The 72,089-nt window shown below is 45.5% G+C and overlaps 2 protein-coding genes across 2 annotated transcripts; both read right to left on the reverse strand.

The window, feature by feature from the left end:
* Positions 1-1,735: 1,735 nt before the first annotated feature.
* Positions 1,736-31,428, reverse strand: LOC117901496. Its single transcript, XM_034812265.1, has 4 exons — positions 31,286-31,428; positions 29,080-29,569; positions 4,271-6,179; positions 1,736-3,614 (listed from the first exon to the last, which is right to left on the reverse strand). Exons 3-4 carry the CDS (start codon positions 6,130-6,132, stop codon positions 2,408-2,410), a joined length of 3,069 nt encoding a protein of 1,022 aa, XP_034668156.1. The 5' UTR covers positions 6,133-6,179; positions 29,080-29,569; positions 31,286-31,428; the 3' UTR covers positions 1,736-2,407.
* A 1,854-nt stretch (positions 31,429-33,282) lies between these two features.
* Positions 33,283-34,018, reverse strand: LOC117900660. The gene is made up of 3 exons (XM_034811095.1): positions 33,800-34,018; positions 33,491-33,748; positions 33,283-33,433 (listed from the first exon to the last, which is right to left on the reverse strand). The coding sequence occupies exons 1-3, from the start codon at positions 33,961-33,963 to the stop codon at positions 33,409-33,411; spliced, it is 447 nt and encodes a 148-aa protein (XP_034666986.1). The 5' UTR covers positions 33,964-34,018; the 3' UTR covers positions 33,283-33,408.
* Between the last annotated feature and the right edge of the window lie 38,071 nt (positions 34,019-72,089).

The raw sequence follows: 72,089 nt of genomic DNA on the forward strand, positions 1-72,089 counted from the left end.
CTCTGCGTTGTTGCTCTTTGCTGTGCTTCACACCGGGATCCAACATCGGGCTCATTATTTTCGCTTTAGCTGGACAGAAGGCAGCCAGATGCAGTCAGGTGGAGCGGGGTGAAATGGATGTGGGTCGGACCTGGGGGGAATGTAAATGGTTTTGCTCTTTAAAGCCGACAAACCGCAAAGAGCTGGGCGGGTATCCGGCTCTGGTCCTTTGCCCAGGCTGCTCCCTAGTAAGTAACTCTGGCTTACCGACTGTCCTTTGGCAGATGTAGCTCGTAGCTCGTTTAAAATACCAGAATTTTGGTCACTTTTCCAAAGCTCTTTGCTTTGACATGTCTGCGTGTTCAAAATTCATAAGCCAGCAGGTAGATTTATCAGCCAGCATAGCATAATTACATGTTATTCAGGTATAAATCAAAGGGCATGGCGGGAAGTTGAGATCACTGCCGCACCGGCAGTTAGTTGATAAAATATAGCCTCGGGCAAGCTCTGTAATTTCCATAGTTAAGGGGGAAGCAGATAGAATTTAATGATCAAAATTAGTGGGCATTGTGTAGGCCCATGAAGAAATGTAGTAATATTTACTTCAATATATTTAAAAATACTTATAAAACATAACTTAATGGTTGCGTATCTAAATGTCGATGTCTACTGCAGAATCTACTTCTACCTGTGTATGTACAAGTCTTGTGGCTTTTTTAAAATATTTATTATAGTTATTTGCCACTCGCAAAAGTGTATGCAAATATACAAGTTAAGTTGTAAATATTGGTACGATTATTCCCCTGCACAAATGAGCTATTAATGGCTCAGACCCCAGCAGTATCGCTTCAGCTGTAGTTGTTCTTTGTGACTTTCATTTCATTTCATAAAAAAATCTCCCCAATGGTCTTTCTTTTTAAAGTAGGAAAATTTTTCATGGAAATGCCTGCGAGCGAAGACAATGTCATTCTCTCCTGTACATATGTACATAGGTGTGAGTCTGTGGGCGTGCGAAAAAGTTGCTGGGAAATAGGGAGAGCGGCTGAGCGGTTGGAAGGTGGTCTGTATGAAACAGCTATCATGTCGTCGTTGTCGTTTGTGGGTTTGTCTCCCTTCTCGTATTATTTTCTCTGCTCTGCTGTGCTCCCCGTGCTCCCCGTACTCCTGCTCGTACCGTGTCAAAGGTTCATAAATTCCTTTTAATCCTGCTTTATGGCGACATCACATCGAACATGAACTTTAACGCGCATGTGACTACGTCGACGGCTTCATTTGCATTTTACAACTTCATTTGGCAGCCGGTATGCGGTGCGGGAATAAAAGAAATTTACGCCGAACCAATTGCCGCCATTTCGAATGGACTTGTGAGTGGGTGGGTGTGAGGATGGTGGTTCTCCCGGACCACCCACCAAGAGTTTGCTGTGAAATTATTGTTTAATCTTAGCCACTGACCGGGGCGGGGCGTAGCACTAGACGCCCCCGCCAAAACGGAATGTTGCACGACAAGCGACCATTACTTCTGCCCGGTTTTGGGGCGCGCGGAAGTCGTTTCAGCCTTTCCCCAGCGGAAATGGATATTTGCACGCCTCTCAATTGAACCCCAGGACCATCGAGAGTCCGCTCCCACATGCCAGAAACCATTAAAACTCGATTTGTTTCTGTTTTCTTTCAATTCTCAACTAATTTATTTTTGCTTTTCTCGTTTCGTTTTTGGGTGAAATGTTTCTGAGTTTTTAGTTTGGTGACACCCTAAATTACAATTTTCTTCATTAGACTGAATTTAGTGTGTAGAGTTTTCGTTTGTCGATTTAATTGGCTTACAATTTCAGTTTAATGTCTAACTTGAAGTTGGTTTTTGCTGTACCTAAAAATAAAACCATCTAACAATCAAACAATACATTAAGTACATCAATCAATCGATTAATTCCTGCAGTCTGTGCCAACGCAAATGAACTTACAATATTACAAGGTCAACTAGATTATCCTTCTTCTATATTGAGATCGCTTAAAGTACAAAAACACTTTTAGTTAGACTAACACGAGAGCGTTTTAGGGTTAGGGTTCCGTTAAGAGTTTTCGAGATTGTGTTTTTTCTTTCTAAGGGTTTGATACTATACACTTACATTGTCTGCCTTCCCCTTGCTTCCGGGGAATCCGTTTAATATTGCGTATTAGCGAGTATAAAGAGTGGAAAAGTGTGTCTATAATACAACAGAGGGGGCTGGCCATGGAGCCAGTTGACTGTCCGTCCTCCAGCTACCTAATCCTTACTACCTATGCAGACAAATGCAATCAGAGTGATGGCATGACCTTGCAGGCTAGGCTTATCGCATATAACTGCAGGATCATGCCCTCTCTGGCCAGCCAAAGACTCTCAACATCTTCCAGGATGATCTTCATTTATCCATCCATCTGTACACGGGTTCGATTAGCTCTTGAAAATATCCTGTCCAGGCTGGGGAGAGGAGGGACCAACGCCAGTCGCACTCGTACTCCCATTGCCATCGCCGTTCAGTCGCTTGAGCATGGCATTGCGGTGCAGCCAGTAGGGCGGCGGATCTGGCGGCTGGCCTGGCAGCAGAGTCTTCGTCTTCAGGTTGGTGGCTGCCGGCGCCTTGGGGCTGTGCGAGGCGGCGCTGTACATCACTGGATCGGCCAGCTGGGCGGCCGACTGGCCAATGGCCACCCTCAGGGGCGTCTCCTTCTTGCGGATGGTGTCGCAGGTCTCCTTCATCTTGCACAGCTGATCCTGCAGGTTGCGGTACTCCTCAAGGAACCGCTCGAGCTGCGCTGCGTGATAGTCGTAGGCGGCCACCGAGGAGTTGGCTGCTCCCGCAGCTCTGTTGGCCAGTGCCGAGAAGTCCAGCAGCGGCGTGGCCGCACTGCTCAAGGAGCGCTGATGCTGCACCGGACTGGATGGCAGACTGGGCTTGTGCCCGATGCTGTGGGGCCCGCCCTTGTGCGCTCCGCTCTGGACCAGATTGAGGAAACTGTTGGCCCTCTGGCCACCGCCGGTGTAGGTTGTGGTGCTGGAATAGTTGGCGTAGCTGGACTCCGCAGAGTAGCGCCTTCCCAGGCCCATGGCCTCGTTGAGAAAGCTTCCATCTCCCAGGGTACTGCTGCCATACTTGCTGGAGTTATCCGCCAGCAGCGGCGACTGACTGTCCGAAGAGTTTCGAAAGTACTTGCCGCTCGTCTTTAGCTTCCGGGGCAGCGTGCACAGCCCCCCATTGGGCGCTGCCATCCCCTGTGTATATCCGTGGCCTTGCTGCTGCTGGTGCTGCTGGTGCTGCTGATGGGCCTGAGCCACCGCATACTTGGCTATGTCCAGCAGATCCGGATAGTTGCTGTCGAAAAGATCGTTATCCGGCCCATCCCCGTTGCTGCTGCAAAATACGGACGTGGCCATCTCATCTGCCGGGTGATTGCCGTAGCGGGAGTAGGGCGTGGCCGCGCTAGTTGCACCCTGATTGGGTTGGTTTGGCATACTTATCGCTGTGGGCTTACTGTGCGGCGAAGTGATCTTGGTGGTGGCTATGGGCGTCGTCTTCCACGCCACAGCATGCCCGCCATAGCCAGCCAGACGAGCAGCGGCATCCACTTGACTGGAGATGGAGCTGGATGCAGAATCAGTGCTAGGAGAGAGACAAGAAAATGTTTGATTAGTTGTGGTATTAAGGTGGGAAATAGCGTAAAGTTTGCTCTGTGTTTCTTTCACTGTAGGTTCTCCCTTCTTCAGCAAATTCACACATAATGGTTCGCTGTTCGCTTCTGCATTTCCACGTGCATACTCCTCGCACCGGTCTGTCCATGTCCATGTCCGTGTCCGTGACGATAACCAGCTCCACATCCATTAACCCGCACTCGTATTCCTTTCACACGACCAGCGCCAATCAGGCAGAGTGGGGTCTCAGTGTGTGAGCCCAAAATAAAGCACTTCTCGTGGATGTTGGATGCTGGCTGTTGGATGTTGGCTGTGGGGCCAGCCCTCGCATATTTCGCGCGTCATTAGCACGCGCGCTGTAAGATGGTGGAGGGAGATTCGGAGGGGAGAGGGCGGAGCGAGTGCTGCTCGAGCACAAAGTGGAAGTGTCAAGTGTTGCCCATAATACGGACGGAATGCGGAGATCCGGGCGTGCGGCTCACTCGAGCATGACAGCTCTTTGACAGGGACACGGACAGGCATAGGACAATTGCCACTCGAAGTAACGAACCGCAGAAACAAAAGCTGCACCAGCACTCAGGCTGTGTTGGTGCTGGGGCAGGCCATGAGGGTGCGAGGTCAACTTACCCGCCGATGTCAATCAGGCGCGGGATGTGCAGATCCGTTTCCTCCAGCGCCACAGCCACTGAATTATTCGCAGCGGATGTGCATGTGGATGCGGATGCGGAGACAACATTGCCTGCCTGTCGCTTTGTCGACTCGCCTCCCATAGAAGTCTTTCGCGATGGCTGCTGCTGCTGCTGCTGCTGCTGGTGGTCTTCCTCGTCGTCGTCGCAGTGCGTGGACACATGTAGATAATCGCCATTGCGGCGCTGGGCACTACCCGCACTGGGATTCACAATGGCCGCCTGGCCCGCATCGTTGTCGTTGAGGGGTGTGTGGGCGGCTCGGAGATAGCCGTGCTCCTCGGCATCGTGGAAGAGCCCGCCACCATTGGCACTGCCGCCGCCGCAGCTGGCTCCTCCGCCCAGGTCCGGCCGCACTCGGGCCGTCATTTCGATCTTCTCATAACTCTCGCTGCGTCTTACGGGTGGCACGGAGTTCCAGAGCCGCAGTTTCCGGCGCCTCCTCAGGGAGCACAGACAGATGGCCGCGAACGAGGAGCCAACCACAAACAGCAGGGCGGCCACTACGCCCAACAGAACAATCCGTACACCCCACGGAGCTTCCGGGGGACGCCTAGATACGGCCAGAGTCACGCTGGCCTCCACCTTGCCGGCCTTGTTCTCTGCCGCACACGTGTAGATTCCAGCATCCTGCATATCCGCTGTGAGTATCGTCAGGTTCGAGGCATTCCGCAGCATATTGACGACGTAGGTCTTGCGGCCCTGTGTGGCCGCCGCAGTGCGAGGCTCATCGGAGTCTTCGCCGCCCGCGCTGAGGTTCGCTATGAGACGATTCTTGAGCAGCCACCTCACAGCCGGCTGGGGCACTCCTTCCACGTAGCAGCTCATCGTGACATTGCGCCCCTCCACGCCGTGCGCCGTCGTGTCTGTGGCCACGATCTGCGGCACGCAGGCAAAGTCGTCCACGTCCAGCTTGTCCCAGGCGCGGCCAGTCAGTCGGGGGGGAGACTCGCAGGTGGGTGGAATCCCGCTCGGTATGTTTTGCTGCAGCATCCAGGCCCTAAGCGGACGAAGGGCGCAGCTGCAGTTCCACTCGTTGCCGGCCAACTCCAGGCCGTGCAGCGAGGACAGAGAGGTGATGGTGCCGCTCCTCACCTCGCTCAACCGATTGCCATCCAGCTTCAGCCACTCGAGGGTGCTCTCTAGACCGGCAAAAGCTCGCACCGCAATGAAGACCAGGCGGCAGTCGCTCATCTCCAGGCGCACCAGCTGCGGCACGTGTGCGAAGGCGTCGTCGGGGACACGCAGGATGGGGTTTCCGCTCAGCCGCAGCTCCCTCAGCTCCGATACGTGGTAGAGGGCCAGCGAGGGGATCGCCCCCAGCTGGTTGTGACTCAGATCCAGCTCCACAAGGTTAATGAGCTTGCGGAAAGCGTGCCGCTCAATGAGCTTCAGGCGGCAGCGGGCCAGGTAGACCTTCTGGAGGTTGAGCAGCTGTGCAGCGGCGAAGCTGTCATCGGGAATGGACTGAATGTCGTTGCCACTGAGGTCGAGCAGCTGTGTGCCGGCGTCGAGCGGCTCGGGGATATGTGTGAGGTTGGCATTAAGGCACAAGACGGACTCCTTGCCGCTCTTCCACTTGCACTCGCATACAGAGGGGCACTCGGCGCGCAGCTGGCTCAGGCAGCACAGCAGCCACAGGAGCTGCCCCAGCGGTATGGGCGGATGCAGGCGGCGCAGGGGTCGCGACTCTTTTCGGCGCACCTTCGTCGCCAGCGTGCGATGCTGGGCGCTGTTGTCGCTGGCTATGTCGTGGGGTCTTGCTCGATCCTCCAGCGACGATGTGGCTGCTGCCGCTGCCATGGCATACTAGAAGATGAGCTGATTCCTATCAGACCACTCCCTCAAGCCTGCAAAGAAACGAGAGCGGAAAAGGGCACATCAATGCGGCTGTCATAAACTCAAGCACGGACTGCCTGACATCTTAATAAGCTGGGCCAATGGGCATGTACTTCCATCATGGCCGTCACTCGCTGTTGCGACATTAAGTCATAACAACGCCACAAAGGAGTCCCAAAGCGGCATACACCTCTCCCCCACCACACCACTCATGCCCACAATCCCCCGGCTCAACCACATTCCAACTAGAAATTTGACTTTTCTGACTCGTTTTTTTTTTGTCGGTTATGCCCCGCGGTTTGTTTGACTTGGCTACGTTCCCCCAACCAATCCACACAGTTTCTCTGTGTGTGTGTGTGTGTTTTGTGTGGCATGTTGCAATTATGGGCCTCGACCATGCTAGCCAAACAGAGCTCCTGCCGTGCTGCGGCCTGCCCCGCTGCTCTGCTCAATATATGAAATTTGCATGCGGAAAATTCGGGGCGTCTGCACAACATTTTAGCATTTCCGCGATAGTTTTTAAAGCTTGGCATCATTGGCTCTCTGTGTGGCTCTATTTCCACTCAGCTCCGCTACTTAGCTAAGAGAGAAAAGTATTCTGATGAGATACAGAAAGAATTTTGCATCAATAATGCCTAGAAAGTCTAGATTAAAGCATCGCATCCAATCTTCTTATCCGAATTTGTTATTGCCTTGATATTTACTACCTAATTATGTCTCGAAGAATGGCAGTAATTTCAATATTGACTACATTAACGAGCAACCTCCATGTGTATATTTTTCCAAATGTTTTCTTAGTGTCTCTTCGACACATAGTGAAAGAAACCTGAGCTTAAATGATTATCCAACAAGTCAGAATCGGGTTAATACTAAGCATTGAATATTTGGGACTGTGACCAATTCTGTGCTGGGTAGATGGGATATTCGAAAAGGCGAACAACGGATTCCGAACAGAAACCGGAAGCCGCAAAGCAAACAAAATGCTTGCAAAAACCGCGATGGTGGGAGGGCGGGACGGGGCAGGGCAGGGCAGGGCTCGGCCACTAATGCATGTGGAGGGCGTCTAGGGGTCAATACACTGGACGACAGCCGCAGAAATGAAATGAAGTTTTTGCATGTTGCTGAAAATTCTCAGCTGCATTTTTGTGCTGCCAAACAAAGGCAGAATGGTGGCAGACAAAACGTGCATGGAGCAGACACTGCAAAAGGGAAATGGTCGCAGACAGACACATGTGTGTGTGTGTGTGTGTGTGTGTGCGAGTGTGAGTGTGTACGTTGTATTTGTTGTGGTTGGCTGTTGCATTGTCGCTGCCGTTTATCATACTCGTATGTGAGCACGCTACCGTGAAGTATGCAACATGCAAATGCAAATGTGCCCGGCTCCGCTTTGTTGTGGCCTCCTCTGCGTCTCCTGCTTCTACTCCTTGGAGTCCAAGTTCTGTTTGTTCTTCTTGTGCAGTTACTGCAGACACTAATCCTATTTATGTTGCATTGCAGCGAGGTTAATAATTTTATTTCCAACTGCACAACTGCAACGTCATTTGTGTCTCCGTCCGCTGCAGTCGTCTGCCGTCTGCCCTCTGCCGTAAGCCGCTTGCCTGCTTATGACACACGATACTCGTACGTGCCCGGGGTTCGAGAAACTTTTTGTTGAGCAACTGACTCACAATCACATACTGCACACATATGGATGTACATTGTGTACGCCTAAGATACTGTGGCGCAGGCAATGGCCTCTGCTCGGCCTAATGAAACTTCCATTAATGGAGGTTCCCACTCCTGAAATGTCAGCTGTTCCGTACACACACATGTCACAGATGAAGAGCAGTGCCTCGTGCTCCGAAAGGGATTTAGCAGATCTCCGATATTCTCGCTGTGCAAGCTCTGGCATTATATTTGTCTTCTCGCTTTGAGAAGTATTGGGTGACAGCTGCCAAGTGTTTTTGGTTTTTGGCAGAGATTTTGTTGGCCAACTTTGGTGGTCTCGCACACAGACGCGTTGTTGCCCATGCTATCCCTTGCTTTAATGTAAAAATAATGTCCTTTTGGGCCGCATTGATTGCAAATAAATTACACGCTGGGCAAGGCCAGGCGTCGGGAGAGCTGAGGAGAGAACAGACAGGATGGCTACGGGAGGTGGGAGTGAGAGAACAGATTAAGTGCCCAAAAGTGCTGCCATCGTTGACTTCATAAAGACGCACACACACACGCAGACACACACATACAAACACAACACAAAATGGAGGTCCGAAAAGGCAGCGCCATTAATTTCACTTTGGCGCCGCGTTTCGTTCGTTTGCTGAAACTTTAATTAGAAAATCCCTGCAAAGATTTTTGTGTAATTTTCTCTGCTTGAATGCCTCCACTAAGCTGGAGACTCGCTTTCGCTCTCTCTCCTCCTGCTCGACGCTGATAATGAAGTTCTTTTCTTCCACTTTGCTTGTATTCTTTGCATTCACACTTCCGGCTTCATTATGTGCAAATTATTTTAGCTGCACTTTCATTCCCCAAGCCTCCAGCACCGGCCCAGGCCCAAGGCCCCCCGAGGTTGAGGCAAATATTATTCCACTGCTGCTTCTAGGAGACTTTGATGGTAAATTCCCTTTTAATACCCTAACAGGCTGGATGATAATTATGATATTGTGCAGCACAAGCTGATTAAAATGTAAATATTTAAAGGTAATCACAGGTACAGGTAACTGCAGCCGATCTGTTTCTGTTTCTGTTCTTATTCAAACAAAGAACAATGCAAATAATCCATCTGATCAGATCAGTGGTATGTAAAAGGGCATTACGGCATTCTCCATCGGCCTATCTAAGGATAAGGGAAATTACAAGAAATCTCTAGTCCATTCCCTCCAGCTCGCTGTCATTATTCATTTTTTGTGTGCTTTTCTTTTTGTGCTGTGTAACCTTTTTTGCCGCATTGTTTTGCAGCTGTAAAGCAATTTTCACAAGCATAATAGACTTTACCAGTGAAAAACAAAAAAGGGAAAAGCGAAGAGCCAAAAAAACGAGAAACTCCAAGAAAAATGCCTGAAAAATAAAGGAAAAGCGAAGGGGACGAGGCAAACAGTAGCTAAGCGGTATTTCTCAAGAGGCGGAGGCACGGCATCTGGGCACTGGGCTGTGGGTAACCTGGGGAATTCGCATCGGAGGGGAGACTCCTGCCGCCACGAGCTGTGGTCAGTTGCAGCTGCGCGGGAGCCTTGGGCCAGGCCTAGGCCTAACCACTCTGGCCCCCACATTATTTGCTCCGCTGCATCCTTTTTTAGTTCTTCCAACCCGACCCGACCCGCTCGCGCTCGCGCTCCCATTTCTGTCGAGTGCCCACTTCACTAGTTGTTGTTTTGCTACGTATATTTGTTGTTTGCTGGTCCTTTGTCAACATTTGCATTGCCATTTGTTCATGATTTTAGCCGAAGAATTCCGGCGAAGTGGGCCCCAGCACCAGCCCCAGCCTTAAATTATGCTAAAGCAGCGCCGCAGCGTTTAATTAACTGCGCGGCCCGCGGCAATGCTAACGACCCCGCAACGACCGGAAAAAATCCTTCAGGTATGCTCCATCTATTGGTATTCAATAAGCTATACTAGAGAGTGTTTTTGTGGCATAGCCAGCCATCACTTCAAGCTCATTTCAATGTCCAAGACATGGAAAAACTTGTATTTATGGTTGGCAAATAGAAAGCAGCTGGCTCAAGCACAAGTTCCCATTGAGCCGGACACTTATTGGGCATGATAAATCACTTGTCAGAAGTGCCAGCCTGCCCCCTTTCAGTGGCATTATCGGCCAGGCTAATTATAATCATAAGCAAATATAAATTTATGGCCTTGTCCGAATTAGAATGGACGGAGAGGCAGGCAGGCCGGCCCTTTGTCATCGCAGTGAAAGTTCTGTGTGAGTGTGTGGCAATTAAATAAACGTTTATCTTTCTCTACTGGTCCACAGGCAATAAAAAAGTTGTTGGCTTAAGTGCTCGATAAGCGTACTCGGCCTACTCGACTGGCAGGCCCCGCAAAACGTGTCTCTTATTAAGCCATAAATACAGAAATAAAAGTTAAATTGCAAGTGGATATCGGCCAGCTAGACATGCGGGCGCACCTTTTCCGACTCCTTCGGCGCTATCCACAATAACCAATAATACCGAATACCGAATACCGAAATGCCAATAAAAGTAAACAACCGGAGGATACACAGCCCGGGGGCGAGGGCGATACAGCCCACACACGTTTACACACAATATCCAGAACATAAATATCCAAAAATACTGGGGGCTGGTGCTTAAATTTTACGAGGAACAGAGTCCTCGGCAAACGTGTTCAATTGCCGCAATAAAACTTCTTGATAATATGTGAAAATCATACAAAGCACAATATTAAATTAGCCCACAACGAAAATGTGAATGGCATTGACGAGGACGGGGACAATGGCATCAGCCGACAGGCCAGGCAGTTGTCGCGCATTAAATTGTGGCCATAGCCACGGACAACGAACCATAAAATGTGCAGATGTCAGCCCGAATGTTGGCAGCCAAAAGCTGATCAGCATATTCTCAGAGTCGGACCCAGAGATGAGGCGTAGCCAGGGGGCGTACCCGAATCCAACTGCCGCAAGGTAAGCATCGAACACTAAACATTTAAATGTGTGGCTCTGCGTGGGCTGGGTTTAATCATCAATTTCATTTGATGATACGAGTTCGAAATTTATTAGAGGTGTACCAGCCATAGCCATTATTAGATTAGATAGCTACTCGTAAAGTTCAGCACAAATCAGTTGAGACCCTGTCTAGGAGGCAGCCAAAAGTTTTGCAGACCTCTTACACATTCGCTCTTCAGGCCGTTTCACCTGCTGCGATTATTATTCAATGCTCCATTCATTGAACAAGGTACTGCCAGCTCTGCTTCAACCTCTTTTGTTTGGGCAACATGCAAACTCCAGTGAGGAAAAATGGAAGCGGAGCGCCTCCATTGATTCGATTCGGTTTCAGGCATATAGAACTTTTGTCAGCCGAGAACTTGCAGGCGCCTGAGAGACATCACAATTGGTTTTGTGTGACAGTTATTGATTATTTAGTCAGAGCGCTCGCTGATTGTTCGAAAATGGAAGCAGGAAGCTGCTGGGAAATCAACAAAATGGGAGCAGTCCAACCCAACTAATTGTTCAGGTCGGACGCTACTGCCCTGGCAGCAGCGCCGAGGACGGAGATTCAACTTTAATGACGGGGAAAGGATTCCAGTTCGGACGAGATATTTCGGTGCTGTAGCCGGAAATTTGATTTGCTTTTGCTTTTCGAAGGTACTGGCCCAGCTGAGCATGGCAGCTTTCCACAGCTATAAAAAGCCATTCAACGTCAACGCTTTTCCACGCCCAGAAGTAAGTTTTCCATAGATCCCTCCCCCCTTTTAAATGCCTTTCTGGAGCATACCAGAGGATTTTCAGCTTTTTTCAATGCAACGCACAAAAACTCAATAATAATATAATTCTCGTATATTTGGTGAATTCCATTCCATTCCATGCCATTCCCTTTTTCCTGACGCGTTCTCACGCCGGCCTGATTCGATTTGCACTTGAATCGGGCGGCGGTCGGAAAGTGACAGAGGTTGCAGAATTTTCGCCTGAATGGCACTGCATGCGATTGAGCCAAATTCCATGGCCATTCACTCCCGTTCTCTCTGCAAATATTTGCCGTAACAAAATTCAAAAATGCAAACAAATTCCGGCGTTTTGAATTCCAGCCCTTAATACTTTTCACAAGGCAACAATTATTTTCCTATGGGCACTCAGGAATGTGTGTCGGCTGGGCCGTAGCACAGTAAATATTTTCTTAAATAAACAATTAGTTTGAGAAATAATATTTGTGCCAATATGGCAGGAGGCTGGGGCGGAATCTGAAATTCATTTCCTTAATTATTTAGTCAAGAAAATCCAGCTGCGAGCGCTCCCATCCAAAGTTGCTTCGGGTAAGATTGCGAAAATGTTACGAAAAAATCCTCTTATGACAAGAAGCTTGCTCAGACAGTTACCGACTTGATTGCATTTCCTTTCCACCTGCCGCCTGCCGTCTGCCGAGTGCATTTCTGTTCTCAATTTCCCCTTGTCTTAGCCCGCATCTCATCCAATGAGGGACAATATTGCCTCTGGCGCTGGTGCCAGCCGTTGACTTTTCAAATTGAAGCATCAACAGCAGCAGTTCGAGGACCTCCGCAGTTGATTGCTTCGGGAAAACTTTGCAACAACATGTAGTGGCAGCTAAACAAACAGATAGCAGATAACGGATAGATATCAGGCTCCAACTGGTGGCTCCCTGATGGAGTGCTTCGTCGAGGATTCCCTTCCCTTGTTATCCTCCCGCTGGTTATCGCATGGGTTTCAGCTCAACGACAATAATCAACCAAGCGAAAATCTTTGTTTATTAGCGCTTTGCCGTCCTTGAGAAATGGTTAAAATTGCTTTCGTTCTTACTTAAAGATTTCAGGTATGTATGGACTTTCATTGCTTTGCTTTAAACATATTTTACCTATCTTTATTTAATATTTAATATTTGTACTCGGATGCATTGTTTCGCTGCTCATCCTGCCCTGGAGACCCACATGGAAAAAGCATCGATTTATTATTGTCATCCGGCGCTGAGCTCATCGAAATGAAATGCAAACACATCTCGGCCCATTTCTCATAATTGAAATTGTAACGGATCAGAGAATGCAAATAAATACGCTCCCCGATCCCCTTCCCATTAAAAGCATTTCAATGGACCGCCTCCCCATCTCTATTGTATCCTGTCATGAGTTATTATCCACAGAAGCACCCATAATGCCACGAACCAGCTATATAACCTATGGATTTTTATTTTTTATCCATCCTTTTTTGTTTTTGTTAAGGGCTCTCGTGTGACCCACATGCATTTTTCAGTTGTTAGTTTCAGTCAATTAAATGCAGCGGATTATATCAAAATCTTTTGCTATTTTTAATAAATATGCAAACATTTGCATAGAACAAATGCCATCGAAAGCGTAGCTCTGGCCCATAAAAAACTGTCCATTTTTATTCCCTTATCTAATGGTATTATGATGTTGACATGATGTCCCGTCGAGGTCAGCGCTACGCTGCCGGATATCGGATTACTATAGACTCGCTTTTAAAAATTATTAAAACTGTTAAAAAGAAGATGATCAGAAAGTATCAAGCAAATAGCAAAAGTACGTGAAAGAGGAGTGTTCTCATTTTTCTACAAATATTCTGATATGCCGATGATACGATTTGAATTGTGTTTGGTATAGCATTTAATGTACATATTGCTCATACCTAAAAGCTCTTTTTAGACGAGCTTGGACACTGCAACATTGAGTATCATAATTTATTGTTTTCAATGTTCAATGGCTAACAGTGATTGCCTGTCCATTGGCTAAATTAAAATAGCTAGTCTGCTTAGAGGCTTTTGCGGCAACCAGATAACGTTAAAATCATTTCAGCCTATATAAAGGCTGCTGTGTGAGAGGAATTTTTATGAACAAAAGCGCTCTGATGGATTTCCCATTTCCACATACACGGACTCGCACTCCTTTTGCATATATTTGAAGGCCTGTACCCATTCAATCTCTTCTGCCCTCGCTGCTCTAGTTATTTATGCAGAATAACAAAGCGTTCGCGTATTTAAATATGCATATGAATAGGGGGAAGCCGGGATCGACTCTTTTGCGGTTGAAATTTCATGGATTAATACAGTGTATTAGGTCTACAAAGATATGTTTACCAGTTTTGCCCACTTTGTATCTTTTAAATAATTGTAGCTAAACTTTTGACCATACAAAGTCTGCAACAAACTTGTGTACAATATCTTATTAGAAGATGCGAGTATGTAATATGCAATTTAGTTGTTCATATTAATATATTTTGTTCTCCGATATGTTGCTTTTACGTACATACATATTGGGCGCCATCAGCGTGGGCTCGTTATAGTGCTTTTTTACTGTATGTTCTGCGGTGGAGCCAATACAGCAGTTTTAATACCTTTCTCCCGCTGCACAGGCACAAAGGGGATGCACACGAGACTACACACCTGCAACTGGATTCCATTCCCCCAGCCCCAGCCCCAGCCCCAGCCTATGTCCCTAGTTCGCTTCTACGAGTGTAGTTTACTCTGCATTGTTGTTGGCTTTTGTGCAATGTGCGACCGATGTGCCGCTGATGTTGTTGTAAGGATATTGAAAAGCATTTGGTCATCAAATATGTATGGGTACACTCGTACACAGGCATATGTACATACACTCATATGAATGTATGTAGAATTCAGGTCAGTGGATCAAAAATGCCAAAGACAACTTACAAAAGTTAAAAACAGGCTGGCCATCATCGATACGTGTCTGTATGTGTGTAGGTAGTACCTGTATGTCCATGTGGAATGTGTGCTACGATAAGTGCGATGGGAGGAGATCGGAGTCTGGGCCATCTGTGCTCCACTTTCGCTCTTTGTGTTTGTGCACTGGTTCGTTTCGGCACAACTTTTGGCCAATTTGAGGAGCTCGCCATATGCCTCTCAGAGGCGAAGGTCAAGAGACGGAGAGAAGCAGCTGCTGCTCCACAAACAGGGCGCAAGAGGGATGGCATGGGATGTGTAGTACTTTTCATAAGTTGTTCCACATTTTCCCTGGCACACTTTGGAAGAGTACGAAACTTGTCAGAAGTTCTACTGGTAATAAGAACTCTTACAAAATTCTAGGAATTGCAATAAACTTATCGAGAGTGCGAATTTAATTTTGATTCATAAGTATTTCAGATTTTATCCTCGCACTAAGCAACGTTCCATCAAAAGCTAATGAAAGTCAAGCCAAGTCTCAGTGCCAATCTCATCCCATCCCAGCCCAATGCCATTTTCCCATTTCCATCTCCACACTTTTACGCCCTCTGCTGCTGCTGCTGCATTACCATAAAAAGCGAATGCAGTTTGGGGACTCAGGACTACAAACGAAACGCATTTGTATGCACTTTTGCTTTTCCTAACCAAACATCAGGCGACGAATGCAACATTCAGGCGAAAGTGTAGCTCCTCCATATGCTCCATCGGCATGTGTGTGGCATGTGGATGTGGCAGGAAGCTTGGCTCGCTTTTCGCCATTATGCAGGGCAGAGGGAGAGCGAACACAGTGCTAAGTGCTTTTTCTTTGCTTATGAGGAGAGGAAAAAAGTACCCCGTGAAAGGCGTAGAGCATTGTTTGCCCATTAGGGGGTAGCTATGAGACGGAGGATGGCACTGCGGATTAAAAGACTGCGAACACTGATGGCCGATAGCTCATTTAATGATTTGGCCCAGAAGATGAGTTATGGGTTATGAGTCCGTTGCTGACTGTTATTTATGTTTATGTTGGTTTCCTGTCGTTCCTATTTTACATACGGAAGTAGCTCTTGGTTTCAATCCACCCAAAACATGTCCCGCGACTCAACGGAAACTAAGGGAACAATTTTTCTGATTTTAGTTAATTGTTTGATTCGTTGTCCACCATCTGATTTCACTGAAAATGTTTCAAATTCATTATGAATTCGTTTTGCAAACGTATTTTAGAGCAAAGTTGATGTAATCCAACCAAATCCATGGGTTGACCTTTTCAGACCTGTAGATCATTTGGGAATCGTTCCCCACCCCGCCTGTGCTCGCATGTACTAGTATAATAAAAGCCACTAAAAAGAGTAAACAATTTGCGCGCATAAAAGCCGAAGAGCAAATAAACTCCTGCCAAATCCTGCCGCCAGCTCAGAACAAAGCAAATAAAACAAAAGCGAACGAACGGTAGAGAAAGGAATGAAGCAGTGCCGGGGTGGGGGTTGCCTACTAATGCAAACAGCGTCAAAGCCGCATGCAGCCACCCACCCATACACATGCACACACACGTCACAGCCGTACACATTGACGGGCATGTGTATATGTATGTGTAGGCCTAGCCCGCAAGGTGCTTTGTGTTCCGCTGCCGCTGCCGCTGCCGCTGCTGCTGGTGTTGTGGCTGTTGCGGGTTCGGCTGTTTAATTTGAGCTCCGGAGAGGAGCCAAACAATTTTTAATCATGTTTATGACCAAGCAAATGTACGCACACAAATTCACACGCGGTTCTGATTTCATTGCAGGAGAACAGGCACGAGTATAAATGCCATACACAAAATGCACAATTTATTTCAATAAAAGCCCGTTAGAGATTATCAAAACCCACCAACAGAACGCTGCAACAGACCTTAGAAGCCAAAAAAAGTGGATTATTGAATCTAACAATTAGTTATCTGGATTTTCTGGATTTCAATTAGATACATTTATGCTTTCTGTGTACATACTTCCATCTATAGCGTGTGTCCGTCATTTTTATACCCGGTACTCGAAGAGTAAATAGGGTATATTGTATTTGTGCGGATAACGGTTGTATGTAACGCACAGAAGGAAACGTTTCCGACCCCATAAAGAATATATATTCTTGATCAGCATCAATAGCCGAGTCGATTGAGCCATGTCTGTCTGTCCGTCTGTCCGTCCGTCCGTCCGTCCGTCTGTCCGTCTTGTTTGTCGGCTAGTTCTCAGAGACTATAAGAGCTAGAGCCACCAAATTTTGGCACCAGACTGCTGTATGCTCACACTGAAACCAGTGTATTAAAATTTAAAACATTTTCAAGTGACATTTTCTGGCACTTTAAAATTTTACAAATTACATAATTTTTTGGTTTCGATATTCCTGATGAAGTTCCGGGTTGAGCACCCAAGCTTTGTGTTCCCATTTAAAAATTTGGGCAGTCGACAGTAAATGAAATATTATTTTCTGACCATTTGTTTCTCCGGTCCTTTAAACGTTGCCGTCAAAGGACTCTAGATTTCGTTGCATGGTATATTGAAATGTTAAAACGAACCGAATGATAGTTCGAATTATCATTTGAAAACCCAATTACTCATCGAACATGGCTCCTATCCCATAATTTAGATGGTTTGGTATCTAAATATAGTTTTTGTTCTTTACATTGACAATTGAGAATAATGAATAATATAAAAGATAAAATAATGATCATGCATAGTTTTATTTGTATTTTACCTAAAATATTCAAAGCGTGTGTCCTCTAACGCACTATACAAGTAAATTGTATATGTAAATACAAGGATAAATTCCTAATATCCAGGCATATTTTTGTTGTTGTGTGAGATTTAATATTTATGGATTAGTCAAGCGGATTACCGCGGGCAGAAGGGGACTGGGTGGGCTGGGTTCTCCCTAGCCACATTCCATTCGAGCACACACCTTTGCTGAGCGTGCTATTTTTAATTGTCTGAATCAATCCGCGCTCGAAATTTTAATTAAATATTTAAATTAAATGAGCAAACAAACAAACAAACACCGGCACAAGCAAATATGCAAACACTGGTATAAATGCCCATCCCCTCGCCCCCTGCGTGCCCTTTAACACATTTAGGTTGTCATGAAATTTCATTTTTTTATGCATAATAAATACTTTTAGTAGTTTGTTGTTGGAGCCCGCCATTCATTTGCATTCATTAGGAATTTCATTCGACTGCGCTTGAGTGTGTGTGTGTGAGGTTGTGTGTGTTTGCAATTAAACAAAACTCCCCCCAGCAGCAAGCAAAGTCAAGGACACTTTTCGCATTACACGTGCCACGCTCCATATCCCATAGCAACAGGGGGCAGCTTGGGGGTAGGGTCAGCAGCAGCTTCGACTAGGACAATCACACAGTTTGCAAATGCATGTGGATGTGTGGTACTTTCTTTTAAATATGCATAGCGTTGCACAAAAGCTAAATTTATTTCCAACATGATGCTGATTACACAGAAAGCGAATGGAATACCCTAACTTTGGATCAAATTGTCTTCGAGAACTTGTTGAGAATTTAACTTTTATATTTGGAATACGTTAATTTTACCACTTAAATATCCTAATAAATATTTCAATGGTTTGCAGGAATCCAAGCTTATACCTGTATGGAGAACACCTACAACTTTACATACCCATTCTATACATAGATTCTGACCGTATAAAATCTTTAGGTATAGTCACAGCCACGATGCGAGTTTCTAGGATTTATGAACGGAATGACGCAGGCATAAAGCTGCGAGGTCAAAGGCCAAGCCCCAGATTGTCGCGAAGGCGGAGCAGCAGATTTCACCTGCTCCTGCCACACCTGCCAGTGTCGCAGTCGGCCTACTTTCAGTTCCCAGCATCATCCATTCCATCCCACCCCAGCTGCTCCATATTACAATTTGACCTTTGGCCATTGTATCTAAAAGCTTGCAAATGCTGCCCCGTCATGCGGTGGGGACTTTAATATAGAAAAGGCCGAGGCCAACCACCGACCACCATCTGGTCATCTGGCCAACGGACTTTTACACTTCCCTTCCTGCACTTCCGTACCCTCCATCCAGAGAATAACTATCTACCCATGCTATCTGCTCCCTCGGCGTTGGCCATTTTCTCGGGCAACCTTCAGACCGAGCCGCAAAAGTTTTGATTAATGTTTGTTAGTTTGTCTCGGCGTAAAATGTATTTGTTTTAAACAAAATGCAGTGCATAAAGTGTGAAAGAGAGGCGTGTGCCAGAGCTGAATTCTCCGCCCCTGCATGACGTTCCTGTTTCGGGTTTTAGGCAGCGACTCTCGCCTCGAATTCTTTCAGTTTTTTTATGGGCTCTGCTATTCTGGTATGTACGAGTGTGATGCATATTTTGGTCCATTCATTTTGTGTTCTATTCTATGGCCCCTTATTCACTCTATTTTTGTGTTCATTCATCTCTGAAGTCGGCCGGCGCGCAGAAAATATTTTTTGATATATTGACTGCAAAATATTTGGCTTTTACACGTGTCTGGAAACACAAACATAGTCCACTACCAGAACAAATACTTACTAGTAAAAATATTTGGATAGGAGTATAGACATACACATAGAAAGATTTTACAGTAGAGCTGCGAACATGTGGGAATATTTGGAATGTCTATAAAATACATTGGAACTTCTCTTCTACATACTCTCAAGTTCACTGTTAATTCATAATAGCGAAGGTATCACCTAAGCAATTTCTACTGTTTGTGGAACCTTTTGCCCAATATTTGTGACCGCTTTGGTGCCTCTGGATATGTGTATATTTGTATGGTAGGAGTAGAGCTCACACATACGGTAGGCTGTGTGGGATGTACTCAAGCGTGAACTGAAAGATTAGAATTTCAAACATTTTTTCGCACTCGATTCTTTTTAACCGATACCCAATTTGTGGGTGATGTTCCCTACTCCTCCTTTGTTGTTGCCCAATTTGTGGATCCAGCCCAGCAGCTGCCAAAACTGGAGTACCGCATGCCGGAGTCGAGCCATACAAACGACATTTTAATGTGGATGCATAGAACTTTTAAAGCTAGAGCATCCAAAATAAAATATACTTTTCACGCTTGATTTATCACCACCAGAAAATGTGCTTTAAGTGCGCAGTTGGAATGCGGAAAATATTTGCTGTGCAAAACGTGCTGATTTACCGAGAAGGATAAGCTCATCCCACCACGAAGAAGGGGTTAATGAATGAGTTGGGCGATGGCTGTGTGCTGACCCTTAAGGCTGGGTGCGACAAGGCACGAATCACAAACTTAAAAAAAAGGGAACGGGGCCTTTGTGCTTAGTTCTTGCACTTCTTTGACGAGTAAATACTTTAAATAAAACAAATTTGATTACTCTTGCTTCTATAGTCATTGGGAACTATGCACTAACTAAGACTAAGTGAATGATTTTCCCACGACATCTCTATTCAACCGTCACCAGTGGTAACCCAGAGCCGACAAGTCGCCTATATGTCAGGTGTCAATGAAATTGAATTGGCAAGTGGCGGCATGGCATGGCATTCTGAATGCAAGTAAAACAAAATGCAGCGACGAGTAGCAACGGAATGTCAAGTTCGCAGTTGCGTGTGTGTGCCAGAATGATGTAATGCAAGTTGATTGGGGAAAAAGGTGGCACAAGGGTAGACACACTCGCTTGTGTGTGTATGTAGGTGCTTTAGTGACTGACTAATCAGAGAGACGCAGCCTTGTCGCCGCTTGTTGAGTTACATGTCAGCCGCCATACCTCCACTCAATCGTCATCGTCAGCGTTGGCGGCGCATGTAAAACGATATTTCAACTGTCACTTCATGCTTCAACAATTTCAAATCAAATCAATGCGAAAGGATTTTTCCCACACAGTCCTGCGTCCTGCCTCACTGGCTGCATTGAGGTTGGGAGGCGACTGGCAATGATTTATGTTAAAAGGTTTACACACACACGCAGAGGGGCTATACCTTTTACCAAATCAATGAAATCGAATGCGCATCAACAATGATGGAAAAAAGGGGAAAGTCTGTGCGGAAAAGTTACATGAACAGAAAATAAATGAAATGCTCAAACGCCTGGAAGTTTTAATACTAGTTTTTTGATGAATATTAATTAAGAATGGATGGATCATGTTATTAATACTATTTCGTGCTGCATATCATGACCACTTTGGTTTCCTCAGTTGTGTATTTCAGCAAACTGTCGAAATTTATTCAATTAAGGTTCGTTGTGTTGTCAAAAGTCAAAGGAAAACTCTGCTTAAACAGGGAGTAGTGCCATTAAAAACCGTACCCTAATCTTAGGGCTTCCCGTTTTGTGATTTATGGCATTGGTTTATTAGTTCGCTCCGATTTCTGAGAGTGTATCTGAGAGCGTGCCTGGCTGCAAGCTGCTGCTCCTTGGCGTGTGAGTTTTTCCGCCATAAATTCACAAAAGTGAATCTACATTGCAAATGCAGGCGAGAGTGTGGGTGTGTGTATCTGTGTGTGTGTGTGTGTGTGTGTGTGTTGAAGAGAGAAACAAAGCATAAATGTAGCTCAACGTATTTGGTGCCCGCACACACAAAAGGAGAAAAATGAGAGAGACGAACAGAAGCAAACAGAGAGAGAAGAGAGAGAGCGAACAGAAGCTAACGAAGCGTAAAGTTTGCCAAACGGCTGCCTTCCCCGTTGCCATCAGTGTTTGCCTTGTGGCATTTTTTATTAAATATTCCTAATAAATTATGCAAAATTCTTGTATTGCAAAGAGAGTGACCGAGATGGAAAAATGAACAGAGAAGGCCAGCTAGGGATCCCGAGACCAGGCCCCGCGTCCGTGCCACAATGTAAAGGATGCGGAAAAATGTGAATTTTGGTCAAATCAAAAAAGGGGCGGCCATCTGTGCGTATGGGCGTGCCATAACTATCAATAACTGTTGGCTGGAAAGCCAGCACAGCCACCAGCTCCAGCCGTAGCACCCTGCCAGCGTGTGTGTGTGCGCGGCACAATGGGTCGGAATGGGATTAAGAGTGAGATTTTCTGGCTGGCATCAGTCTGCATTATAATACAATAAAAGTAAAGGATATCCATGCTTGTATCCTTTCGGATCCAGCCTGCTTCCGTATCTCCCTTTAAGCCAGCGCGTGTCCTGCGATAATAAAATAAAATTGAAATATTGTTTGCAATTGAGTGAACGCAATGAGTGGAAGTGGAAGGTCGGGAATCTCTTTTTCTGTGACGCCCAGACAGCGTCACATTTGTGCTACAAAGTGCCTTGTGGTGGCAGTACTTCGTAGCTAATAGAAATACGTTCTTCCTTCGTTGTTCTTAAATTTCTTAAAGCGAGAAAGTTCTGCATTCTTTAACTGACACATCAGCGGGCAGGAGTAGAACGGTTGGGTTCCGCATTCAATTTACAATCTCATCATCATCGAAAATCGTGGCCCTCTCCAGCACCAGGCCACTGGTGATGCAGGGAAACGAAAACGGTTAGGCGAAAAAACTGAGCTTATGAATTAATAAACTCTCTCAGCACTCACTGCAAGCACATAGAACAAAAATCACTCATATGCCGCGAACAACCCTCAGATGTTTTCCTGGAGCTTGTGGTATAGTGACTTGTTAGGGATTCCCTGGCAAGTGTGGATGGGAAAATCTGCAAGAACGGCAGAACCAACATCAACTCGGGCTCACAGACAGCAATAACAATGAATACAACAAATGTCTTATTTATTTTGGATTTCCTCGCTTTTTGTGCTGTACTTGCTGCTCCGCCAGAGGCAAAAATGAGAAGAAATTAAGTTGCCGCCTGCAGCTTTATAACACCAGCACAGCTTGCCACACCCTCGGCAGGCTCCGCCCCCTCCGCCCCCTCCCCCACATACCCGCATAACAAAAACCAGCATTGGAATAACAACAGCAACACGCAGGGAGCCCATGGAATGTTTATCTGATTTAAACGTTGGCAACAGTCGGCAAAATTTCCCTTTCGCCCCCCAGTTGTCGCTATTGTCTGCCCCATCCTGGGGCAACCTTTTGCGTGTCTTTGACTGCTGCTTCCATTCTCTCTGTCTCTCTACATCCTGCACCCTGTCTCACTGCAAAAACTTATGGTGCCTGGCTGGCTCCCCTTGGCCAAGTTTAATTTTCACTTCTGGCAGAACTTTAATATTAATCATACGACCCGCATGGGCAGCACAAAACATCAGGGCGAGGAAAGGGCTACACATAGAACAATTTTCACTCATGAATTATTGGATAAATAAGTATTCAAAGAGCGATACATAAGTGCAGCAGAAACTCATATTCTCTGGGGTAAATCTGCACTTTTTGGTCCTAAAACCGAAAATGTCAACGAATTACTCAGTTCTCTTAGTGTAAAATATCCCTCGGGCTGTCCTTCCCTTTGTCTTTCATAGATCCATACACTCCACTCGAAAGGGCGGACTGTTTTCTGTGGCTGGAGTCGCCAAACGTCAAAAGTTCTTGGTTAAATTCGTTTTTGTTTTTCGCAAACTTTCCTCGAGTGGCTCATTGTGGTCGGGTATGAAATGTTGACCCACCAAACGCAAGAGCAGGGGGTGCGGAGTTGGAGATAACTACCGCGACACTTGCTTACTTTTGACAAGGACACGCAGCACGCACACAAATATCCAGAGCCCGGATCGAATAGAGTCTAGCTCGGTCCTAGGACTAGGACAACATTCGCGCAGCATTGTCATTGCCATGCTCTTTGCGGTCTTTGGCTCCCAACTTCGGTAGCCGAGAAAACTTGGCAATGCCAACACCAACGGCTCCCAGTCCAAAACCAGAACCCGGGTTGGCAACTATCTAAGCCCAAGACATGCAAAACTTTTCGGATGTGGCAAAGAAAACGCAAATGATTAAGTGCGTGGCGCGCTATAATTCAACGAGACAACATTGGGGAACCCCAACGGAAGGGAGCCGCCGCCTGACGGTGGCGGGACAGCCGCCTGGGGGCAGACAGCGTCAGCCACGGTGGAGCCATGGTGCAACTGCAGGCGACATGGCCAATGAAGGAGCTGTAATGCTTTGTGGCAGCAGTCGCTCCATGATTGCCTCGGATAACTTTTGATTGAGGCGAATCGAATTTGATTTGACGCAAACAAGAAGGGATTTCTAGCTCTCTATGCTAAGGGAGCACTCGTCAAATCTGGGCTAATCTTTGGGGGTCATAAATTAGCGTTGGCCTGACCAAATTCCAGTATCTGCCCCTGCTAATTATCTTTATGGCTACGCTCCTGGCACTGAGAGCTCTAGTCTGCTCGGTTTTTGGCTGCCTCTAAATCTCCGCCTGGGGTTTCCTTGTTCTGCTTCTGCCTCCAGATTTTCCCAGCTTGCTGCTTAGCATTTCAACACAAAAACACAGACAAAGTTGCTGCAGTTGTTGCTGCTGTGCTGTGCCACAACAGCAATTAATATGTATCTCTTACTTTGCACGCTCTATCACTCCGCTCCACTCCACTCCATCTCTCCTCTGGTTTACCACCGAGGACAACTCGAGGAACTTCTCTCTGCGAGTATGGAAAGTTTCTTAGATTTTGTTGGCATTTGTTCATTTTCCCTTCTCGTGTTGTTGGTTCTAACTTTCTTTATTTTTTTGTGTGTTTCGGTGCTCTGCTGTGGCCAGAAACTTTGCACGTAGCCATTTTATTTAGTGGCAGAGCATTTGGCACAGTTACACATTATGCCACGCCCAGCAGCACCCGCACACCCGCACACCCACTGCCGCTGCCCGACAGACGCACATTTTTGGTAGCATTTCTCGCAAGTGATTTATGACAGGCTTCGGCTGGGCCTCTACCTCGGGCTCTGCCACTGCCACTCCCCGGCATGTACTTCACTGCATGGAAACTGCATTCTTAAATGGCCCATGATGGAGAGTGGGAAAAATGTGGCACGCGCCCGGGCCGAGCTAAAAATTTAATTAAAATGCACATTTGTTTGTCCTTGACAGCGTTTTATATTTTTGTACTTAATTGGTAGGCAACCAAGCAAAGGAACGGAAGGGAAACTGGCGGAGTAGAGCAGGCCACAGATATGAGAATGATGAGCACACGCCAGGATGTACACAGAATGCCCCATATCATCACAAAGCACACACACACACATAAACACAGTCGGTTAGTTGGAAGCAGCAGTCGGAGACCGCATTTGAGGCAGCAGACTTCGAGAGAGCGAGAGACGTGCCGCCATGTCCCGTGCCGCCGTTCTAGTTGACACCGAAACTAAGGCACACGCACGACTCACCTGAATTAGTCGACGAGACTCAAAAATTGTACGACTACTGGGGCTTTGCCATCTTGATGCCAGAAGTTAACTTGATTATGCAGGTGGGCCCTTTTGGTGATCAACTTGCGTGTGATTTACTCGTAATAGAATTGGCTAGGTGGGAGAATGATTAAATGGAGACAGCACTTGGCATAAGCATGAGTAGACACGGCATCAAGTGACCTTGCTTTTCGTTTGACAGACATTCATTCATAGAAACGTTTCGAAACACTTTGATGTAATACCCTTTGAAATTAGCTGCTAGCTGGGAAGTAAATTTAAATGCTTTTAAAGATGCAAAAGACCCAAGAGCCAATTAATTATTGGGCTGCCAGCAATGTGGTTCATATATCCCCCCAGTATTTTGCACAAAGTCCAACTCCTAATGCACCCCCATATAGTGCATAAGTACATCAATTCATTTTTGCATAACATGTACCTAACGTCGCTCTGGGAACTTATTTTTAGTGTAATATTTTTACGGGAAATGGGGAGAGCTGTATAAATGGTTCCTTCTCTCGGTACGTGCCGTAGGAGCTGCCAACTTGCTGCAATTTTTCACTGCTCCTGACGCGCACATTTCTCTTGATTCCGACATCGTTTTCGCCCTTGTTTTATGAGGTCGTAGCCTCCCTGAGATACACACAATTATGGAGGATTGGCAGTGCCCTGGGCACCCGGAACACCCTCAAAGCTCCCACATCAGGCAAACTAATATCCGTTTACGTTTGTCCCTGCCTGCCCAGAACAAAACGCATTAAGGCGGAAGTGCATTTTGGGTTTATTTTGCATTTGTGAGAGCTGGCGTGCACGTATTCAAATGTACCTAAATAACTACTCAGAAAGAGATGGCACAGAGACGACGCAAGACAGATAGATAGAGGGCTGCCTCTCCTGTTGTCCTTTTCACGATGGGCATACAAATGCTGTGCCAAAAGGATTTTGCTTACAAGCGAGCGAGCAGAGGAAAAAGTGCAGAAGAATCGCATTGTCCCGAAAGACAAACGTACAAGGATATGATGTCCCTGCCCTGACATAAGGATTTGTTTAGCTTTTCTTCTCATGATGAAGGGGACGAGACCCATGATGATGATGCTGATGATGCAGCCCTCTCCGGCGAGTCCCAACTTATGTGCAGTCACGGTCTGTCTACTTTGTTGAACACATCTCTCGGTCGCACTCTCCGGCTCAGTCCTGTCTTGTCTCGTCTCGTCTCGACAACGGGACTTGGGACGGGCATAAGTGGCTGCCCTGCCTGCCTCTTGCCTCTTGCCTCGTGTCGCACAAAACTTGTTATTTGTATTTACTTTTGATTGTTGCAGTTGCTCCTCTGTGTTCGTTTCACATTCCTGCCTTAAGCCTCTCCTGCTGCCAAGTGTCAACACAAAAATTGTACTTAAACTTTATTCGCATACGCCTCTCCTCTCCTCTCCGAACAATTAAATGCATCGTCTCCCTCTTTCCCTGCCACTGCACTCCATCTCCTCTCTTCTCCGCTCTTCCTTGCACTGTGATTGCGAACTATTTCTGGGGTCCTGCATTTTTTATTGGCCAACTGTAAAGTTTCCTCGCCCTTTAAAATTTCCATCTCCTCTTTTTGGGCTGTCGGTCCGGTTTTTCTCGTTATTTCTTCGCTCCGAAATGAACTGTCAAACGGGAAAAGTGGAAATACAGAAGCCCCCGTTTGATGGAAACGAGTCTGTCACTGCATGAATGATATTTTAATTGTCCCTTCTTTGGGGGCACTCTGCCATGAGTACATTCGTTCCATTAATTGCTTGTATCTGATATTTCACTGATTAAAAAACGTATTTTATGCTTGTATGAATCTTTGTACATAAGCATCATCAAATCCCAATCCCAACTGACGTCCCACTTAGTTCGATTCCATGTCAATGCTCAGCGACTTTCCGCTGGAAAAGGCCCAACACATGACGTCATGGACAGGTCTGGATTGGGTTATTGGCATTTACCAGCCGCCACTTTGCCCCAACGTTTGCCCAACCGCTGTTGGCACTCTCAATCGAAATATCAAGCCCCTGCTGCCATGCTGCCTATTCGATGCAGAGGCCTGGCACCCACAAATAGCATTTTGTGTCTATTTTAGTGTAATTTTCCACTTAAACGGTTCCTACGGTTTCTGGGGATGCTGCAAAACCCCAGCCCAGCCCAGCAAGAAGTCATCTGACGCTGCTGCGTCTGGCAGCCGCCAAAAAAATGCCAAGTTGAAATGAAAATTATTGGCTTACTCCCCGCCACCCCGGCCCGTCCTCGTGGCACTCTTTCACTGTAAATGCGGTGCGCGAGGGAGGGAGCGGAAAAATAAATGGAGGGCTTCAAATTGAGTTTGAGCTGTTTTTGTGTCTGTGCTTGTGGGTGAGAGATGGAGATGGTCCCAACCACGCCCCGTAGTTTTGCCCTTCTCCGCCATCGATTTCAATTGTGCTAAGGCGCCCCTCCACTCCACTCCCCCTAACTCACCACTCCCCACTCCTTCTGCTCTGCTACCCTTTTGGCCAACTTCAAAGCTAGCAGCGCTCAATGAAATTGACACCCGCAGCGCCACAGCTCCAGCGGAATGAAACTATGGATGGGTGGAAAATGAATGTGTAGCGAAATGGAAGGACCTTCCCGACACACCGCGCTGCCTGCTCCGCAGTCTCTGGGTATCTGCCTTGGCAATAAAACCATTTTAATGAGATTCGAGCTTTAAATTTCGCGCCTTATTTACGTGAGTGCTGTGCGGGGACTGCGCAAATGAAGCTGGAAAGAGCAGCGAACCATTTCAGCCTCAGAAGAATCGACTTCATATTACCTGGCATGCCACGTATTACCTAGTCCCTTCTGCCGTTACTTAGCTCTTCACGGATCGAGTACGCCCAACAATACAGTGTGAGCCATGCAAAAGCGTTAACTTAATTATACAACTCCATGGGAATTTTAATTAAAAGCATGCACAGGATTTAATTGATTTTCGTTTATGGCGCACACGGCAGGGCACACGCAAGGCGCATCCCTAACATAAGTAAGTGCCAGCCCTGACCACAGACACAGGACTTGGACAGGCCACAGCTGAGGAGAGCTAAGGAGCCCACTTAGAGAGTGCCTGGCAAATATTTTAACAACTTTGTTTCGGCGTTTTATGAAAACTGCTGGCCGGACCCCCAAAAAAACAGCCAAAGCAAGCGCAGAGCCTTCGAGATGGAAGTGTACATAGTTAATAATAGAAACCATTTACTATGCAAATATTTGATCTGGGTGGAGTCGGGGTGGGAGTGGGGGATCGGTAGCGGCGGGTCAGGAGTCCATCTCGGGCAATTTTTCACGCTTAGCATATGAGAACTTTGAGTTTTGGCAGCTGGACGTGAGCGACAGGAGATGAAAGATGAGCGTAGTCGGCACTCGGCACTGGGCTGAGAAGTCAGGGTGCAGGCAAATGTGTTTGCTATGAGTTAAGTATGACTTACAGCACTCTGGCCCTCTATGCATGTGCATCGTATAGCCCACCCATGGGACGCCCCCGAACTTTTGGTTCGGTTCGTTTCGGTTCGGCTGGGCCCTGTGTTTGCTTTGACTTTGAGTGAGCCTGCGAGGAGGGGCAGAGTTTGGCGAGGCAGCCATGAAAAATTAAAAAGGGATTGCGATGCGGCAGCAGCTGAAAAGCGTATTCAATGGCAGCTCGAACAACTTTTTCCACTCACTCGCCTGTCAGCATTTTCTTCTCAATTTTTCTTCCCTTTTATTTTCTTTTTTGCAACAACATCATGAAAGATGATATATGTTGGACAAGTGCTTGAGTTCGAGTGGAATGCGGCTGCGGTGGTGGCTCTGCGGGTGCTGGGGCTTGCGGCTGTGTGTGAGGATGTGGGCTAGTCAGACACATCCGATAAGTGCGCTGCAGTCAGGCCAACCATGTGGCTTTCATTTAATTATACGGATTTCCCTTCATCTCAGAGCTGAGCTGAGGGGAAGCTAATTGAGCTGCGAAAAAGCGAATTGCCCGGCGTGATCTGCAGTGAAAATCAGATTTTCTTTGCCTGCAGCTTCTTCTCCACAAATTCTTTGCACCTTTCTGACGTAGAAGGGCAAGAAAATCGAAGACTAGCACTCAATAGCCTTGCCTACAGGCTTGCTTAATAGGACCCGGCAGGAAAAAGCCATAAAAGAAGCCATGTTTGGCCACTCTCAATAGCAGCAAACATGTCGTAGGTCAAGTCCTATGGCAGCCAAAGAGAGGGGACAACAAAAACCAAGGTGCTTCACATTTTAGTTGCTCGATTTGGTGACCAGCGGTAGAAAAGGCAGAGCCCAGGACTTACCTTGTGCAATAACAAAAATTCGTTGTAAAAATGTAGTTGGCGACTCGTAAAAGTGTTGCCACTGCTGCTGCTGTTGATGCTGCTGCTGCTGCTGCTGTGGTTGTTGTTTTAGCATCAAATGCTTTGGCGAACTTTTGGCTTAGTTGTTGCTGGCAATTTGTTGTTTGTTACTTTTGTATTAGCCATGGAACATTGTGGGCTGTGTTGCTCTTGCTGATGGCCCAAAGAGTGGACCTGCTGCTGTTGTTGATGATGTTGCTGATGCTGCCACAGTTTTGCTTCATAGTTTGTGTTTTCCGAGAGAGATAGCGAGAGTTAGAGAGGGGCAGGGAGGGACAGAGGGGAGTTTTAAAGCGCCCGGTGCTTATTGTTTTAGCCACTTCTCATGGAATATATTTGGCAACTATTCTATTTTGTTGTCCTCTGGCCTTTTAGGCAATTGTAAGCACTCTCTGTCGTTGTTGTTGTTGTTTGTTTTGTGATGGATTGCCTCCTCTCTGATGAATTGTTCACGGCCATTCGACTGACGATTGGGGAGAACAATAACAATTTAATTTTTAAAATATTTTTGTGTTTGTTTTGTGTGTTTTTGTTGTTGTTGAAGTGCTCCTCACATTTCTCCCCTGTTCATGACGATGATGGGAATGGCAGCCCATATGGCAAAAGATTTATGACCATACCAAATGGCAAGCGGCTGTCTTGCCCTCCCCCATCGCCATGAATTATGCAATGAAATGTGTTTCATTTCTCCCCATACTCTTCCCGACTGGTGGGAGAGATTGCCTGAACAATTTTTTTAGGATTGTTGAGCTCTTTGACAGACTTTCGTTATTGTTATAAATGAGAGAGAAAACGATTCTTTAATTTATGCTGAAACAAAAGAAACTCTTCCCCATCTCTGACATTACATAAAGCGCGCCTAAGATGCTCTCCCCCAGTCTGGAGAAAAGATGTGTCTCCCGGTTAGGACCCGTTGGCACCTCGGTCCTGTCGGATTCTGTCTTTGTCATCGGCTTTCGGGACTTGCCATTCCCGGCAGCCATTGTCCTGGTGGCTTCCACTTATTAGTCTGCGTTTTGAAAATATTTGCATACGAGGCACGTTTCAGTCATTTTTCTTCTGCTCATTCCTTTTATTTTGTTCATGTTATTATTATTATTACTCTTGCTCTTTGCTGTTACCCAACCGCCCTCCCAGTCCCTCAGCTTTAATTTTCCAGCTCCGACCCTTCAGACCTTCGTTAAAAAGCAAACGCGAGATTTCTTTGCACCACATTAAGCTCATTGTAGCTCAAGGAAAATGGGCAAAAATATGCAGAAAGAAAAGTATTTAAATCATTTATATCATTTTTTAATACCGAGCATTTCCCTGAATACGAAATTTCGCACGAAATTTTAATGGAAGAGTAAAATTAACTTGAAACGCTGAGGCAACGAGAAAAGTTGTTTATATTAAGGAATTTCGTTCAAAGATGAATGGCATGGATATCATTTTCAACTCTTTAAGTAATTATTTATAAATAATACTTGGAAAAAAACCTCTGTAAGATCCAACATATTATCTGTCTTCGCTCCTTTTACATCGTTGCTCACCGAGTTGAAAAGAAAGTACAAAAATGAAAGCTGCCAGCTCGAGAAAATAATCCTCAAGATGACCCCCAATAATCCACTTAATCCGCAGAGCCGAACACGTTGCCTCATATCAGACAAATGATTTCAAGCTTCCCACGACCGAAGGGGAATATTTGGCAGGCTTCCCCCAAGTCCCTCCTCTTCTGCTCGCCTGCTCCAGTGGCCTCCCTGGGAGTCCCCTGATTGCTGCTGTATTCCGAGACCTTCCTTCCATGTACCACATCAATTTGTAATTTGTAAATGAAATTGCCTTTGGTGGCTTCCCTTTATTTTGTTTTATTCTTATTTTGGCCTTTTCGCCCACCAGAAAAATGCAAATTTGTCAAATTGATTTAAAGCCTTGATGCTGGCCAATTTAAATGCCAAAAATTAATTACACATGCAGGCCCAGCCCACACACACGCTGCCGAGCCCCGGCCGCAAAGTGTTTCTTCATTTGTTTGTTTCACTTGACACTTTTTGATGTTTTGAACTTTTGAACTGGCTTCAACTTCAGTTTCAGCTTTTGCTCACTTCTTGGCCGCACGCTAGTTGCTGGTTGCTGGTTGCATTCCCTCACTGGCACTAGTATCCACACTTCGCAGAAATCACACATTCAGTTGGCAGCTCCTGTTTCAAGCAACTGGCAACTGCCACTCCGGCCGCAACGATAACTGCCGCAAAACGAACATCGCCACGCTCCCGATTCGACTGATTTGCCGCTGCAAACTGTCCTCCGGGCCAGCCGTAAGAACAGGCCCGAACCGCGCCATCCGATTCCGTCCATCATCCGAGCCGAGTGGCTTGGCTCTTATCAGAGCCGAGCGGGTTGCCCGTTGTTGAAATTGCTTCGTGCAACGCAGTCGCAAAACGAGAGAGAGCTGCCGGCTTTCGGTGGTGAATGTGGTGGATTTCTCTCTTCCAGGTGTTCTCGTTGGTGAAGTCTCAGTCATGGTGAAGTCGGCGGTCGGCTCTTATCAGTTGTGACTCTCGTTTGTGAGGAACAGTGTACAGTGGAGTGGACAACTGTTATCTCCTGCCTTCCTGGCTGTGGCTGTGTGGACGTCTCGTCTTCCATATTTGCCTGACGAATGTGGTCAGGCGTCTGGGCAGAATGTCCGAAATGTCGAGCAAACAACATTGCCAAACTTTTGTTTGTGTGCCGTCTGTTCCCCAGCCTCAGCAGATGATGGAACAAGGCCGAGCTGGGAAAAAAATCACTTACCCCCATCTGATTTATAATACAAATGTGACCTCTGGCCTTTCGTTTATTGATTTGAGATCTTTTTGGTCTTGGAAAACATTCATTAAGGCCAGGACTCCATGCCACCATGTGGGAAATATTGTTATTTTGAGAGACGACGTTTATTATTCAAACAGTTCCACACTTCCACTCACGTACTCTGAATTGCATTAGGGAAACATCAATGTGTCCTTGTGCTTGGCCTTTTCTCGTAGAGTTTGGGCCGCCAATTCGCATTGATAGATACATTTTCAATAATTTGAAGCTGCTTTAACATCAATTAAATTCCCACTTGTCGCAGTTCCTTTTTATTGCCTCCCATTGTTGATATGTTTTGGGAGATTGCCTCTTTTTGCTCATTCAGAAAACAGCTCTCGCTGAATCGGAGGTAGTCTATTCATCACCAGTCGAGATGAAGACCATGCAAAGGCAGAAAAACACTTCCAAGTCGTGTTCTGTCTAGCCACAATAGGCGCCATCCCCGCGGCTGTGGCTCCTCCACCTCGGTGGCTGTCACTTTGGAGCATTCAATCTGACTTTCATGCTCCTGTCAACTGGTCGAGTCGGAGTGTTTTGTTTCTGGCCACTTTACCGCCATTCCTCTCTCTCGTCAGCCATCGCCATCAAGCTTGCTGTTGCATCCGCCACAAGGATGAGATGCGATGCGAGCCGTGAGCTTCCTCTGGAAAATCAATTCATGGCCCGTCCCGGCATGACAGCCTGGTTTATTGGCTTCCATTTGGCCCGCTAAAGAGGCCAAACTAATTACCGTGCATAATAAATCAGATCCCTGTCATAGTTTGCCATTAGCTTGACACCACCCCCTCTCGAGCCACTGCACTGGCGAGCACTGGCTCTTCTAGCATTTATGCAAATTGCAAGCAATACCAGCGGGCAGCGACGAGTATCGGACTTGGTTCGCCGTCTCGCGCTGCCTGGTCCTTGCCTTATGCATTATTAATTGCAATTTGTTTGATATTTTTTCCAAGAACACTTTACCCTGCCCTAACCCAATAAGGGACATGATTGTTGCTGCCGCTCGCTCTCCCAAGCACTCTGCCGACCACGCTGACAATCGAGTTTATTTATGCAAAATTAATTGATTTCTATTGAAAATGTTGGAAAAACAGTAAATGCAATTGACACATTTTCCTTGAGAAATCAGCAGACAAATGGGGACTTTGGGGTCCCCAGTAATGACGGGTAATTTATAATTGTGCCACAATTGAGGGGCTTTTAAATGGGAACTTTGTGGCGTGCCTCCACTGATGATTGGCCAAATTGCAGCAAATTGATCACCAAATAGCAGGGTAGGAGGAAATCCTGCTTAAAATTGTTTTGAATGCATGCAAAAATGTGCTTTATTTCCCCTTCCAAATTGCGCTCGACCATTATCCATGGCACATACAAATTGTAAATTAAAATAACGAAGAGTGATGGTGGAGTGGAGGGTCCACAGTCCATTGGTAGTCATGATTAATATTGAAAGAATGATTGGTTTCTGTGGAATAAAATGGGAACAGTTTAGCCAGTTTCACCCAGTCACGATGCCACTTACCGCAGTTGCCTGAAAAAGTTAACTTTCCTGCGCGCCTCGGACACATTGTGCATGTGATCATCGAGGAACTTGTAGGCCAGTCCCGTCTTGGCTTCGAAGTCGTTTGTGGGCAAGCGATTGAACATGGGATCAGGAGTTTCGGTCTTCGGCGCCAGGGCCTTGAGGCGCGAGGGATAAGGCTGGGAGTAGTGGCGCATGTAGCTGGTCACCAGAGGCAATTCCAGATCATCTTCAACGTCAGCAGACCCATAGCGGGGACTAAGTATGGAATCAATTGTAGTATCATCCAGAGAATGGTTCCCCACTTACTCATCCATATTGAATGACTGAAAATTGACCAGTTTCCGCTCTACTGAACGAACCGCTCTCTGCACTTTGGCCCCCTCTTCTAGCATTTCTTGGGTGGCGGTCTTCATGTAGTTAACATCTTTGGCCATGGGGTCCCACAGCCTAGTTTTCCTCTTGCACGACATGTTGTGTGTTGTGATTGCGGCAATAATAAATGGGTGTTGAACGTATTGAATGTGAGCTGAGAAAGTGAAGGGTAGCTCTCAGCATGAAAGGGGATTGCTAGAGTGAAATATGGTAATTTCGATAACACAGTGCTCGATTTCCTGCTCATGTCAAGCTCTCCACATTGCCATGCACATGAAAACAGAAATCACGTCATTAAGCAGAGAAAGAGAGATTTGGCAGCAGCCCATGAACAATATTATGAATGCCACAATTGAATTCACAAATGGTTTTATTGTGAGCGGATGCAAATGGTTTCTCAATCAATAGACGCTGGAAATGAAATTCGAGTACTGGGTCAGCAGCAGAAGGTTGCCCATAAGCAGCCAGACCAATGCCAATGCAATGCCAATCAATGCATTGCTGGAGTGGCGGGAAGCAGAGTTTTGGTTCTGTTTAGCGGGCAACCAGGATGCAATGTCCAAATAACAATGCCCGATTGGCTCTTTGGCGGCTATCATAACGAGCTGCCACCTCTGTGTGCTCTTCCAGCCTCATTAATACGGGCTAATTAAACAAATATTACGCGAGTCTGAGAACGACCATGGCTGATTGTATGTCTGTGCTTCATTAGGCACGAGTGTGGGTGTGTGGGTTGGTGCAGGTGGAGGTGGAGGTGAGAGCGTGACACGTTGGGAAGTTTTACATTTCGTTGCCGTTCATTAATGAAAGCATCTAAAGCCTTAAGAATACAGAATACGAATTTGATTCTAACGTCTTTTGTCGTCTTGTCTCGCTCACACCTTTTTCGTCGGAGGCTGAACTAAAACTCTCTTGGCGTCTCTCTCGCCGATCTGCTCTTCGCTCTCCCTCGTTCTCTCTTTGCGTTCTGCTTTCGCGTTTGCAATTCGCCCAGCCCACATATGTGCGCATCAATATATTGCCACGATCGTCTTTTAATATTATAATTAAGTCTTGTCAGCTATTCTTCTTTCAAAGTGATAAATCCCAAGCAATATGGTGATCACTCGCATAACTATAGAAGGAGAGACAAATATGTCACGCATGTAATTATTTCCATCTTTATTTGGTTATATATGTACGAACATATTTATGTGCACACGAGTGTGCATATCAAGAGTAGGCAGAAAGAGAGGGTCGTCAATGACACCAAACCAAATGTTTAACAACACAACGACGGCCGATGCCCGGCAAGGTGTGGGGAGAGAAATGAAGCAGAAAATGAATGCAGTGTGGAGGGGAGCGGGTGGGGGGACAAAGTGGAGCCCCGCCATGCGGTTCATAATTTATGCGGCAGCATTTGGCATGCGTTGCATTTCACAGCGCATAATTTGCATTTTTAAGCATTTTCGCAGTGCATCGGCCATAATTAAAAGCAACGATGATGTCGACTCCGGTCGGGACTCCGGTTCCGGATTCGAGTCCGACTGGTACTCCGATTCCAAGGGCAGCTGTAAAGGGTAAGACTGAAGACTCCATGGGGAAAAGGCAGCCGCGAAAGCGTTTCAAACGCAATTAGGGACATGGACATGGTTGCGGCACGTCAGAGGAGGATGCCGAAGATGGTGGAACAAGTCAAGTTTCTCACCTCAAAGTCTCTGCCTCACAGTTGACTTGGCCAAGGTTTTTTGGGGAGGCAGGCAGCCGTGCCGCACTTAACAAATTAATGTCAAGCCACAATAAAAGTCAACAGCTGGCTGCCGCTTGTGGGCAGTGGCAGCCCCGAGAGGGAGGGGAGACGACGAGAGAAATGGGTAAATGGAGGTGAAAGAGCTGCAGAAACCAAAGTTGAGTGCAATGTCATGCTGCGACAGCAAGGCGCTGCTGCTGCTGCTGCTATTTCTCGGAGTAGATTCTGGCACACGCACAAGTTACATAAATACATTCAGAGTGCATAGAAATGTACACCTGGAAAATAGGAGCACGTGTGAGGTGCGATTTATTCCCAAAATGCTCTCATCGTAACAAAGTATTGAAATCAGGAGAGTAAATGTTTTTTTCCCCCTTTAATTTGTCTCCAAAATGTGAGCCGATACTCAATGGAGTCCATTTGTGGCTTTTGTTTCACGAAAACAGAAATTGCATTTCAAATATGCATAAAGTTAGATCGAAATTTCTGACATTTTTCTTCATGTGTACAAAGTTGCACTCACAGATATTCAGGCGCTCTAAAGATTCCAGGGTGGTCTCGTTGCGGCACCTTCTGGCAAGGACTGGCGATGGTAAATCAAATTTCACTCTCAACCCGTTTGAGATCCAGCTTAAATACCAAATAATCAGATTTCCGTAGTGCACATCATCGCTACATATCCACACTCGCACTTTCATCCAAATTCACTCCACACACTCGCACCACAATCTTAGCCGCAATGCCGCAACACCCTCTCTCAGATTGAGCTTCCCTCTCTACCAAGAGGCACGCTTCTGCCTCTTGCACGTTCAAGGGTTTCCCCACCGTCGCGCTCGGCCCGAGATTTTGCGCTTGACATATATGTAATTTTTATGTCGCTGTCGATGTGTCTGGGCAGTGCCGTTGCCCAAATGGGGACTCTAAATGTATCTTGCGAAATAGTATATGTGCTTGCCTTGACTCGCATGTATGCAAAACCTAAGAAACAGCAAAGTATCGCACCTTTAAGGCAACCCCTACCACATCCCAGCTCAGCTCAGTATGTGTGTGCTGTCTCCGTGTTCTTTATTTGCGTGGGACGGAAACTTCTGGCACGCACGTTCGCCTCAACTTTTGATGGCTGAGGTGTGAGATTTTCGAGCTGCAACGAGCAAATGGGCATAAAATTATTTAAAACGCGAATGCACAAAGGGATTCACGCTGGAGAGCTGCGAAAATATAAAATTGTTTGTTGCTTACGACTGGCAGCCAGCCACTAAAAATAATATTTCAATGTGCAGAATATTACGTCCGATTCTGTATTTTACTTTGCTGCCCTCAACTAAGAGCTGGAAACTGAAATCCTTTTATTTCTGTTTTATTTCCGAGTGTGATTTCATGCCTGGAACTGGACTGTTGTTGGGCCACTGCTGGGCACGTTCATATGACTTTTTCTGCTGTTTTTCCCGCTTCAAAATGAACTTCCTGTGGCAGCCTGTGGCCAAAACAACTTCACGGCACTTTGAGTCGGCTAACGGCAGCAGCAGCAGCAGTAGCAGCAGCAGATGCAACAGCAGGGGGCGCAAGTGGAAAAAATGCAGTTAAATGAGCGGAAATGCAAAATTAACTCGCCACGAAAGCACAGAACAAACAAAGAAATTGTTGTACAACTAAAAAACCCACCCCACACACACCCAACACACACACAGATACAGACAGAGCAAAGCAAAATGAAGAGGAAATGGAAAATGAGAAAATCAAGTGCCGTAGAAAACGGAGTAGCCCCGGTTGAAGGAAAAATGCGATTGAAAGCAGTAGACCGGCAGTCAAACGGAAGCGGAGGGGATCGGAGGAGAAAAAAAATATATTATAGTAGAATAAACGTTGCCACTTGGCCAAATTTAATGCAAATATTTGGCCAACCGCAAAAGAAGAAGGCCTGGAATGTTGTTTTTCCTTTCCCCTCAGCTGCCGCTCATCCATTTCCCCACACCACTGACTACGGGAAGTGGAATTGGAAAATGAAGTGGCTAAAACAAATTAGCCTTGGCAAAACGAAGTAAAATATGCAGCACTCTATTCTGGTTTTTCTTCCGATCTTTGCCAGTAAATGGGAGCAGGGTGCAAGGAGATTCAATACTTGGGAAACAACAATGTGCAGGCATACTCGTACATACATATGTGCATTAATACATAGATTTAAGTACATATGTATATACTTGAATTGCTTGTGCGTATATATTCCCCTCAAATAATTCTTGGCCAGGAATTCCGCTGAGCTTGATAAATAGGAGAGAAACGTTCGAGAATTGTGAATGATTTATCTTTGTGTCTTCCGGTTCTGCGCTGGACTGCTGTTTATTCGCGGGCTGTGACAGCCACGCACTTTTCAGGGTTTTCGAAATTGTATTTAATTGGTGGGGTGGAGTCTGGTCTGGGTCTGGACTAGGGGGGTCTGTCGCTTTGTGTTTAAATTAAACAAACAGTGCAGAGCCATGAAAATGACAATAAAAATAACAAAAAGATTGTATGGCATAACGAAATGTACAGACAGTCCTGGCTCTGCACGGGGCATTCGTTGGCCTCTGTTCACTTGGCACTGACTTTGGCTTTTCCAGCCGCACTGACTTGGTACAATTAATGGCCACCTTTCAGCCTCCGCCTCCGCCCCTGCCGCATTCCCGATTCCGCGCAATTATTGCGGCCATTGTGTAAGAGCCTTTTGCCAAGTGTCTTGTGTGTCATCGTCACCGCTAAATTTAACATAATCCCTGAATTCTCCCAGTGGGAGGACTGCCCTGCAGTCGCGCCTGCTAGTCCCGTTCTGTCTGGGCGCCAGCAAAATTGTTGGCAGCTGACGCGACTTGGCCAGGATGCTATGTGAGGTCCTTTGTTAGCCCTTTGCTTCCTCAGCTCCCAGTTCCCAGCTCCCCGATCCCTGTTCCATTCTCTCATTTGCCTTTTCCTTTTGCGCATAATTAATTTCACGTTCTTGCCAAAAATTATGCGACAGGATTTGTTTTTCCCACTGCCATCGCAGAAAGTCCCTCTGATTTCACGCTGCTCGGCGGGACTGTTCAGTTTGTTGTATTTATTTTGCATTTTGGCAGCATCTTGTTAGCTGCCGTTTGAACTTAAACCCTCAACTCGTCCAATCGGAAGCCATCTGCGGAACCCAGAAACTGCAAAATTCCCCCCCGACATAATCAGGGTAAACGGCTAAGCTGCTGAAAGTCGCGTTTACCATTCGCAATTCGAGACCTATCTAAGGCAGTCCTGAGTATTTCTTAGAGCATTCCGTAGTAACCTTTAAAAGGGTTAAGTTCCACATATTACATGCAATGACCTCAATGGAAGTTTGATAAAGTTTGTTAAAGCAAGTGAAAGCTGAAAAGATTCAAGGTTAATTTTATTCGATTCACCTTCATTTATTTAACATATTAGCTATATAAATGCAGAGTTATTATAGTCATAGGAAGTGTGTTCTAATCTTTGGCAACACATTTCTCTCCATAATGTGGAACCTCCTCCGTTGTTCGACTCGTTTACACTTTCCCGTTTATAATTGTTTCGCCCCTGCAATCGATAACAATTTAAATCCATTGCTGGCAATAAACAATTATTGCCGTGGCCGGCAAAACAAAACTCAGACCGAAATATCAATGCTTTGGCGCTGCTCAAATGGTGCCTAGGCCAGCGCCCCATTAGCCACAGGCGGGCAGTCGCAGTCGGGTGTAAGCCATGGGGCATTCGGCCAGACAGAGTGTTGAATGCTGAACGGCTGAGCTTTTTATCTTCATAAAAACGCAGCCAGACAAAACAGACAGAGAGGGCCAGACCCAGACAGAATCCAAAACGAAATTCATTGCAAAAATGTTTGGGCATTGGCGACCGAAAAATGTAGTGAAAAATTGGTAGCGACTGGGAACTTCGCTGAACGGGAAAAAGCATCAGGGAGCACTAAATAAAGTTCGTAGGGAAAAACTATTAAGGGGCGACAAAAAATGCACTTAGAATGACATAGTCCAAAAATAACAACAGCCCAACAACAGGAAAAAAGGGGAGGGGGCTTGGCTTTTTTCTCCACATTTTTGCAAATTAGAAAAGAGACAATGAAATGGCAATGTTCGAGGGTGGATAGAAGTGAAGGGAGAGAGCAGAAACAAACCGAAACAGGAAATTAAAATCGAATCGTGTGAGCCTCGAGCGTATGTAGGAACATATGTATGTACAGATATACATATGTATGTATGTACATACATACATATATATGTATGTACATATATGTAAGTACCAGAGTCCCTCTGATATCACTTTGCCTCCTTTTTACTCAAGACAATCCGACTTTTTCTAATAGATTCGTTACTCATAAAATGTAAATGGATTTTGATTAATCTGAGTCTGCTCCAATGCTATTTTTGAAGATATTTGCTTTGCTGAAAATCAATTAAATGTAGCCATCAATCGGACTTAACAACATTGCAGCTTGAGCTTCAGACTTTTTGTAATTCTTAAAAAAAATCCTTCATTTTGTAAGCAATTTTTTGTGTCTGCTGCAAGTAGGCAGTAAATACAGCAAGTGTTTAATTTGATATGGCCCTGGGGAAGGATAAGTTGGACGGGTCACAGCTCAGCATTGGGCAGTCAAAAGTTTCGGCTCGTTACCTTGACTCCTAGAATTTATGTCGAAAGTTTTTCTGTGTCTGCCCCGTCGTTGTGTCTCGGTGTCTCTGCGCGTGGGCAAATTATGCAATTTTAACGCATAAATTTCACGACCCGCGACTCGCGCCGAGCCACGGCCACTGCAGGGAGGAAACTCCAGACTCAGCCCCTGCTCCAGCTTCCTTTTCCTCCGCCTGCCAGTAACTTTGGTCCGAAGTTCACACAACTGCGACTGTCTAATTAAAGCACCCAGCTGCCGGAGCATCTTTCCTGTCCCAGTCCTTGTCCTAGTCTCTCTCTCCAGGTCCCCCTTGTCAGGCTGCAATAAAAATGCATCAGTGGTTGGGTATTTTTCTGAAGGGAACAGCTTCTTTTGATAGCCTAGCGGGAGACGATGATGAGAAGAATAAATGTGATATTATTTCCTATATATACTGTGAAGTGAGCATCAGGAAATATCTGTGTAGATATTCATTTATCATCTCGCTGCATTAATCAACTTTAAGTGTATTCCATCTTCGTGTGGGGCTGGTGGTTGGTGAAGGTCCCGCTCGTAAATATAAAAGTTGGCATCGCTCCCTGGAGACAAATCGGTTTGATTTTGATTGCATCTTTTACGGCCTTTGGCACCTTATAACTTTCCAAACTTCACCTGAACGGCCGACTGAATGTCTGAAGTGGCAACAAAACAGATGCCCGACTCGAGGTCGAGCCCAAAAATGACTGCCGCTCGTCCTGCCCCTGTCCAAACTGCAGTTTGGCATTATTGAGCATGTCCTGTGTGTGTTTCGTCATGTCTTGTCGCTCCTTGTTTGCCGTCCGCTCGCCTTTTTTGTGCCCGGGATAAGGTCGTAAAACTTTTCGTAAGCTAACAGCCAGCAAAGAGGAAGAAAAACTTGAGTTTTGTTTATTTGTTGTTTCGCTTTTCCGCCTTTGTTTGCCGGAAGTTTTACGAGAATGCGTGTGCCGCAAGGTGCCGGGGCAAAGGAGATACTCGTGCAGTGGTTTCCCTCTGCTCTTTAATGAATTGAAGGGGAGCAGGCGGAGTCGCCCTGGCGGCACCTTTGAGCAAAGTGGTAAACGTTGAAAATAAATGAATGTACATGGCCAGAGGAAAAGGAAAGTCGTGCCCTGGCCAGCACAAAATGTCACTCACAAAACGCTTTTACAATTGAAATGTCAATAATGTTTTATGACATTGGAACGAAACAGACTGGAAGCAGGGACGAGGGACGAGGGACGTGGCAAATAAACCTCAAAAAAGAGACGGCCGGACCAAAAATATTTTCATTCGCCTGACAAATCTTGACATGCAACAGCAATCAAAAGCGAAGGCTGGGCCATGATAGGAGGGCGCCACCCAAACAGGACAGCATTTTGTGGCCGCCTGTCTGGCGGTGTTTTGCATGAAATTGGCCAGAAACCAACACATAAAGTAGAAGCGGAAACAGGCAGAAAGAGGCGGTGGAAAAATCCAATTCAAAATGCCATCAGACATTCTAATTTCATTCATTTTTCAATAGAATCCCAAGCTCGAGCCACTCACTTCCTTGGGGCCGCATAAATTGTGATTCTGATAAGGTGGAACAAGCCAAAGCCCGACAGCGCCACAGAGTGACTGAGCAAATGTGTTTGTTGCCTTGCACTCGTTTCGGCCAAATTGAATTTCGGTTTCTATGATTTCCGTAGTCTACGATTGTCCGCCAACAAACCCTTAACATTCGCCCTCAGGCTGCAGTTTTTTACAGCTGCATTAACTGCCTTATAGTCATTGGAATGCGAACCCTGCATTTAAATCTAAAGCGACTTTGACCAAAGATACAACCACAGTACCGACTCACCATTGATCCATTGAAGAGTACCCTCGCCTCAACCAGCTGCCCAACACTTTCATTTCTCTTTTACCTTCTTTCAAAACGCACTCCGTTTGCATTCGCGGCACGACACTTTGGTGACACTAACCCATTTCGAGGCGTTGCCGCAGCACCATCTGCACTTCAGAGATGCAGAAAGGAAAATAAATGGAACTCCAAACAGGTCCAAGGCAGCTGCAAGACGAGACAAATATAAGACAAATGTTTTGGGAATTTCTCTAAATTTCTTCTTCAATTCCGTAACTTTTATGTGGGACTGCATTTTGCATATGAATGACGGGTCAGGACACGCAGGTCATTAGCTGGGCCCTGGGGCCGGAGGAGAGCAGTTTCTGGCGAAATTAAATTAGCATTGTTTGATTTGGCAAGTGAAATTGAATTGGAGCGCAAAATGATAATTAGCATCATAAAGCAGGACTCCAGACCTCCATGTAAACTAATTAAATCCTTAATTACAAGTACAGCAACGGCAAGAGCCTTGCACCAGCCACCAGTGCATTGAGCAGCGACGGAAGCGCTTCGCACGAAATGCAATCACAAATGAATTGTGGCAATAATTGCTTTATAAATAACAGTAAGCGCACCGCTACCAAGTCCTCTCTGTGTACGGTGGAGTTCAGGGGGTGTGTGCAGTCAATTTATGAGCAACAAACGCTGCCTCTTCCCCTCTGTCTTGAGTCGAAAAGGAAAGCAATGAAATGTTCTGTGACGGATTAGATTACAACCCAACAAGTAGCGTCACCAAAGCAAGACAGAGCTAAGACAGAGCTAATGAAGCCAATGAGCGCGAATGATTGATTTGCGTTGTTGGGGAACAAGAATACTTTTTGAGTTATTCATGCATACCTTTATTTTATTCCTTCATCAATTTACACTGTCCTCAAGATGAATTCAGGGCACAGTTCTTGGTTTGAAAAATAATAAAAAAATATTTCCATTCGAATTTGAAGTTTTTGCACATTTTATGGACTTTTTTTTGCTTCCCAAAGTTGATATACAGAAATGGATTTAAATAGCTTTAAATTGCTATGCGAATGCACTTGATATGCTTAAAGAAAATAAAAAGCAAGCGCTCTTGGTCCTCGACGTCTTTATGTAAATTGTATTCCGTGTGTATTTGGCACATCGATAACATTATTAGCAACAAATGCCCCAAAGATGTCCCAATGGGCGGCACGGCACTGGTCTTGCCAGTGACTGCTGACCAATTTTGTCAGCTTTGCCAATTTGGGGCTACCCTCGTCTTTGGTTTTTGTCCCTCTGCTTTTCTTTTTAGGTATTTTGTCCAGACGGACAGTGGGCAGTGGACAGTGGAGAGGGGACTGGCGCTGGAGCTGAATGGGCTGCCGGGATTTGGAGTGCGTCCGCTGTCAACAGCATTTGTTGAACACTTTTTCGGACTCGCTCTTTTCTCCCCACAGTCTTGTCAGTCCTCTCTGTGGGACTTATGAAGCATCGGGCATTGTAATGCCACGACAATCGTTGACAGCGAGGACAGCGGCAAGTTTTCTTTCGGTCCGCAGTTGAGCGCAGCTGCTTCAAAATATAATAAATACTCGTAAATAAACATAATTTATAAGTAGCAGATTTTTTACGTCTGTGTTGGCACAAATACTTAAGCACACCCGATCCTTTTCGTGTATTTTTTTTGTCTTGTTGTACAAAGTACTCGTGGACCACAGTGCACGGTACATTGAAATTGTGCAGAGAAATTCGTACACATGTAAAAGTCCAATTAGACGGACTATCCGGTGGCTGTCTGAATGTACATTTTATATTTATTGTACAACCAATACAATGAAACCATTCAAATGAATTTGAGTAGCACGGAAAAGCACATTAACAGCATACCCAATGAGATCTGTCCCATTGGTAATGGTATTGGAAGCGATCAATTCAGAAACTCACCTGGAGTCAAGGCAGTCAAACATCGAACCATGTAAGTACTGTGTGGCGTACGTATTTCTGGCGTTGGTGCTCCTCCTTAAAGGCGCCATGCCGGACTGTAGCCACGCAATTGTCGGCATAAACTTAAGGCTCCAGTGTATGGACTTCAAACCGCCAAAAGCTTTTTATTGCGGCAGGGGCCGTTGTTCCTATAAGCTTAGACATGGAAATTTACTCTTCAAGTAAATTTAGACTGCTAAAGGGCATGCAGCCAATTCGAAGCGTTTCCCAGATGCAGCCACTGACCGACACTAACCTGGCACTCCAATGTCCCGACGCGCACAGAATTTAATGCGTTCCACATGTTAACTTACATAGATAATAGAGCTTGTGTTTCTCGAGTTGTGGCTCTCTAACTTATCCTCCCTTATCGTCTCACCAGTCACATTCCCAACCAGCAAACAGAAATACTCAACTTTGTGCCTGGCGTACGTATTTCTGGCCTTGGTGTTGCTTAAGGGCGCAGCGGCAGTATGCTGCCATGGAATTAGCGGACTCAACTTATTAACTCGCTGCGACGACGGACTGCCAATAAATGGTATCTATTGCGGAAGGGGCGACTGCAATATATTTGGATGCAACTGCTATGGCGGATGTAGAGGTCACTCAAAGTAAACTAGACTCAGTCCCACGTATGCACAAGTACAAAAATAACCAAAAAAATATATTGAAGAGACTTATAGAATACAAATAAATAACTTGGTTATTTTCTGCGGCTATTGGAACACAGCAGAACAAGAGAGTTCAAACTTTTCCAAGATGTTTTCTCAATTCTCTATGTTCTCTCATCGTAAATAACACTGCAAACTTTCAAACTAACAAATCATCTTGTTTGGCTTCAAACTAACAGCAAATATTAGCAGCTAAAATATAAATTATACCTGCTAGACATGAGCCTAAAAAATTGTTTAAAACTTTTATAAATGTTGGTAAGGTATGTTAAATGCTTTAATGTTTAATAATGCTTTAATATTTTATTATTTTCCCAGAGAACTTGTACGCTTTGGCTTTGATGCTCTTCCAAGACTTGTCAATCACAAATCAGCTGGGAATGGAAGAAGATGCCCAGACATCTAGTTACACGATTGCATGCAAATTACAGATGCAAGTCACATGTGATTGAAAACAATTTAAAATGATATCGTCGCTGACGAGGACCTTCTCTCCCTTTGCCTCTTTGCTTGGCTGGGCTTGGATACTCCTATACCAAAGTGGCTCTATTTTATTTTCAATGCCATCACCTGAGCAATCCTGCCGTGCCCCACGCCCTGAATCAGTCGGGATCCCACTCTGAGGCTCACACACACATCCAATCCACAAAGGCATGTGCAAGGTTTATTGCTTCTACGTGCAGAATGTTTTTGTTTGGCACATAAAAGGTATAAACCAAATTGCTGCAGCTCAATCGGCGATTCGGGAAGCATTTCATTTCATTTGCCAGCTAAAAGCGCTCGCTGAGTGCATTGCATTGCATTGGCATGCAGTTCCTGTTCGAAGTTCCCTGCTGATTGCTCGAGCTCTGGCCATAGATAGAGTCCAAGCACCCCACAGCTCCCGAGCACCTACTCCTAGTCCCAGCACCATCACCGTGTTGTGTGTTAGCCCTGTCCCAATGCGCTAATAATTACCAGTATGACCCGTCAGATGACCACACACTTTGCCCGAACACCAAACGCATAGGAGGACCATGCCCCAGTCCCCGTTCCACCCACAGGAAATTTGTGTCGATGGCACAGGCTGTTTGCCCATCGTTGTCATGACACAAGTAGGTAAGCAGCCCAGGCCACTCCTCTGTGTACTCCTGTTCCTGTTCGACTGATGTTGTCCTTAATGGGGCCAGGCGCTAGGCAATGTGATCTTGTAAATCAGCCTTAATTATTGGCATTACCGCCTTAAAGTCAACGCATAATAAATATGCACATTCAGGGCTAGCCCTGGGGCGGATATGGACATCGGTCAATGGTCAATGCCGAGCACATTGCATTTTGAATTGAAAATAAATTATTTTGGACTGCATAAAGTATAGAATGTATGGCAGTTGCTCAGCAACAACAGCCTGAAATGTATTTATAAAGAATTTAATTTTTTTTTGTCAACTTACTGGAGCTTAAAATAGGAACATTTTATAGGGTTATTTTAAATTTGAATATATATTTTTCGTTTCGATCGTCAGTTGATTTCTGAGTCCTTCCTTTTACTCATTAATGCTGTAGTTTAGCAGCCCATTTTCTAACCTATTTATGTACAATTCAGCGTAAGTCAGCGATAAACGCAAACATTTGCATAACAACCTGCTTACGTGAAACTCCACCTGCCACCGCACCACGCTCGATGGCCCCTCGCTGCGGAGGTGGTGGGCTCAGTGCTTTGTCATAATTAGAACGTGCATCCCCGCCACTGCTGCGCATAAACGCTCATCAGATCCATTTAACCCGTAATGGGTGTCGGGACTCCCAGGCCTTGGGGTCGTGCCTCCTGATCCAGCTGCTGCCGCTGCCGGGCGTTGGCTTTTATTTGCCATTAACTTGCTGCACGCGTATGTACCTCCCCCATGTTGCATCACGACCACGGCTGGTCAGGTATTCAGCTTTCAGACTAGGCGTGTGCGTGTGGCCCTATTGGATCTAGTGTTTATGAACCACACGAACTGTATCGAAGTGGATGGAACCCAGAGCCTGCCATTGATAGCCAGGCGGGCTGAAGGCACCGAGCTGTCTGTTTCTGCGCTCCGCGATGGTGTCTGTTTGCCTGCGGCTTTTGAGTGCTGCCTGGCACGGCTTGCTGTCCGGCGTTTCATGTGATTTTTGTACCGATTTGCGTTTAATTGAATTTTGCTCTTGACACTGGCTAGGACTCGCTCTTGACTTGCCACAAGCACCGCGCCACACCGCACCGCAGGGTGCCATCAATATGCTCCAATCGCATCTAATTGCGCTGAAAAAGGAAGGCAGGCGGAAAACATGTTGAGCCCACTTGAAACGATTACGAATGGAGTCCCACGCCTCCGGCGTTGGGCAGGCATAAATCAACACGCCCCTGGCTGGTCACTGAACCGCGACGGGCGAGCACAGCCTTCGAAAAAAAAGGCAAGCAGCTCCACTTGGGTGTCTGCGTCTGGGTCTTGGTCTCCTTCTGGGTCTGGGTCTCCATAACCATTAATGATTTGGCCCACAAGACTCGATACGTCCCGCGAGAATGTCCCTGAGTGCGGCCGACCCTCCACGTCTGCGACGAGACTAGGCCTCAGATCCCTTTTCCCACAAAAACAAAAAATACACCCAAAAAAAATCAACAAAAATGGAAAACAGAAGAAGAATTGTGCGAAGCGGAAACAACTTAATGACGCGCGGCGCTAATGGTTCACTTAAGCACCCACATAAGTTTTCCGCGCTGTTTTCCGAAAAATAAAACAAAAAAACACAGCAGCCCCTGCACAGTGGTGCTGGACGCTTGAAAACCCGACTAAAACCAAATTTGATTAAATACATAATTGGCAAAGATTGCTCAAAGTTTGTTCCTAATTTCGTCATATATGAGAGTGAGTTAATAGATTAACGAAATATTTTATTTTCTGCTGTGCTCTGCACATTCAATATAATAAATATTGAATATATGTATTGGTAACAATTATGCACTCTAATTTATTATATTAAATTATTTACTCGTATTTTAGTCTACAAATGTATGTAAGTACGGGGTATCGTCGTGTTTTTTTTACGTTTTACACTATTTGGCGCCGTTTCCCCCAAGCAATCCCTTCTCTACTAACTTGGAGCAGCCATCGTTTCGCAGTAATAATTTCTCGCTAATGGTGTCCTAAATTGTCAAGAAATATGGAACCATTTGAATGTTTTCCCCTTCGGTAGAGTAGGAGTGTGTGGGTGTGTCCACGACCAGGCGCACATTGTAAGGAGTTGTGCGTCATTTTCATAGGAAAAATATATAAATATGTATGTACATAGTATGTATTAATGTATGTACATACATATGTATGTATACATCACAGGCTGTTGCAGAGTGCGGCTTTTAGTACGTTTGTATTCCCGACTTCCGGTTAGCCAGAGCCTTCTGCGAATTCTTTCTTTGGCTTTTCTTTCTGGCTCTCACTTTTATAAGCGAATGACAGGAACAAGCAAAAAATATGAGGCCTAAGGGCGGGCTGTTGTGTTTTTGACAATCTAAAGTGCAGCACAAAAGCATTGCGGGTCAAGTGGGGGAGGGGAGTGAATTGTTGAAGGGTACGCGAAGTGTTACGATACGCTACGTTAAGTCCAGAAGGGGGAGCACGAGAGCTTGGAGTGTGCGTAAAAGTGAAACTCTTTTTTCTCTCTCCCTTAAAGCATTCCAAGTGCATTTAAGTGCATTTTCCCCATTTCACATATTATATATTGGGTGTTAAATGCAAGATTTTACAACTTATAGAAAAGGCAAACACAAAGTATGTACCTAAGCTCTGTTTTCCACACATTTCTTTTTGTTTTTGTCCACCAGAAGCTACATTTGAATTCTTCCCAAAGAGTTTTACAATATAATCGCAATATTCCTGATCATTTCTAACATAATGTGAAGAATTTATTTTTCGGCAATGGTCGGTTTCCATGTTCTACACCCGCCGCCACAATTGCATCCATAAAAATTACATTTTCCATAACCGCAATAATGCCCTTCAACTCGGGTTCCGTCGAGGCAATAGTCTCCATATGCATGGCAGCAATCTGCATTCAAACTTTTAAGGAAAAACAGCGTCAATAATATGAACGCCATATACATTATTTATGTACTGAAGGAATGGTTAACGCTTGGAGGTCGTTTCTAAACTGATCTTGAGCATTTCTTTGTATATGAGAACTCTCATTATGCAGTTTTCTGATGGGGTGTGAAATGTGAAATTGAATTATTTAAGCTGTGGATATTTCTAACCTGTGAATGGTGTATTGTTGTAAGAATATCTTTGTAGGAAATTAAGGAAAGAGTCGTCGTCTGCAAAGAGCGGCCATAAAATATATGGCCTAAGGGAGGGTACTGTTTTCCAGACATTTCTTTTTATTTTTGGCAACCAGAAACTACAATTGATATTTTCCCAAAGATTTTTACAATAAAGTCGAAATATTCCTGATAATTTCTAACATAATGTGAAGAGTCCCATCGCCTCAAGTATAGTTGAAAATTCTGTTTATTTTTCGGTAATGGTTCGTCTTCGTGTTCTACACCCGCCGCCACAATTGCATCCGTAGAAATTACATTTTCCATAACCGCAATAATGCCCTACAACACGGGTTCCATCGAGGCAATAGTCTCCATATCTAGGGCAGCACTCGGCATTCAAACTTCTAAGGAAAAATAGGGTCCATAATGCCATAATGCCGTATGCCATATACATAGTTTATCTACTGAAGGAATGGTTAACGCTTGGAGATCGTTTCTAAACTGATCGTGAGCAATACTGCGTACTTAAGAACTCTCAATATGCAGTTTTCTGATGGCGTTTAAAATGTGAAATTTAATTATTAAATATTAATCCGGAAAAAATGTAAGAATGTAGGATGGATAACTATAATAATACCATAATAAATTCCATTCTACGGCAACCACATTAAGTCAAGGCATGTCAGATCAGATATCTGGAGGCTAAGGGTAGATCCATCTTAATTGTTCGATATAAATATTTAAGACGATGTGGAGGGTCTTGCTTTGCCTTGGTTCTTGTATTTGCATTTGTGCATTTCATAAAATTAATTAAATTACAATGTGCGTGTTAATTACTTAATGAAGCGAATTGTTGCACCCATTGTGCATGTCAGTGGCAGCTCCATTCGGGTGTGCACTGCCGTATGAGTGCCACAAAGGAGTCATCACCCACATCGCCTTTCCCATCATCGACTCCGTGTCTCACGTACTGCGAGTGTTGCTCCCTTATTGTTCTCCTCATTGTTTTCTGCTTAGATCGCCTTTTCTTTGTCCGGAGGCCGCTCATTAGAGCCATAGTAAAAGAGAATGAAGAAGCTGCTGCCCTGATGCCTTAAAGAATATATTTTGGCAGGGGTAAGGTTGGCCGCGTAATGTTTGATTTCCCTCTGCGGTGCCGAAGAGTGAATATTCTTCCGGAGGCAAAAAGTAACATCTAAATGTACTATTTTCTGTTACAAGCTCTGGCATCAGTCGAGTAAGTCCCCAAAAACCAACGCGTGCGTAAAATTACACGAATGATATTAAATAAAAAGGGACACTCGCGTTGAAGGCTTAATTTTTGCTGTTCTCTTGTGGCCAGGGAAATTCGGATAAAGTACCTACATAAAAGCAAGGGTCCAAGCCGCCGTTTTCCTTTGTTTTTTGTTGGGAAAAGAGACCCGAATCAACCCATCCCATTTCATAAACTCCAAAATGAAATGAGCAGGGAAAAAAGGTAACTCTTTCACTTTTCGTTTCCCTCTTAAAGCGGAGCCTGTCTTCAGTTTGTTCTGCCATAAAATATGGCTGCCATAATTCAGGCATACAGCGGGGAGTACAGGCACACAGAGCATTCATCAGGGGAAGTTTCATCTGTAACGTCTGGAGTTCCCGGAGTTTACATGTGTGCGAGCTGTGGGGCCGAAATCTACTCACACTGGGGATTTAGTTAGCACTTGTTGCGCGGCTAACAAATTGTTATCCCTTATTTATGGCGGATTTCTGTTGCCCCGCTGCTACTATTTCCTACCTTGTACGTACTTTGGGCAAAAATGTCGCAACAAGGCGCCAGGCACGTTAGGCACAACTCCTCTCCTCCTCCTCTCCGTGTGTGTGTGCTGGCGTTATTTATTGAGAGTGTGCCGAGTGCGGTGACAATGCGCTAATGTGTGGCATGCTGGGCATAAATTTCATTCTTACTGGCACTGCATTGGGTCCGTGCTGCGGCCTTTAAAGGCCCTTTTTTCGATGCAGCTAGTCCCATCCCAGCCCGGCAGCATACCAAAGCGATTAGCCACCACTGGAAATAATTGTATATTGACCACTTTGGCGGATTCGCAGCTCATGGTGTAATGCATTGCCATTCACTGAATTCATGCTGTTCCAAATAGCCAGGCGCTCAACATGTGGCAGATGTGGCACGCACAGCAGTTGCAAGGGAATAGTCCTGCCCTCACGGCATTTGTGCTAGCTGCAAGCGCGGCAAGCGACACGGGCCAGGGTGATTGCGGCCAGGACAACGTGTCAAATCAAATGAAGCGCAGTTCACGGCGTGTGTCGGGTGTCGAGCAACGCTGCAACGTGACGCGAGTGAGCAAATACCACGACGCCAGACACACGCCGCTCAAGGAATGGCTCCGGATGCAAAGGTGCTGTAGCACACATCTCCAGCTGGCGCCAGCCAAATAAGCATTAATTTTGCATTTAAAGACAAGCAAGTTCAAATGGAGGAATTTGGAAATCTGAAATTTTGACTGAATGTGACATAATGATTCGATATTCATCCAGTCCAGCTGCAGCAAATAATCCATACAAACTTGTATCTTTATTGGCTCCACTGTGGAGGTTAATTAAATGTTCTTAAATTGTTGAAAAAGTCCTCATATCCACTCGCAGCCCCTGCCATGGTATACTCATACAAATAACTGAAAAAACGTTGAAAGCCTGCAATTAAAAAAGACGAGTATGCATTGCATTTCATCTGGAAAGCGATACTAATTAATTACCATATTTTTTTAATTGTAATATTCTTTTTATGGTTTTTTTTATTTTTTTCAGTTTTTCATATTGCGTCGCTTTTTGCAATTTGGTTCGCAGTCGCATCCATCAATTGTCAGGCGATAGAACCGATTTCTATTAGTTTTGGAATATGCAAGCAAGGGACAGGTCGTTTGTCCAGGCTCTAGTCTGGACTCTAGACTCCAAGCTCTAGAGCTCGAAAATTTGATGAAACATTCCATTTTTTTGTTTAAATAAATGAATTGAATCCTTGTTTGCCGCTCATGCTTTTCGACAATAACTCCAGCCAATAAAATAAGTGAGAATTCAAATAAATAAATGGCTGCAATATGAACATTCAGCCATTTTCTTATCCAAATTTCTCATCATAATTTACAGACTCTAACTTTGTGTATTTTTCCCCCATTTAAAATAAATCTATGCAAGAATGTATGCATGAAGATGCATATCAAACATGGATCAACCTGGAAAATACTAAAAATAAGTGTTACAAATTCAATCGACCGTATGGTATTTGCTCTGAATATTCTAGCGCTGTCATGAAAATCGGTTCTGGGAAAAATGTATCTCAATTAAATATTTAAAATGCAAGTGTGCTGCCATATTTTGTGCCCATTTCAAATTGTCCTTCTTGTTGGTCGGAGGAGTGCTCCTTCTCTGGATTTTTTGCTGTTCCCATTTCAGCGCCTGCGAATCGAATTGAGGCTAGCAACTGTCAGTAATTTGCATATTTGAGCTGAAAATTGTCAGACAACGAGCCCTGCTCAGGGCACAGGCCCACACCCATCAGGGGCAGCTCCATCAACTTGCTGGCTGACTGATTGAAGGCGGTTTGGCATGGGTGAGGGCGTGGCTGGTAAAATCATAGAACTCGGAATTGATTTATTATGCGGTAATTGTTTTGGCCCACTTCGGATTCTGCATACTCAATCAGGGCTGCGGGATTCGGGCTAATAATACATTTGAGTGGTCGGAAATTAAAATAAGTGCCCAGGCATTAGCATCTGCTAAAGACTTTGTGCCGGATATGGCGAGCTCTGAAATTAAGCCACGGATCAAGCCAAAGCATTCCAAAGCAACTATTAATGATACAAAATGCAGAGATCTTGACAAACAATTATTCTAAACTTATTTTGCGTATTGTATATTCATATTTGGCTAATCCTTCACTTTGAAAATAAATTTACATATTTAAGCTGCTTAGAAAATTGTTTCTATCCCTCATTAATCGTTTCGCAGGGCGGGGACCTGTCCCTCCAATGCCGACTGCTAAAAGGCCAACAATTACGCGCAGACAAAGTAAATTTCAATGATTTCATTGTGTGGCTTTCATTTGGAGTTTGTTGAATGTCCTGACGGGGAAAGGGTTACACAGGGCAAGGAGACATGGACTAGTTGGTCTGAGTGTGAGTGGAAAAAGTTTCCGAGTATGCTGGCGGAAAATCAACATGAAAATAATGTTGTATATTTTATTATTTAAACTTTTGGGTGAGTAATTCTGCGCTTGTCGACGACGACTGCAAATTAAATAATTTACACAAGCCTAATCCAGCCCTCCAGCTGCACTAAAAATCAGTCCGCTAGCGAAGCAGCGCTTCCGGTATTAAAGTTGCTTTAATAAAGTGTCTTTAAGGACAAAAAATGCGAGCGAAATGAGGAATACTCGTCTAAAAGCATAAAAAGCATTTCCCATTCAATTTACATTTTTCATGTCCGTTTTATCGCACCAGGAAAGTGAGAAGGAAAACAGCAACCGACACAAATGTTGCCCATCCCGATGCTGTCATTCAATCCAAGATCAATTGCTGTAAAAATGACAAAATTATGCCGCGAATGGAATTAAGGGTCGCTGTCTGGCAGCAGCTCCTCTCTACATCAATTTGTCCAATTTAATCTGTCCAAATGACCGCTTGACAAAATAATAAAACGGAATGCGGAAAAACTAGTCAAATCCGCCATTTGACAGATTCAATTTGCTGGCCTGAGGACCGAGTCGTGCGGGATGTACATAGATGCGTAAATTGAGTCCGTCTGGTCTGGTCTGGTCTGCGTGTTTCTGTTGCAAGAATGTTCGACCATTTTTAGATTTTTCTAGGGATGATTTTGCCCTAAATTTGAGTAACCTTTAAGCGAAGAAACGTAGCTCTTGGCGTTCACTTAATTTCGCTGCCATGCCTCTTTACCCTTCCCAAGCTCATATCTCAGGCAGCCTCTTTGAGCCGTTTTCATTTTAGCAGCCTTCTTCCTTCGCTTCTGCGCTGGTGTTCTGCTGCTGCACATCCAGGCAAAGCATTATCTTTTGCTCTAAGTGCCAAAAACGTTGCAGCAGCTGAATCTTTGGGCACACACCGACGCCCGCCCTCTATCTTCATCATCGTCATCGTCATACACAGAAACTAAAATTAGAGAGCTCTTAAAGAAGGAACAACTTTTGGCCCGTAATGGCTTCATAACACGCAACATTACAGGGCAATAGAAGTGTACGCTATGGAATGGTACGGAATGGTATGGTCTGGGGCGTGGCCAGGCCAGGCCAGGCAACTGTAAGTACATAGTCCTCCGCTAATATGCAACTATATATTACGAGACACACTATGTTCCTCGCTGTGTCCTAGCCCCTTGCTTCCACTTGCACACTTTTGACTCTGGCAGCACCTGCAACAGGAGCAAGGAGCAGCGCAACAGCTGCCGTTAATAACTGTTATAGTTGTAATTATAATAAAACTTGACTTTAGGCACTGATGGAGAGGGGACGGTGTACCACGTCCCACGCAGCTGTCTCCGAGCTGTTTCCGACTGCCATTCCCAGACGATGTGGTGTCTGTCTCTGGTCTCTGGAAACACTCCATGACCGAGTTCCTAGAGTCAGGGCACATCCAGAATTTGTTGATAAAATGCAGAGCTTCATTGATCTTTGAATTTAGAGCACTTACAAGTGGCTACCCTTCTAGGATCTCGAGAGCGAACAATCTCCTTCCACAATCAGTGTGACACGTTTGCCCCGTTTCATTGGTGGGATGTGTCGAAACGATTCAATTGTTTTTCTAATAGGTTATGCAAATGGTATAATAACAGTTATTTGTACAATTATAATCGGATGACAATATTCACGGCTCACACCCTTATTAGGGGTGTGCATAATTGAAGCTCTTTCCATTTAGAAGTTGACACGCGATCAGATTAAAGATTTCCGATTTCCAAACAGTGCTCCAGTAGTTCAGACTATGTATATACTATACGTATCATTGGCTCTATTTTTCATCAGAGGTATAACGTCAGAGTGCTGCCGTGCATATGGAGACAGGTGCCTCGACGGATCACATGTTCTTACGCATTTTTGCGGTGTTGGACAGTGTAATGTGTTCGGCTGCAATTGTGAAGGTGGCTGTAGACAATCGAAAGGAAAGACTCCTTTCTTCTACGGATAAATGGAACCTTTTGCGGAGCCAGTTAATAATACAATAAATTGTATAATAGAAATATCGAACAGCAGCCTCGTCCAAGTGTCTGGTACGCGGCTTTTATTCGCATCTGGAAGTAAGACTCAATGGGGAGGCGATTTGCTTGCTTTAACACACGGCAGACGCACTTCAGCTGGAAATGCCGCTGCCCTCTTCCAGCTCTAGCTATTTTTGGCCACGAGTGTGTGTAATTGTCTGGGATTTTAATTAAAATTTTTACCAAAATAGCTTGCACACAAACAGACAGACAGACAGCGAGGCATGCGCTCGAGTGCTGAATAGTTGGCCATCCGGGAAATTTATGGCCAGGGGAGGAGCCTGAAATCGGGGGAAAAACTATAAGCTGACATGAGCGGAAAGTTTTATATCCGCTGAGCGGACTCGGATGCTGGCCGACCTTCCCCTCCCCCATATCGATGGCTCCACTCTAGGCTAATGAATATTTGCGCACAAAAAGGGAACGAAAGAACGGTGAAACCAGTAATGCAACTGCGGTTTCTTTGTCCCCCCCTCGTCTTTTGTTTCGCTCCCCTCCCGATTAATGCCAAATGCCAAATGCGATTGCACAGGCGTCGAAGCATGAGCTGAAACGCTCTAACGGATGACAATTTTTCGGTCACTGTGGAACAGATCATGCAAATTCTTTACAAAAATAAATTTTCTTTTAAAGCTGTCGGCTAAAATTAATTAAATAAATATTCAAGATCTGTCTGAAATGTTTAATGGATATTTATGGAGGGTATGTTAGATGCGCTTTATTCGCCCACTGTAAACGAGAACGGCCGGAGTGGTTGGTGGCGCAATTGATGTCATCGATAGAGGCAGCGACTGAGGACTGGCATTGGGTAACTGCGATTTGAATCGCAATGGCGTACAGGGCGAAAAAACCAAATTGAAGTTGGCTACGTCTTTGGCCGACTACCAACTAACCCCTCTGCTCTCCTCTCCCTTTCGATCTCTCTCTCTCTGTCCTTTACCCGTTTGTGGTTTTAGTATTTCCCAGGCTTTTTTCAACGGTCGTTGGCTCCACTGGCCTTCTCATGCCCGTTGCCTGTTGCGGCTACTTGGTCTTCGCGTTCCCCCGCCGCACTTTGCTTCCCTCTGGTTCCGCGCATTTATGGTCGTCCTCCGTGTTTCTCTTTGTTTTGCGGACACATGCCAGCCTCCGGCAGCCGCGCTTTTTTTCATCTTCCTCATCCTGCCACTTTCGCCGCGGTTTATGGTCCGCCATTTGGCGTTTGGCCGCCTGCCGCCAGCCTCGGGCTTTAATTTAGGGGTTCCACACACTCGTATGTCCGCGGCTTCCTCACGCTGACTTCTTTGCGGTCTCTTCAGGGATAGAGAGCCGATTGAGGCCATCCCAGACATCTGAGTGCAAATAGTTATAGAATCCAGATTAAAAACCATTTCAATATTCGAAAATGTGGCACAGAAAACGTTTGCAAATCCAGAAAAATGCGAAATGTTTCTAAAAACAATCGAGAAATGTTTGTACTGAAGTTAAGATAAAGTCTTGTGCCTCTCACAGACGATTCTTTGACTAAAATATTGCCATCAGCTTGCCATACCCAGGAGGGACCAGCTCTTTCCCTGGGAAGCTGTTGCACTTGCCCCCTGCTGACCGCCGGCAAAGTTTTCCGGGCCGCTGTTCTGCCATTAAAATAGCCGTAAAAAAGCCGCCATCGAGCGGCGGCGAAGGGGAAGTGCACAGTGCACGGGGGCCACTCGTAAAGTTTTGGGGCGCCCCGGCATCGGTCTAAACTTTTTCAATTCGCAGCGGCAACACCTACAAGCGCACACACACAGATAGATACAATGCTCCTGGAAGAACTTTAGCTAGTCAGTCAATGGCTTGACTTTTGGTTACCTCACTCTCTCTCTCTCTCTCACTCTCCCATTTTCACCGTCTTTGTCTTTGCTCTCTTCCTGTCTCTGTCTCCTTTTATGGCCACAAGAATCGAGGCGGGCGGGACGACGCTTGGGATCGTAAATTTTTAAGTACAGATTTTTTTTTACTATTTAATTTCTTTGGATTTTTTCATCTTGTGCCTCAACTTTGTTTTGCGAAATTAAATTGTTTCGCCGAAAAACTTGTCGAAGCAGGGAAAATTTAATTTGTTTCTATATAAATATTGCGAAAGTGAATTTTAATCGCCTCCCTTTGCTCGACGACAACGAACATTCCCTGAAATTGAAACAATTTCCTCGACAGATGCTTGAGTGGCTCCAGCTCTTTCCGATCCCTCGAGAGTGCAAGTGCGAGTGCGAGTACGAGAAACGGGTTATTAGTTTTCAGGGTATTTTTTTGTTGTTTTGCTTCCACCGCTGGAATGGAGCGGAAATTGGTTTTAAAAAAGCCATTACGTTCCTTAGACGCGGATCGCTTCAGGACATCCTGCTGATGATTTCGGGCTCTGAGAAATGCATGAAGTGATTGAGTTTACAGCCAGCCTGGCCAAGTGGAGGGTGTAGCAGGATGGCAGGACCTTAACGTGCAAGCTTGAAGGCATCAGCGCGTAATTAACCGATTCCTTCAGCTATTTTTCCGTCTAATTGGACGAGCTCAGCCTCAGCACCAGCCTCAGCCTCAGCTTCTGGCCAAGAAATCAACATAATCGCCTCGAGGTCTCTGTTTTCGCTGCTGCGATTGAAATTCTTCGGTACAAAGTTCTTCAAACGAAAGCCATTCGAGAGTTTTTCCGCTTAGTGGAATTTGTATCATTGTTTGCTATTGCCGTTCCTGTTGCTATTGCCTTGGCAACTGCATTTTTCCATCGAGCAGCCTCGTCTTCCAACCGGCTCTGCCTTCCGCCCACACCACTGAATATTTCGCCATCGTAAATAACTTGAGCATGAGCTGCTCTGCCTTGGCTCTGCCTTCTCTGGTTTTGGTGTAATCCGCTTCCTTTGCACAAACTCTGCCACGCAGAGGCAGGAGCTTGCTGCTGCAATCGATATCAAGATACACTTACAAAATTAACTATCGTCAACATACGTGCCTGGTAAATGCAATTACTTGGCAATTGACGGTTTGCCGAGAGCAAGTCTCTCCAGCTCAGACTGTGGATGTGGCCAAGGATGTGGATGAGGCAACATCCTCTGCCGAAAGGGATGCGCTCCGCTCCTCATCTGCTGTGGCGCAAGGTCACAACGTGCACTCGTCCTCAGGCTTGTTGCATAAGAGTGCATGGCAATTGCATTAAGCGCCGAGAGATGCTGTCTAATGAATGCAACAAGCGGAGGGAAACAATCAAGCGGCAAACTGTTGCATTCAAAGCACGCCTAATGAGCTGGGAGAACTCTATTCCATTTCCATGAGGGCTGCAGCCAACGAAACTAGAGACTATCTAAATATATTCGCAATGGAAATGAGCGTGAAAAATGGCTAATAGAGTAAAATAAATTAATGCGACGTACTCGTACATAAATTGGCCGGGGAGGGCTTCCTATCCCTCTTCTTAGTTTGCATTCCATATCATTTTCCCGCTGCACAATTGGACCCCGAACTACTGATATTTTGCCGCAGCCGCTGGATAAGTGTATCGTGGCAGTCTAATCAAAGCGACACTTGTGTGTTCTCCCATACATACATATGTACATATGTACATATATACATAGGTTGTACTGGTAAAATATGATTTTGTATGTGACGGTGTAGAATTATTGTCAGAGTTCCAGTCAGTGTTCACGCCATCGTTGCTCTCCAATTTCGAGCTCGTACAATTATCAGAATTCCAACAAGCAAGCTTTTTTTTCCAACAACTGTACTGAGAGCATCCAGAACCATCGCTTCGGACTCATTGTCTGCAGCTTGTACCGTTGTAGCTCTCTCTCGATTCATCTCTCCCTCTCTCTCTACCCAAGCAGCATGCATGCTGCAGCTTGCGTCTCCCTTTCGATCTGTCCTTGAACATCATCGCTCTCCCTACGCTCGCTCTCCCAAACACTAACAACAACGCAGCGAAGAGGCAGACCGAAGACAAGACTGTGCATGCATAGCGATGGTATAAGCACTGACCAAAAACAAACGGTAAAGTGCAAAGATGATAACGAAAGGGAACACTGCAAGCAATTTCGTAGTGAATAACCAAGAACACACTGCAAACAATATTATGATCCGACATATTGAGTATTTTCAAACCGCTAACTCACGAAAATTTGGAAATATCATGACAACAGGACCCCATATTGACGTGACTCGACTGTTGGGGCTGGGCGTCAATTTTCAATTGGAAAGAGCGAATGCCGTGTTTGCTAGACAAAACACACAGATGGCCGCATAAATGTTTAAGCAATGCAACATCCTGGTTAGCCCGGTAGACAGGGCAGTCAAATAATTTGTGGCTGTAAATAAATTGCACACACGCAGCGTTAAAATTCCCGCAGTCAACAACAGCAACAAACTCGTGTATTTGGATTTTGAAAAAAGTTGTATTAAAACGGGTGTTTGCCCTTTTATTGGCTTTTCAATTTAAAGAGGAATGGAATTTGGGATTGGTAATGGTAGGGCAGAGCTAACAAATTGTAATTAGGATTAGTCCGACGTGGGTCCACTTGTTGCATGAGAATTTTAATTGGGGCCAGCTCTGCCGGATTTAGTTATCGCATTGTTCTCTGTCATTAAATTATTTTGCGGCTTTTCGAGCCTATCGCTGGACATAATCAGGAATCCAATTAATCCCATTTGGAAAAGAATTTTAAATTGAAAAGTGATTTGCTGCCAGCGCGTGAAGTGAAATCAGACAAATTTAGAATGCAAATTTGAATGGATATTGGCTTAGATTTAAAACTATTATTTAATTATGGTAAGTATTTCCTAATTTCAGACTAAAATCTGAGACCTGCCACACAACAGACAATTCGCTTCGTCTTTTGGCAACGAAAAATTGCATTGGCAAAGATTCCACGGTAAACATTTGAAAAGCGCCTGGAAGCCAGCGCCAATCGAGGAATCTGCCAAAGCTCTTTCCCGGACTCTCTGAGTAAATAGAATAGGGATAAACGGATCCTTTTGTATCGACTCGGATACGTTTAGCGATGGTAACGAGATTTAGGACTTTTTTCGGCTGCTGACTATCCATCCCTCTTACCCAGTCGAGCCGCAGCTATTGCTGGGAGTCGACTGCGCTTCGCTGGGCCCACAAACAAATTTAATTAAATTGACTATAGCAATTTGCTTTGTGTGCCTTCTCGGAGGCGGAATGCGAATGTGCTGGATAGGCCTTAAGTGGAGCAGCAGGCTCCTGTTGCAAGCTCTTTCTATACGGCTAGATAGGCAGAAAGCTGCTGGATACCCTGCAAGTGTCAGGGACTTTACGATGAATAGCAACTCGAAGGTGCAATATGTAAGCATCACATTATAAACATAGAAAAACTTTTATTTTGAATCCATTCCATTGCAATTCTAACATTACGATTGTGAAAAATCCGTGGTACTGCCAGGTCGAATCTGTTTTAGGACTCCTGCTGCGGATTTCTTTGCCAACTTTTATACTTTTTTCGCGCTCCATAAACCAGCCACAGCTTAAAGCGAGTGTACGAGACCGAGTATATGGTTGTACCAGTGTTAGCGGAGGTGTGGCTGTGCTCTCGCACTTTTCATAATTAATTAGAGGCTGACGAGCCTGGGAAGGCTTCGGCCCACCGAGCCACATCCGAACACCCGTTTAGCCTGCTCGTAGCTCCTCCACTCACCTTTTAGCTACGTGTATTAATATGATAAGTTTAGATGGAGCTGCATGGAGAAAGTTGCAGCATCAGCTGCTGCCTTCGACTTCTCGTATTTGGGCTCTGACTTGCGAAAACTTAATTTGTTTATGCACAAACATGGTCTTAAGCCACTTTTGTTTCTGTCTGGCTGCTCCTCAACACTCTCAGGATCATAATGCATTACGCCTGAGCCCCAGCCTGAGCCCGAGCCCGAGCCTGAGCATGGCCACTCCGCTTTCGTGTTTGGTTATTCACAAACAATTTTCAAGTCTGTCCACATTTGATGCATGAGTAGCGAGCAAAGATGAGGGGGATTCAGATTTTATGAAAAGGTTGGCAAAGTCGTGGAACGCAAAACTGAGTGCTGAGTGCTGAGTGCTCTCGGCATACCCGCTCAAGTCCGCACAATGGACCCACCCGAACAGCTAGGTGATATATTAGCAGGTGATTCATCAGAAGCTCTAAAGAGTTTTTTGTGCCCCCTCCGATGATTTTTCACTCTTGGCTTCACGTCCGCACCAACAACTCCCGACCTATGTCAACCTTTCAGATTTATGTTTGTTTGTCAAATGGAATGGGATGTGGTTAGCAATCGCTTCTTACGTTTCCGCAGAGTTAGGTGGGGATTACTCTTGGGACACATCTACTACTCACTATAACTATCATTAGTATATGCAGACAGTATGACAGACAATACTCTGCACTTTGCTGGTTAAGATAATCCTGCTACTGCAGCTCGATCTCCTTAAATAATCCTTTCCATATCAACTTTGCTCTTTGATCTGTTAGCCTTTATAGCAACTGATTCACTGACTCCGCTGAAACTTCCATTGATCGTTAAGGGAAACTTTGCCCATCACTCGGCTAACTTTCACCTTCTGTCAGCCTTCTTTTGTCTCCTTGGGCCGTGTCCCAGAGCCCCTCCTCTGCCACTGCCAGCCGCAAATGGCAATGTTTATTAGCCATAATGATGCTGACAGTGCAGCAAGGATAAAAGAAGAAGCAGAAGCAGAAGCAGACGTTGCCACGAATAGTATGTCCTGCCTGGCAGCCGGACCGGGTGGCACGACATCGTGTCCCGTAACTTTGAATAAACTAGAACTTCTGTGAGCAGTCTGAGGGAATCAAGAAGGAAGGCAGCAACAAGCAACAACAGCAACAGCGAGAAGAGGAGACCAAGAATCGTGTCAGGCTGCTGCTGCTACTTTACAGCCACCGTGTCGGACTTCCCACTGTGCCCACTGCCCGCCCGATGTCGCGTCGACATTTTCTGTTGCGGCTATTTATAACTGTCATTGCCTTGGTTGTTGGTTGTTGGTTGTTGGTGTCCGCGAGCGTCTTTATTCCGTTTTGTAGGTGAGCATCCTGGTCCTGGACCTGGTCCTTGTCCCTGTCCTCGTTCTCGTTGTCTTGCTTGAGCTCGTACTTCTCCTGGCCGAGCTCACCAATCACTCGACTCTCGGCACAAATTGCGGTCATTTCTTGTTGTCGCCTGCCACGACGGGAATTACAGACCCAAAAGTGGCTAATTTGTCACTCAAAGCGGCAGGGCAGCCCTCAGTCCAGCACTCTCCACACTCCCCAAGGGGCTGAAAGACATCCGGCAATGCAAAGCATTTGCTCTTGGGCTTGGGCTTGGGCTTGGGCTTGGTCTTGGCCCCTAATTCGATCATCCTTTGCGAATCAATTGCTTATGCCATATTGATGCTATCCCTGTGCATCCTTTGAGCAAATGTTTTGCCTTGCAGCGCAACAAAAGGGCATCACAGCAAATGCTTCTTACACGATACGAGTGCCCAATGTCCAGTTTATCCCCTCCATCGCCTCTTTATTGCGATTTTATTGAGCAAAAATGCAACTTCTGAGCATGCAAAATGTTGTGCATGAATTGGCATTTGCATGCGGCGGAGACGGGGGTTCGCACATTTGTTGCCATGGTAACGCGGTGACTGTACACTCTTCATTCTACTTTAAAATCTAAATTGAGGTAAAGTAAAGTGGGGAGAACTGATTAGTAAATTATTTTAAATATCGAAAAGGTCACCTTAATGCAATTCTTTGCTGTTGTTCCAGCTCCTATATTTCCCCCTTTTTCCTCTATATAAAATCCTCAAATATCTAGCCTTCGCTCTGAGCTACAAAATTCTTACCCCCATGAGATTTGTACGTGGCCCATCCCATAATCATTGGACCCTCTTTCGAGAGTGGCACAATGGAAAGCCAGGCCAGTCTCTAAAGTTTCTCATCTCTGTCTGCTTTCACAATGCAAATGCATTGCATTTGATTTTCGTTTTGGCCCCTTTGGCAATTGGATTTGCGTACTCGAGGATAAACATTTCAATTGCCGGACCCATGCTTCATTACCTCTAGCCCCCCGCCTGCCACCCGGGTCCCTCGTTGCCATTGTCTGCTGAGTAAAACTTTTTCAATCTGGCCAAACTGGAAATGCGAACTGGGAAATGGGACGAAAGTATTGCGAATTAATTCGATGGCAGGAGAGCGCTCGTAAAATATTTCAGCATCAAGGCTATCAGCCAGGCAGGTGAAGAGTGCAGCGGGCAGCCAGCTCCGACCTCGACTGCTGCATCAGTTACTAAATTATGCAAATTAAAATATTGTACACATAATTACAAATGTAAATCGGATTAATATTGCAATATAAACGAGTGGGAATAGTCCTCACAAAGTCGAAATAAATTTGCGGTCAACATATCACTAGAGAAATGTTCACGCACTATGTATGTACATATGTATGTATATGTACATATGTATATCTGTACATATTTATACATTTTACATACATATGTGCATAAAGTGTCGTTCGACTCGTCTCGTTTTGGGTTTTCCCAGTTGTTTTTTTTGTTTCAGCTGTTCTGCTCTGTTGTTTTGCAAACGCCAAATGACCGCAAATGATTTTTATAGCTGAGTTAATTGAGGTTCGGTGCGCGGTTTTCATTTGATTAAGTTTAATAATTGCCAGGAGAAACGCGCGAATATTTGCATCGGACATGTGCAATGACCGAACGGACCGTGAGTTCTGTGTTGACTTCAATCAGTGTTAAACCACATATTTATAAAGTTAAATATATATTGATATACCCGCCACAGGGTAAACAATGTGTTAAAAGGGATTCTGACCTGACAACTCAGTCATATTACTTTTGATCCAGTGATCGAATGATCTACATTTATTTTAACATTTCTTAGGAGTTGCTCCTCATTAGAGCATACATTTAATTTATTATTCAAAATTTGTAGAGGGAACTGATTGAAATTGAAATCAATTAATGCCATGAATATTTGTTTTTTTAAAATATATTAATGGAGACAGCTTGCAGCTTGTCAAAGCTAGTCAATTCTGCGAGCAAATCGGTGGGTCTGTTCTTTCAATTTTTTCATACACATGCTAGCTTTATGTCAAACTTTATTGCTAGCACATATTTGTGCCTTTTGGCCCGCTGGCTCCACGTTCCAGCCTCGCGCCAGCCGCTCTGCACTGATATATTAGTTACACTTGCTGCCTTTTGGCCACGTTCGTGGCTCTCTTTCCATTCCTTTTTTTTTGGGGCTGGCGTGTTGTTCTTCGCTTTGTTATTTATATGCGTATGCAGTGCATGTGGAAATATCCCAAAAAGAAGCTGGCAAACAGTGGCCACATGCTGCGGTCAGCCGCACACATCAACGAGCCGGCCAGGCCAGGCCAGCAGTGCTGTACTGTACTGGCATCGGGAACAACGGCGGAACCGGCGAAAGTTATTTACTGCAAATCGGTTGAGTGAAGCGGAGATCGCAGCTGGCAACAATGCTGCCGGCGGGTCGGGTCGGAGTGCTAGCTTTAAATACATGCATACACACATATACATATGCACTCGATGCCATCCGGGTTCAATTAAAATTCGCAAAATTATTTAAAAACTAACAAAACAGGAAAACTTTCACTCTGCCGCTCGCACTCGAAATTAATTGAGGCCAAGCTTCCAAACTCCGGCGTTGCCTCCCTTCCCCCCTTTTTGGTTATTTTTCGTTTTTTGGCATTTAACATCAATTTGGATATCGAGTGCTTGGCCCAGAAATTGGCCAACTTTAGTTTTGCTCTTGTTTTGGGCAAAGCCAAAAGGGAGGCAAAGGCATTTGGCAGCGGGCATTCTCATCGAGAGAATACTCTGGGCGGGGCTCAGGTAATTAGAAAGTTGACTGGAACATTCACAGAAGTTCTAGCTACAAAATCGAGCTATAGGGAACTTCAATGATATGGTGAAGATGTGATTGAATTCCATCTTTAACCTAACCAATTTATTTTCTACCCTTTTTTCATTTCCTTGCACAGTTCACAGTTTAAGAAAGAAAAGAGTAATTATAATTCATTATAATAAATATATGTATATGTATGTACTTACATATGTGCGTATATCGTATCGATCGTGAGAGCGAGAGCGAGCGCGACGCTTTCGGAGAGAGCAACAGCACTGTTAGCGCTGCAGGCTGTTAGCGGGTCGCGTTTCTGTTAATCTTGGCTGTTAACAGTTCCCATAACAGAATAACACGATTTACACGACTTTAACCATTTCTGTTAATTGATTTAATTTAATAAATAAAATATGTGTGGTCTGAGAGATGTAGCGTGAATTCATACTTGCATACTTGCTTGCATGTCCTGCAGAATCCACCAGTTTCCACCTCCTTTCTGAGGCCAGCCACTTGCATAGCATCCACCTTCAGGGTTGGTCCGTTGCCTGCCTCGAGTGTGTTGGCCAGAAGCGAAATAGATGGCATGCATTTGTATTAGCCATCGCCTGCAGTTCCAAACTCTCATCCTGGGCCAACTTATCTCATCTTATCTTATGCTGTCGTGTCCTGTCCTGGCCAAGGACTCATCTCGGTCTTAGCCTGCCGTCTCCACTTGAGAATCAACACAAATATTTTTCAGCTGTCAGTGGCAGGCGGCGATGGCGATGGCGAGGCCCTTGCAGCGGCCACTTTTGCTGGCCAAAAATGATTTGGCCAACTCAGCTGCAGTGTCCCTTCCTTAACGCTCTTTCACGATATCTTGGAGTGCACTTTGAAACAAGCCGTTGGGGACATTTGTGTAATGATGAAGACCAAGCAAGGCCAGACCGGGCCAGAACCCGAACATATGGCCCAGGCTCAGGGAGACTTTATCAGAGGATGGCATTCTTGGAAGTGGACAAAAGTTATGAGTCGGGCCAAAGTAATTAAACGTAATTTAATTTGGCTCACAGCTGAGCGCAGACGAGAAACTAATGAATTCCACGCGAAAAGTCAAGTGGGCTAAAATTTATGATCACAGCGGGGCGAGGACAGGCGAGCAGGACGCAGGACACTGAGGCAAAGGACTGCCATGGCCCTGAGAGTCTCTGACAAATGTTCGACGTTAGACGAAGGCGACTTAGTGCTCCAAAATTTGGCAATAAAACACTTGGCAATTACACTGGCCTGAAGTCCCAGCCCAGGCCAGGCACTGGCTTCCCTTTTTCCTTTTCCCGTTCCCTTTTTGTCCAATATTTCTTGTCTGTCCTGACCCTCTCTCTGCCGCACCATACTCCGTACCAATCCAATGCTTCTCGTCAGTTGAACATTTTAATTTCAGTCGCAGCTTTATTTAATGAAGACATTTCATTGCATGCCCTGATTTAGGCTCTCTACCAGCGGAGGCAGGGCCTTGAATCCTACACATGAAAATACCTACAAAACTCTTCGCACTTTTCCGCAGTCCGTAGATCCGTGTTGAAGGACTCTTTATGCAACAATTGTTGCGGCAATCGAGAAAAGTGGACCCTCATCTCAGCCCTTATCCCTCATCCCTCATCATTCCCGTGTTCCTGCATTGTCCTGCATATGCACATATAAATGCCTCTTTCAGGGCCTTCCTGCCACCGCCTATAACATGCGGGATGTTCGCGTCATTTATGCAAATGAGGCCAAGGATGCGTTGCCCCATTTAAACTTGGCCATTGTGCGTGCCTTCCCTCGGCCTTCCCTTGCCTTGCCCTCCATCTGCAGTCCTTGCATCTGTCTGCGCTGATCGATAATTGTCAGCAGCCAAACAAAATGGCAGCGGAACGGCATCGAAACGGCCAAAAGCGACATCTCGCGAACGTGCCGCACATGCCCCTCGGACTCGGATACGAGCATGCAACATTTTCCATTCCATGCCACTTTCCAATTGAATGGACGGCATCGGAGCCAGTTAAATGTTCGCCCCAAAAATGGAAAAGTGCAAATTGTTGCAAGAGCTGAAACCAGCTTTAATATGGGACAAAGATATTCTGGAAGCAGAATTCTACGAGTTTTTCACTCATCACTTTTCCAAGCCTTAGCATTGTCTTTCCGGGGCCTGCCTCCGCTCTCCCTCTGCACAGGCTCCAATCCATTTATTGGCTCTTAATTCTATGGAATATATTTCCATTTTCGCGTTTCGCTCCCTCCCCAAATAAATGGCCTCTAATGAAAATGGCTCAGTGATTAATGAGCCGAAAATGATGTGGCATATTGAACAGCAATTACAGCGGCAGCAGCAAATCAATAGAAAATGTTGTGGCAATGTGTTGCATCTTATGGAAAATATCCATCTAGCTGTAAGTATTTTCCAGCTTAGTCGAAGCAGATGGCGGCCATTGGCGACCCTTCAAACATTGTTAGTTAATTAAAATTCAATTAGGCATTTTGACTTGCCCTCAGACCCTGCCCCACACCCACTTGTGGCCATGTGAAGTGTCTCGTCTTGTCTCTAGTCTGTTCTGGCTGTTAATTGAAAATTCGTGGCGCGCGCAGGAGGGACACATTAATTCCGAGACGCATTTATTAATATCAATAGTCAATAGTGGCGCGCTGGCAATGGTGGGTATGGTGGGGCGTTGGCAACGTGTTTGGTGGGAAGCATTTTGCTTGTGGCCTCCTTTGTTTTGGCTCCTGGCATTTGCTTAACCCAGTTCCGGCGCTTTTTGCGCGCTCGAGAGTTTTTCACACTTTTCTCTCTGGGCTGGTGCGGGCAAAAAGTTTTTAACCTTTTGTTTTTGATGCTCCTTTCTCGCCTTCGGTTCTTTATCTCTGCCTGCATTGCCTTTGACACTGCAGCACTCTCTATATCCCGTATCCCGTATCCTCCATCCTGTGTCCTCTGTCCTCCGTGGCCATACCCACCCGCTCGCTGTCTGAGTCTGTGTGTGACTCTAAGTGTGTATAAAATATGGCGCTAAAATGCAGTTCCAGTTGCTGCCCCCAACGTTACTTACTTCCCGATCTGGGGTCTAGTCCTGGACCGGCTCCTGCTCCTGCCAGGCGCAGCTCCTGGCCGGAGTACATTTGTTAGCCTGGTTTTTATGGCCACGTGCAAGGTTTAAAATTTACTCGACTGCCATTTTTTCCCCCAAACTGCGAGAGTGGCCTAACTCTGTCTCTAACTCTGAACTGCGCTCGATTGCATTGATTTTATTACGTACGATATTCGGAATTCTCGCCCGAACATGTGACAGGAATATTGTTGAATTTTACGTGTTTATTTAAATGAAAAATGCTCAGCACAATTTTTAGTTTATTTATTAAAGTTACTTTCACACGACGCTCCGCTTTAAAATTCCATGCTTTACCCCATCTGATTTCGGGCTTATTAAAATGCGACACGCAGCAAACGAATTTTTCAAAAATCCACAAAAACAAATCGCAGTGGGGTCCTTGGGGAGGACCTACTTCCATTCAAAGTGCCAGATTCAACCCACACCACGAGTCCAGACTCACAAACATACATCCCACCCCCGGCTGCTATCTGCTAACGTGCTCCAGAGATTTACTACAAATTACGGAGTCTACCCGAACCGCAACCGAATCGCGGTGTCCAATCCAATCCAGTTCCGTCCAGTCCAGTCCGAGTCCCGAGTCCAGCTATCTGCGGACATGCATCTCCACTCTGATGTGGATCCGCGGGCCACAGTCTCCCCCCAGAGGTAGCTGCTGCTGCTGCTGCTGCTGATGTGGCGTTGTAATTGAACCGGAAAATTACATATTTCAAGCTATTTTTACGCCGAGTTTAATGGCAGACGTGAGCTCTGCAAGCAGCCGGCCAGCAGTGCGAGTTGTTTGTGGTCAGCCATGAAATAATTTATTGTGGCCTACAACGTGGCCAGCAAAAGATTTCCCCATATACTGCACCTGCTCGAGATAGGGCCGCACTGATATGAGCCAAGCGGGTAATGCCTCACATAATTATACGCCAATGTAGGGGCGAGGCTATTAAGCACAATGTGCCAACTTGAGTAAAGGAATCGCCCATCTCGCGGCCAGTGGGAGAAATGTATGGAACCGAAAGGATTTATCGTGATTTATCAAAGCAAACTGCGGCGGACAGTCCATTCAAGTGGGTGAACGGTGGGGAACTCATTCTGAAACTAGAAAGAAATCGATGCTTCGATTCATTCACATTCGTTTTGGTTTACTTCAATTCTGATTGTGATCCAACAGAATATGATTTAGGGCTGTTGTTTTTGGGGCTGGTTAACTGCAAATTAAAGCTAAATTTAAGGGCTTCACCATTTAACATAGCCAAAGAATTCCCAAAAGCCAGACACTACTCGTATTCAAATGAAACCTCCGACACTTGATCATCATCACGTCATCCATTGTCTTGGCACTGGCACTGGCCCTTGGCCCTTGGCCCTTAGGCTGCGACAGCTGCTTCGTTCCTGCGGGAAATACTTGCCAAAAAAATGAACTAGGGCTTGTGGCAAATTTCATGCAATTCATACAAATTAATTAAGAGCTCTGTTGGCCTCTGGCAAGCACTTGACCGACAGCCCGGAGCCAACTTTGGTCTTCGGTCCTGCAGCTACTCCTTCACTCGTTCAGCTCGAGTGGTACAAGGGCACAAGTTATTGCCAGTGTTATTGTCTTGCTGATATTTCAGACTATTGACCGATTCACACTTCAAGTTTGTTTGCGTTTTGGAGGCGTCTTCCGGCTGCTGCTGCTGCTGCTGCCACTGCACTTCGAGAGATTCAAGTGTTTGTCTCCAGCAATACCAGGGGACAGTTGAGCGCTGGCAACTTGAAAATTATTTCATTATACACTAACAAGGGATAAAGTAATGCAGCTAAAGCAATGCTGATGGGACTGAGCATGGAAACGAAAGGAAGCAACACCATGAGAGTACCCAAACTTCGCGCTGTCTGAGGCCCAATCTTCACTCCGTTCTCCCTTGGTTTCGCAGTTGTTATTTCATTTTTCTCTGCCACTCGCCGGCTTGCACTTGGTTGTGTGTTGGCCGGACAAGCACCGAGCACGATAGGGCTAAAAGAAGATACTCGTAAAGCAGCTGATGCCAGACCACGAAACTAAAGTTCCCTACAATAAATTCAACTCGGCCTGCTGCGGTTTTTGGGTAGGCAACTTTGAGCCATAAATCGATGTCAACTCCATTTAAATGCGCATTTCGGGGTTGCTGCCAGAAACTCTATGTGTAACTCTATGTGTTGGTTGCCCTTTACCACGCTAGATTAGGCACACTCCCCGACTCTCCGCCTAATGCATTTTCAATCATCGAAGTCAAGGATGTCAATACGGAAGAGAGCGTCAAGAGTTTTTCCCCCTAATGAAAGATGCTCTCTGGCGGGATTCATTTCGAAAGTTTTCCTAATGGTTTTAAGCGTAATGAAGCCGGAAATTAGTAAACATTTGGCACAGTGGTTGGCATCGATTGGCCAAGCACTTGCGGAGTTCAAATTAAATTAAAAGTTGGCCACTCTTGTCCAACATTTAAGTGCTGCAGGCTGGAGGCTGAATGTAACTTGATTCAACGGCTTAGCCATAGCTCTTTTGTAAGGGGATTCGCGGCAGTATTTCGGCACTTCAAACCAGCGTCCATTCAGCGACTCTTCTATCTAAAATCGCTGCGGAATTTCACAGGCTATTCAGCGGCAAAGAATCAGAAATTGCTCGCCTTCCTCCCACTAGAACCTCGTGCTAGTTAATTCGTTTTAAGTTTGGAAACTAAAAGTTTCAATGCTGCCGCTTTGAATTTGGCTAAAATGGATAATTATTTTAACAAATTGTGTGAAACGCTTAAGCAGAAACTTGCAGACTCTGCGGCCGCTGTTCGTGGTTGTCCCGACAAATGCCTGCTACCCACCTACCCCAAGGTGTCTGCCTGACAGTCATCAGGCAGGCGGCAGGATCTAGGCCTGAAGTTCAACTGTAAAGCAACAGAGACTCGTAATTTAACTGGAGTTGCGCCAGAGCACACGGAACTTTGGAGACGCCTCGAGTCTTTAGCTGCGCCGCGTCCCCATGCCCATTTTAATTAGTCGCATTTGTTGCAAGCCAACCAATTTAATGCACTCGAAATCATTTCGCAAAACTTTTCCACAGTCTCGAAAATGAAATAATTGCTAAACGTTTCCAGAATGCAAAGTGGGAATAGTTAACGGAGTGGATATGTAAGCGAACGAGCGAGTGTGTGAAGCCGAAGGCGTTCCAGAAATCAGAATATCCAAAAATCTCGCACCCAAATGTTTAGTCGGTGTATCAGTAAATGTCGTTCGTTAGCGACTGCCAAATGATGAATGGCAAAACATTTTTGTAACCTTTTCCCTGTGCTGGAACATCTGCAGCAGCGTGGGTGCACGTGTAGAAGAATCCCAGAGAAAGGGGCGACAACGAGGGAGGCCCTGTCCTGCCCAGTCCCTGCAGTTGGCTCTACGTGCGGCGCATGGCGAACGGAGAGAGAGTCCCCAGCCATGGGCACAACTTTTAACGCAATTTATAAATGCTACACAATTTATAGAATTTTTGAATTAAATGCAAAATGTATTTGCCTGCCGGTTGGCGGCGGCGCCAGCCCGAAAACTTTTGCCCAGACTCTCGCAGTTGTCGAAAACAAACAGCCAGCCGCTTGTGGCAATTACCGCAACCAAACGGGCGTAAAAGTTCCTTGGACCTGCCATCCAGCTGCGACTAGGAATAGGTCTGGCCACCAATGGAGGTGCCTCTTAAATACTGGCTCTGCCGCATGACCAGCGCCCAAAGTAAAATTGCAAAATACAGATACATTTGCATGCGGCATGCATTTACATAATCACTTAATTGGGTTATCAAGAATAAACGGATTTCAATTTATATTTCGATCCACCTTCCCGCACTTGCAGCCAAATTGGTTTTTCGCGAAAAAA

This window comes from Drosophila subobscura, chromosome U, assembly GCF_008121235.1.
Source record: "Drosophila subobscura isolate 14011-0131.10 chromosome U, UCBerk_Dsub_1.0, whole genome shotgun sequence".
Taxonomy (NCBI): domain Eukaryota; kingdom Metazoa; phylum Arthropoda; class Insecta; order Diptera; family Drosophilidae; genus Drosophila; species Drosophila subobscura.

What these genes read in the sequence shown, in the direction of transcription:
- LOC117901496 (XM_034812265.1), bottom strand. Translation starts at nt 6,132, where the DNA reads ATGGCAGCGGCAGCAGCCACATCGTCGCTGGAGGATCGAGCAAGACCC. An exon ending in CGCCTGATTGACATCGGCGG is followed by an intron (nt 3,615 to 4,270) that starts GTAAGTTGACCT and finishes TCTCTCTCCTAG; the next exon opens with CACTGATTCTGCATCCAGCT.
- LOC117900660 (XM_034811095.1), bottom strand. Translation starts at nt 33,963, where the DNA reads ATGTCGTGCAAGAGGAAAACTAGGCTGTGGGACCCCATGGCCAAAGAT. An exon ending in CAGTCATTCAATATGGATGA is followed by an intron (nt 33,749 to 33,799) that starts GTAAGTGGGGAA and finishes TTCCATACTTAG; the next exon opens with TCCCCGCTATGGGTCTGCTG. An exon ending in AACTTTTTCAGGCAACTGCG is followed by an intron (nt 33,434 to 33,490) that starts GTAAGTGGCATC and finishes TTTATTCCACAG; the next exon opens with AAACCAATCATTCTTTCAAT.